Raw genomic sequence first — 60,948 nt, 5'->3', positions numbered from 1 at the left:
AAAAGCTGGGAGAGGCTGGAGCGGGCCAGCTCTGTCTTCGCAGCTGTCCCGGAGAGGGCGCTGTTCCCAAATCAAACCTCCAGAGGCCCGGACTGAAATGCCAGAGCGTTCCCACAGAACTCCGCATCCCTCCCTTCCCAGGCTGCGGTCGCCGGTCCCCAGCGGAGCGCCTGCCCACACACATGGCGGCGCCCTGCTCAGCTTCTCGGCACCGAGGCCGACGGGCCGGGCTGGCCTTGCCAGTACTCGGGGACTTCCTCCGCGAGCCCGCTTCCTGCACGGCTGGCATTTAAACCGGCGCCTGGGGCTGCGGGTTGCGGCTGCGGATGCTGAGCTGTCCCCGGGCGGGCCAGCGCTTCCTCCTCCTCCCCTGGGCCGCCCGGCCGCGCAGGAGCCGAGCCGAAGCATCCTCTCGCTGCACCAGGGCCCGGGCAGGGGAGGTCGGCAAGCGGTGTGGGGGGGAGATCGGGGACCCGGCATCGCACCCCGGCATCTTGCAGTTTAATTGCAGGTTTGACTTTCATTTCCGACATCGCAGCCCTTCTGCCCGGCGCAGATAATTTCTTCTCCACCCCCCTCCCACCCCCCCGCTCCTGGGTCGCCGCTTGAAGCGGGAGCTGGGCTGGGCCCCAGGAGCTTGGGCAGGGCGCGCTCCCGTCGCCCCGGGGACCCCCGCGCCGCGCTCCCGGCCATGGTGCGGCCGAGCCCCGCGCTCGGGTGATACGGCGGCGCGGCTCGCAGCGGCTGGTGGGTCCTGCGGGGCCCCTTCTCCCAGGAGCCGAGGGCGCCCGACGCGGGGCTGAGCGCTGGGGGCGAGCGGCGGCCGCGATGTTCAGCTGGCTGGGTTCCGACGACCGCCGGAGGAAGGACCCCGAGGTCTTCCAGACGGTGAGCGAGGGGCTCAAGAAACTCTACAAGAGCAAGCTGCTGCCCCTGGAAGAGCATTACCGCTTCCACGAGTTTCACTCGCCCGCCCTGGAGGATGCTGATTTCGACAACAAGCCCATGGTCCTGCTGGTGGGCCAGTACTCCACTGGGAAGACCACCTTCATCAGGTGAGCCGCCCCGCGCCTAGGTCCTCCCGGTGACCCCTCCTGCCTGGGGAAAAACCGGAAGCCTTCCGTTGTGAGGGCGCTGAAGAAATTCTGGTGTTTGTGTGTCCAAAGCTTTACCCCCACGATTTCATTGCTGCCCCCGCCCCTTCCCCTACCTAGTGCCTCCCTGCCCTTGGCTCAAGAGGTCGGTTTGATGTGTTAGAAGTTCAGAGTCATCCCTATTCTCCCCATTTTATGGATGATGAACCTGAGGTCCAGGAGGCACAAGTGAGAAAGCTCCTAGTCACAAGAGCACGTTTTGCTGATGGCGGAGTCTCACACCCTCACTTTTTAGGGACACGTCCTTGGTGGCGAGGACCACCTCCCTTGCCTTTTAGAGGGCTCAGCCACTCCCCTGGGGGCTTTGTAGTTGCCACTGATGAGGTGGGCTGGGGACTCTGGAGCCCTTGCTGGGTAGTGCCACTTGTCCTTTTTACCAGTTTCCTTCTCTGAGCAGACCTACATCTGTCTCTCAGAGACTGGACAGAAGCAGTGTCAGAAGCAGAATGCCTTTTTCTTTTCCCTTGTTTGATCATAATGGCTTAGTAATAACATTAAAGTCTTTTAGAGGTGGAAGGGACACCGGTGATCGTCTCAGCCAGCCCCTTGATTCGGCAGGTGAAATGACCGAGGCAGAGAGGGCTTAATGACGGTCCCATGCTGTGTTAACTGGGTAGGAGGCCCACCTGGGAGGCTGGTCCTAGATGCATGGGAGGACACGCTTGGCTAAATGCCTGTGGCTTTGATGGTGAGTCATCTATTCCCTTGAGTTACAGAATCCTAGGGCCGGAGGGATCCTCGGAGAGTCAGCTTGTCCACCCTGCATTCAGAGAGCTCTGTGCATTGCCCACCGGAGTAATGACAGTCTTCCCCACCTTTACAGGACAGGCTCCTCCCCAGTCCTCAGTCCACACAATTCTCAAGGCCAGGAGGTTTTCTTTGGCCTCATTTACAGCCATTGCCAAACTGCTGCAGGTGCTCCTTGGCCCTCTGTGTTGAGTCAGAGCCCTCTAGCAAGGCAGTGGGTGCAGTGGCCTCCCCGAATCAGCGGTGCTCATCTCCTGCAGGTTTCAAGGCAGGGGTCCTGTTTCTATTCAAATCAAATCTTACTATAGTTGGGCCACCTGCAACATGCAAAGCACTGTGCTTTGCTTGGCAAGGAGAGCAGAAAAGTTAACAGTCAGCTTCCTAATTTTCTAGCTACCAATTTTCCCTAACAACGAAGCTTATACACAAGCCTGGGAGCAGGGCTTGCCCCGTGCTAACATGTCCTGTCGGAACAGAACACCAGATCGGGCGTGCCTTTCTTTGTAGGGTGGACAGCCTTGGGCTCCGTGGCTTTGAGGGGCTGAGTGATTTCTAAAGAAGTATGGGAGGTAGGGGGTGGGCAGCTACTGGCTTTTGGGTAGCTGACATTGTTAGAGCCCGAGGGCTCTTAGCAATGAATCTAATCCATTGCTTTCTCAACTTTTTAAAAGGTCAGGAGATCCTTTGAAATTCTGACAAAAGCTTTGGCCCTGTCTGTAGAAAAATGCACATACACAAATTTACATGTAATCTCAGGGCAAGAACCCTGATCTGATCCATTTTCCTTAGTTGCTGCCAAAGGCGCTTCAGAGCTACCTAGGTTCTGTACAAAGGTTTCCTTTGTAGCCCACGTCCTCCCATTTACAGATGACTCCTGCCCTTGCACAGCCTTCCTTGGCCCTCTGGACACGCCTGGGTTATAACTCTTAGTACGTTATTATTATCTAGAGCTTCTCCTTCCGTAGCACCAGAACTTGCTATTGTGCCTTCGCTCCCTGAGGCCTTGCCTGGGGTCTCAGCTATGGGAGGCTCCCAGTAGAGGTTCACGGAGTGGGAGGGAAGAGCGAGGGGGGAAAAGGCGAGTGTCCCTGGGGGCAGGATCCTGAAGCAGCCGACAGGTTTAAGTGCCTCTTGACTGAGACACTCCCCTGGCTTTGCCTGAGTCATGCTGGCTGTTAACTGGGCCTAAGAGAGGGGCAGAGTCGAGTTGCCCAAGGATTATTCCTTATCTAAGAGAGACAGGAAGGCCGGAGGGGGGTGGGGGGAGGCAGTTCCCTCGCTTTCTTATCCCCCAAGTACAAAAGTTCTCCCTCCTGGATCCTGTAGTAAATGAATTTAGCTCCTGCAGTCAAAGCCACCCGCCTTGAGGGCGAGCCCACCAGCAGAGTAGCAAGGCTTACAGCATAGGGAATCCCTCCAAAACCAAATTATATCTTTTCCTTCCTTTTCATTAAATCCACTGAACAGCTATTTTTCCCCCATTGGAAAATGAAGACAAGAATAAATTTGAGGAAGGAGAAAAAAAAATCACCCATAATCCCATGACTCGGGAGAGACCATTTTAAATATCATATGTATATATCTATCCTTCTAGTATTTTTAGCTATTTTATAACACCGTTGAGCTCATGCCATAATGTAATTCTATATGCTAATTTATTTCACTTGGAGAAGGAGCATTTTTTACGGAAATTCAAAAGTCTTTGTAAGCAATATTTTTAAGAGCCGCATGATATTTCACTATATGTATATGCAAATTATTCATTAGCCTGTCCGCTCCTTTTGCATGTTTTAGGTTGTCTCTAATTTTTTGCTATTGTCGACTCGCTCTACACGTAATATTTTTCCACACGTTGCGCTGTTTTCTCAGGGAGTCCCAGAAGTGAAATCACTAGGCCAAGGGTTGTGCAGTTTTGCTTTGTTTTTAATTTTTTTATGTTTAATTTTGGTGTTAAGAATCCTATTTCTGAGTTGCCTTCCAAGAGGGTAAGGTGAGACCACACCCCTTCCCCCAGAGCAAAGAAGGCTCCGCTTGGAGTAGCTAAGGCGGTGCTCCCTCCCCCTGCTTCTTGCCTGAAGCACCGTGATTCACAGGCTCCGGCCAGGCCTGAACCTGTGAGGGATGTTTCCCTCGGAAACAGACCTGCCTCTTCATTCCCTGGCCCTTGGCCTTTTGCCTCCTGAGTGTCCATCCACTTTCATTTATATGTACTTGCCACAGGGTCTATTTCTCATCTCAGGAAGAACGTGCAGAAAAGGACATTCTTCTAATAACTAATTAATGTGCTATGCTCTCTGCCTGAAATAACTTCCCTGGCCTAAGGCCCGGCAACCCCGACTCACAAAATAAACAATCAATTGGCCTAGCGGCTGCTCCCTCCACACAGGCTGCCTCTTTCGATACAGTAGCCCTGTGTCCCTCTGGCTCTGGCAGCCTTCCTCCTGCTTCTGCTGATCCCCTCCCTTCGCTCTTCCTCTGACCGGCCCTGGCAGCCTCCAACCCTTGCTCCCTTGCACACTTGGCCCCCCCAGTCCCGGAGCTGCATCTGGGGCCTCCCCGGGGGCTGAGGAAGACCCCGGTGCTCTGGTGGGCTAGAAGGGAGGCCTGGCTGGGCGGCCGCGGAGCTGAAGGAGAGGACTGTGGGATCAAGTGTGGGGCCTGAGGCTGGCAGAGCTAAGCTGCCTGGGTCTGCACAGGGAGGTCTGGGCTGGTCCTGAGGATCCCGCGGCCCTTCTACAACGAGACTCAGACTCTGAAGTATGAGCGCGTGGTGGGGCTGCAGGGGTGAGGTGGGGGGCTACTCAGTGGGCGCTTTGGACTCCCCCACTTCTTCAGGGGGCTCTCTGCATCCTTCCACAAAGGTGACTCAGCATCTGGCTGTGTTGCACCATCTCTCCTCACAGCCCTGGCATCCCCCCTGCCCAGGCCTCATCCCCAGCTTTATAGCATCACCACCACGAGAAAGATGATCCTCCAGAAAGCCAAACGACTAGAGACAGGGGCCACCATTCCACGTAGACCCAGTGACCTCTGCAAGGTCTATCCTGCCAGCCACAGTGCCTGCCACACCTCACTCCTATCCTCCTGCTGAGGTCAGGGGACATCTTTTCCCATCAGGGCTCTGGTCTGCTGGTCCCTCAGTGGGGCAGAGTGGAAATCTGCCCACCTCTTATAAGGCCTGAGTGTTACTCAAGGGAGTAGACAGCCCTAGGCCACCTGCCTCAGGTCTGGCTTAAGATCTGCCTTGAAAGTCAGGTGTCTGGAGGTCATCAAGAGAAGCTTTCACCGGCAGGAGAGGACCTCTGGAGAAACCTCCATCCATTCCCATTGACAATGGAGTGAGGCCATGGAAAGAGCAGAGTCCGGCTCAGCAGAATCCAGGCTCCAACAGTCCTAGCTAAGAGGCCTTGTCAGGAAGGCCTAACCTGTCCAAACCTCAGTCTCCTCACCTCTAACATGTGAATAGCAACAAACACCTCATAGTACTACTCTCCAGTTAGGAAGGGAAAGAACCAATATAGTGCCAGTTATGTTCCAAGCATTGTGCTTAGGGCTTTCTCATTTGCTCTCCCCTTTCAAGCTGATTCTATAAGCAGAGGCCTAGAGATCGGCCCTCAGGATCGGGGGGGGGGGGGGGGGGGGAAGCCCTTTTGGAGGCAAGGGTCTTGCCTCTACCTCCAAGGGCTGGAGGAGGGGTGGCAAGGGGATCCTGTGGACAGTGCTGGGTTAGTCGTGGACTGGGTGGGTCAGCCTGTGGCAGGGTGGACAGAGGCAAGGGGAGGCTAATGGGAGGCTCAAAAGCCCAGCCACGAGTCTCCTCTGTTCTGGGGCCGCTTTGTCCCATGGCAGAGGCTGCTGTGTGGCGGGGACAGGGGTGGCTGCTCCGTGGAGCACAGAGCCGACTCAGCCCACAGCACGGCTATCGAGGGTCAACCATCCACTACCTCACTTTGTGATTATGGGGTGCCTTCCGGTGTCCCTAAAACCTCCTGAGGCCAGTATTACCCAACAGGGCAAGTATTACTGTTTTGACCCCGTTCAAAAGCTCAGACCCCGAGAGTGAGACCAAAGATACAGATGTACAACACAGATACCTAGAACACAGAGCAGAAAGTGACATGTGCCTTTTGAGTCTAAAGATCTGTAAAGTAAGAGCTGCAGCCTGAGGTCTGGCCCCCGCTGTTGCAGACATGGATACTCCAGAGGCAGACCGGGTTAAGATTCTTGGCCCCACGCCTTTACCCTGGGGGCTTAGGTCACCAGTAAAGCAGGCCACATACTTAGATTGCCAGCCAAGCGGGACACAAACAAATGAGGAAAGTGTTAGAAAATAATTTGCTTTAAAAAAAACATGAAGAAAACTCATCCTCCTGGGAAAAATCAGAATTTCCTGGGACTTCCTTACACCTCTATTGTGGTTTAGTATTTATTCATTTTGCATGGGATGGCTGGGGGGGAGGAGGGCTACCCAAATCTTTTCAGCTCTTATAGGGCCTCTCAGTAGTGTTCTTTGGCCCCAAAGTTGAGCAACCTCTATCTCAATTTGCTCAACTGTGGAACTGAAATAATGCTGCCATCGCATGGTGCGTCTGGGACCAATTAAGTGGAGTCATTTGGGTAAAGGTCCCAGAACAACACCTACCCCACAGCGGGTACCCCGCCTGCCTGGCCCTCTTGATTCTTGTGTGTCCCCATCTCAGCCATTCCCACCCAGGCTTGAATTCACTTTTCTTTTCTTACACTACTGTGGGAACGTTTTTTGCCTGGCAACAGAGGCGATCTGTATCACTCCCCATAGAGAAGCAGTGATGAGCTCTCTCAATGGGTTTTCCTTTCCGGACACAGTGGTGGCTTTGTTAAGGGGGTGCTCGCTGCTGCAAGCCATACGCAGATGTCCCTGAGAATTTACCAAGCCCTGGGTTCTCTGCCTGGCCCGACTGTGTCCCTGGACTTGCTGGTGGCTTCGTGGGATTCTGTGTTTCTTCAGACCCGTGTGTGGTCAGCAAATTGGAGGTCATGTGGGTTTAGCCGAGACGCCAGGACAGCGGGCCCAGCCTCCAGGCCCTCGTTTGGCTGCCTGAGGCTGCGGCTCTGGAACATCCTGGAAAGTGGCCTCTGTGATGCTGGGAAGCGTCACCCTTTGTTCATCTGCTGGTACACCACGTCTCTCTCGGGGCTGGAATCTGAGGTGCCTGTGTCAGGAAGATACTTCGTCACTGTATTTGGCCCTCTTCAGGCTGGGCATTCTTGAGGCTGCCTCAGAAATGTTTCTTTCCGTCCGTTTCTATTTCGGCTGTCCCTGAGGCCTTTGGTGACATCTGGCACCCTCCTCCAGCCTCAGAATTCACACTTGCCATACTCCCTGCGGGACCCAGACCCACACAGGTGCCCCCTTCCCAGCACAGGCAAGAATGGGTGGGGTTTCCCGGGCACAGCCTTGACTCTCATGAAGCAGCTTCAGGTTCCGAGAATGGCCTTGTAGAGCCAGTGGCCCTGGCCCTGCTCTGGTGCCCGATAGCAGCCACTTCTGTGTGCCACATCCCACTCATGGAGACTGGGCAGTGAACCCCAGAGGTGGGTGTTCAGGAGAAGAGTACGTCCCTGGGTTTGTGAGCACTGAAGCCTGGCCCCTGGCCAGCCTCCTGCCAGATCATTCCCCCTTGGGGTCCTCTTGTTCCACGCCTCCTTCTGGTCCCCTAGGGGGTTCAGCCCTTTTGCACTTCCTGGTCGAGGGACCTTAGGCAGGAACAGAGACAGTGAATGTAGTGGTTAGGAGCATGAATTCTTAAGCCCACGTGCCAGGTTCAAATCCCAGCTCTGCTGTTTACTGACTGCATATCCTGGGGCACATTGTGTGACTATGTCTCCTCCTTTTTACAATGAGTGGTAATCTTGGTGCCAGGTGCTTGTTTAAGTGCTTAGCGTCTGTATCTAATGCAACACTATGAGGTGGGCTTTCTTATTAGGCCCATTTGATGGTAAGGACGATGGTGCTCACATCAGAGATAGGAAGATGAAGTGGGATAAGGCACGGAAAGTCTAGAACATCTCCTAGCATATGGCAGGTGCTTCATAAACCAGAACTATAATCTCTCAGGTTATGGAGCGAGGTAATGAGGTTTGCAGAGGGCAAGTACCTTCTGAAGGGCATGTCCCTCACGGTTAGACAGACTGGGTTGCTGGCCCCGGGCTGCTGAGATGCCCTACCTCTCCTCTGAGGCCCCGAAGAAGGTGTGTTTGAGAAAGCCAGATGCACTGTCCAAGTGTGCAGCTGCTGTCATTTATTGTTAGCACAACCCAGGAGCCAGCTTTCAAAATGGTCCTCTGACGGGAGGGAATCCTGCCTTCACACCTGGATTATTGGGAGGGAGATGAGAGGCTTCCCAAGGTGGCGGAAAACCCTCCAGAGCAGGCGGGGGTGGCCTCCTGGGCAGCAGCCCGTTGCTGGCTCCTTGGGGAGGGAGCCCGTAGCAACCCGGCTCGAACCGCCCTGTGCCTCAGAGTAAACGAGTAGCTCAGAACACTTCCTGAAGGCACAAGGAGGATGTCGATGAGCCAGAGGAAATCCTCGGCTACCAGCCTGCTGGGCAGAGCAGGACCCATGCCCCAGGCCCGTTCTGGGGAGGTGTAAGGTGGGCAGAGAGCTCAGGCCCTGGAGTCGTGGCATCCGGTCCCAGCTCTGCCCCAAATTGTGGGGCCTTGATCAGCTTGCTGTCAGGGCAGAAGACGGCCGGAGAGCAAAGGATTTGGTGTTAGACTGATAGGGGTTTGGATTCCAGCTGTACTACTGGCTGTTTAATTTGGAGAAAGCCACATAACCCTACGAAGCTTCGGCTTCCTCAGTACCTGCCCATAGGGCCTCCGTGAAGCCCGTCGAAGATGACGTCCTCCAAGTGATGAGCGCAGTATCTGGCAGGTGGAAATGCTATTGAGTGCCGGTGTCAGTGGTTTTATCAGTGAATTGGGAAGGTTGCTCTAGAGCAGGATGTCCCCCCCGGGCTGCACGTTAGAATCCTCAAGGGAGTTCCTAGAACAGTCCGGTGGCCTGGGCCCCACCCCTGAGCCAGGGGGGACAGGACCTCCAGGCTGGGGCCTAGGCACCACTGGTTACAGCTACACAGTAGCTCAAACGCACCACCGGGGCTGAGGACCACTGGCCCAGGAGGCCTCCGTGTTCCTTCTCTTCATTCTCTGGCTCGCCGTGTGCCTTTGCTCTTGACTTCTAAAAGGGGCTGTGGAGAGGGGCAGTGGCCTTGGGCTCTCACTGCTTAGGCCTGAAGAAGAGCAAAGAGATGTACGTACAGGCCACAGCCTCATAGTGACGCTAGACAGTGGGACCAGCGCTCGTAGACGGCACGGAGATGGGCCTGGCACAGTGTCCCTTCACACTGGTGATGCAGGAGCTGTCTTTATGTCTCATATTAAATGGCTGGCATATGGACCTACGGAAAGCCTGCACGGTCTGTGGATGGTCTCTTTCCTACCTAGCCTCACTGCCGGTATCTTAGCTGGCTGACTCCACCTGTAAAATCCACTGCGCCCCCTGCAGGAATCCGTGTCAACCCACACCTTGTTTCTGAGCCAAATCTTGCATCTCCTTGCCCTCCAACTACTGATTCCGAGAGGATAACAGGTAAAGACCAGGGGGACAGATTAGATAATTTTAAGTGCAGCTAAAATCCCACTTCCTCTACGAGAGGTCTTTGGATTCTCCGTCCGTGAAAACGCGTCCCTACCGCGGAATGTTGTCACGGTCCCTCTGCCCCTCTGCCACGACTCACGTCCTCACCTGCCTGTGGCAGACGTGCAGCTTGAACAGAGTCCCTACCTTACGACCGTGCGTCTTTCTGCCAGGTACCTACTGGAACAGGATTTCCCAGGCATGCGGATTGGGCCCGAGCCGACCACCGACTCCTTCATTGCCGTGATGCACGGACAGGTGGAGGGGATCATCCCTGGGAACGCCCTGGTGGTGGACCCTAAGAAACCTTTCAGGAAGCTGAACGCTTTTGGCAATGCCTTCTTGAATAGGTGAGTGCTCAGGGAGCACGTGTCCTGGGTGTTCTCTATTTTTCTTCCTGGAGTATGGGAAGGAAGAGGAGGGGTTTGGGAGGCTCGGTGCCTTTTCCATACCCAGCGTCTCTTGGTTGTTCCTTTCTTGCTGGGAGTGTAACTGAGTTGGTCATTACGGATTAGGGATATAGGGCTAATTCCTGATCATGGAGCAGGGAAGGGTACCGGAGTTAGATCACCTCCCCCCTAATCTAAACCTCCCTCCAATGAAAGTGGAGAGGGCTATTCTGGGTAGTTCCCAGCTTTTGTCTATACAGCTGACCCTTGACCACACAGGTTTGAACTGCATGGGTCCATTTATATGCGAGTTTTCCACCGAGCAGGGTGGGGGAAATGACACACCTAACACCCTCATTGTTCCAGGGTCAACTGTACTAGGGAAGGGGTTTGCATCCAACTGGAAGGAGGTAGAGGAAGGTTCCTCTCTATTCCTGGACGTTGTTCTTACTGGGTGGAAGGAACCGTGGGCTGATGGTGGAAGTCCTGAGTTTGAGCACTGCCTCTTTACTAAACTCACTGCGAGACCTTGGACAGGTCACCTCCCCTCCCCTGGGACAAGGGTAAGCCTGCAGTCACCAGGGGTATTGTGTCAATGTGAGTGGCAAAAGCTGTAGGGAATGCTTGGCAGGCTGGCCCAACATTCCTGTTATTATTCTACGTAACCAGAATGCAGGCTGCCGCCCAGTCACGCTTGTCATATAGAGCCACGCCACAGTTTCACATGTGCATTGTACTTAAACAATTTGAACTACTTTCTTTAATAGGAGGTATTTAGAGTAAAGGCAGAGATGATGGGCTTTGACATCAGATAATCTGGGCCCAAATCCTATCAAAACGGCACCATGGATCTTAGACAAATTTCCTAATTTCTCTATGCCTCGACTTTCCCGTCTGTAAAATAGGCTAAGAGTAATATGCTTCTCCCAGGCAAGAGGACTGACGCGGCCTCTGAGGGAAAGTTAGCATTTGACATGGGTTGGTCAATGATGAGTGAAATGGCCCTTTCCAGGGTCTGGGTGGGGAAAAAAGGACATCTCAGGCAGGAGAAAACTCGGGGGGAAAACCCCAGTGAGCAGAGAAGAATGGAAGAATATGGCTCGCTGCAGGAGCCCTAGGAGCAGAAGACCGAGCACTGTGAGGTTTGCGCCTTCCTCCCAGAGCACTCAGGAGCTGAAAGGACGGGTGTTTAGACTGATGTTGGAGGGGGATCTGCCAGCCATGTCCACTGGAAGGACACGAGGGAAGAAGGAAGCCCCCTTCCAGGCACCTCCAGTTCCCCGCAGCCACACCCAGGGAGGCTGCACCACAGACATCTGGCTCCCATCTTAGTGCTGCCCAGGGGTCGTGTTCCAAACATGCTCCAACCCCCGTAACCTCCTTCTCCCTCAGCAGATGGCCTTGCCTCCTCTTCTAGAGAAAGTGGAAGCCAGGATCCATGGAGTGTTCCCCTGCCTCTGTCCCCGCCCCCTTCCACCGGTCTGCAGAGAGCTGCGTCCTCTCTTCCGCTCCGCGTCTACCTCCTCTCCCCCCGACAGGTGCTTCCGGGCCAGCTCCTCAGGGACCATGCCATCAGGGATTCCCTCTTTCCAACGACACCACCCTCTCCCCCCCTCTCCCATGTAGAAATATCTCCTCTTGACAGCCCTGGAGCAGACCCTACCACCTTCAAGTTTCTTGACTAGACCTCCTCATTTCCTCCTTTCCCCCACCACCTGGGGAGCATGGCTTCCCCCATCACAGCTGCCCATGTGAAGGTCACCATGACCTCTCAGTGATGGTGAACAGCGGACACTTCCCACCATTACCTCACCCCGCCTCTCTTTGGTATGGGTCTCTCTCAGCCACTGTTCCCTCTCAGCTCCCTGGCCCTCCTGCGGCCTCCCTGTCGGCTCTGTCCCCTTTCTCTCTGGCTCCTGTGACCCAGTGTCCCCCTCATTGGGTCCACCCTCAGCCCCCTGCCCTTCTCACTCCAGGAGCTCAGCTTGGGTGAAGGTTCAGTCACAGCCCTCGTCCCCAACCAGCCCCCATGCACATGGCTACCTGGTCACTAAGTGACAGAAACCCGGCTCAGGCCAGCTTCAGCAAAATGTGGGGTTTCTTGTAGGATACTTGGGTGTGCCATAGAGCCTGAGGAGCCGTGGGCTTCGGTAGGGCAGGGGCCGTGCCATTTTCTCTTCCAGCCCATCATCTAGCCCAGCACCCGGCACGTAGCAAGCACTCCATACAGATCTGACGAACTGAACCGGATTTTCTGACAACCGTCGTCTCTGACTGAGTCACTCTGTTGCATAAAATGTTGCTCAGTATAAATGGGTTTCTGTTGCCCTCAGTATAAAACCCAGACCTCTCAAGGCCCCCGTGATGTGAACCCTGCCTCCCTGTTCGGCCCCACTCTGGCCACTCTGGCCTCCTTTGTGAAGCCCTCCCTAATGCCCCCGTCCGCGTGTCCCAGCCTCCTCACCTACCCTGCCTCTCTGCCATCTCGCTGGGCAGCAGAGGCCCGCTGAACCTGAGATAGTAAGACTCCTTTTTGGCTTCCGCCAAAAACGGTGTTTAAGAGAGGGGCCTTGAAGAAGGGCCTACGTTAGGTTTACCGGTTGGTGTTCTGAGACTTCAGGATGTAGCCCTAGAAATATTTCCTTTCACAAGGCTTGACTACTGTCTCGATAGCGGTGCATTTGGAAGCCCAAATAAATGTTCCCGGGTGGTGGGACTCCTTCATCAAGGCCAGCCCCCGAGCCGCGTCCTCCAAGAAGCCGTCCCTGGAAGCCATCTCTCCACCTTGGATTTCCCGAGCCCTTTACCTGACCCCCCTCGACGTGCTGGTCCCATCCCACCTCATATTGTGGTGGCCCACGCACGTGCCTCCTCTCCCCACCAGACTGTGCGCCGTGGGGCCAGAGACTGAGGTTTGGACATCCTAGTGTCCCTGATAGCAGGGCTGCACGAATTCAGGACCACGGCTGCCTCAGGATCAGCCGGGGAGCTTCCTCAAAGTGCAGGTCCCGGGCCTGGTGCTAAGGCTGAGTCTGGATTGGAGCCTGGGGGTCGGCATCAGAAGGCAGCCAGGCTTCTGGACGTCCGCCCCCCAGGGCTGGGAAGGCTGGCGTGCGTCTGCACGTGTGAGGGTGTACGGGAGCCGGTGAGAGGACAGCGCGGGTTTGCTTTCGCCCCGCGCAGGTTTGTGTGTGCCCAGCTGCCCAACCCGGTGCTGGAGAGCATCAGCGTCATCGACACCCCAGGGATCCTCTCCGGGGAGAAACAGAGGATCAGCCGAGGTAAGCGACGCACCTGCGAGGATGGACTCTGGCTCTGTGCTGTGTCCTTTCCGGTATGTTCTTTTGCTTCCGTACTATGAGCTAGACCCCGGGGCGCCTGGGTGGCTCAGTCGGTTAAGCGTCCGACTTCGGCTTAGGACGTGATCTCACAGTTCGTGGGTTCATCAGGCTCTGTGCTGACAGTTCAGAGCCTTGAACCTGCTTCAGATTCTGGGTCTCCCTCTCTCTGCCCCTCCCCTGCGTGCGCGCTCTCTCTCTCTCTCTCTCTCTCTCTCTCTCTCTCTCAAAAATCAATAAACATTAAATATATATATATATACATATATATATGAGCTAGACCCCCAGGACCCTGCCCTACCTTGATGAGCTGGCACCACCTGGTGTGCTGTGGGGACAGTCCTAGGCAGGGGCCAGGGGACAGTTTGGGTCCACTGTGGCTCAGGCGACAGCCGGCCTCCGTCTCCTCCTCTGTAAAAGGACACAGCAATTATCTGCCTTATTTACCTCATCGGGTTGATACGTTCCCCAAGAGGCACTACCTGGTTTGCTTCTGAAGGTCTTGTGGTCCCTGGCCTGGGGAGATCTGCAGGGAAGGCATATGCCTGCAGAGAACTTCATCCAGTGACGTGGGGAGGCGAGCGTGCTCTGGGCCTAAGAGTGGGGAGCTGGTATGTAACAGCACTTTGAAAACTCCAGACAGATATGGGGTAACTGCTCACTAAGGGAGGTCCCCAGGCATGGCAGTTAGCGGATGGAACCTTGGTGCCCGACAGCCAGCGTGCCGAGCCTGCCTTGCCGCATCCTAGCTGCATGAGCTCGGGCAGGGTTCTTCAGTTACGCCTCTGTAAGAGAGGGGGAAATTGTTCTCTCTACTTATAGGCTTGTTTGAGGATTAAAAGAAATAATATAGGTACAAAAAACCCTCTGCCCAGCACGTAGCAAGTGCCCAGTAAACATGAATAAACATCATCATCATCATCATCACTGTTTTTTTTCTAGCTCTAAAATGCTAGACGATGCTGTACAAAACTAAAAGTCTGCCCCTGGCGCCCCACCCCAGCCTCTCCCACCACCTCCTGCTGTGTGTCCGGGGTAGCCCCCCTGCCCTTTCTGGGCTGTGTCTCTGGCGAGCCATGCCAAGCCACTCCCACCCCAGTACTGGAGCCAGGAGCTGGGCTGGAGCCAAGTCCGCACTCAGAAGTCAGCCTCCGGGAAGGAAAGTCTTGGGACTGGCAGAGAGGTTCTCTGGGCAGTGGCCTTAGGTGACTGTCTGCTTCCCTCCCGCATGTGCCTTGGCCCCTGTGCTCTGCAGCCCGCCAAGGTCTGTCCTGCAACATGTCTGTGCCGCCGTGGTGGGGCCCAGAAACCCCCTCCTCCAAGGGCATGGCCTGCAGGCGCCGGCACCTGCTTAGCCCCGGGAGGAGAGCCCACTGCCTCACTGGCAACCAGTGCCCCCAGGTCTGTACTAAGGGGGCCCAAGTGCCACTGGTGCTGGCCTGGGTACAGGCCCATAGTTTCGGAGCTGGGCCGCCCTGAGCATTCCTGCCAGCTGGCCTGGCTTCCTCTCTGCAGGGAGCAGGTCGCTCTCTGGGGTGGCAGGACCCAGCTCAGCCCTGGGTGTTGGGAGGGGGGGTGTCCCCCATGGCCATGTAGGTGGGTACAGCCAGCCTGACAGAGGGTAGACAGGGAAGATGGCGGGAGAGGCCCTCAGGTCAGCAGCCCGCTCCAGGGCCTCTGGACCCCGGTCTGTCCTGCAGGAAAGACAGAGCCTGCTGTCAGGACCTCAGTCTGGAGTAGGTGGGAGCAGGGGTAGGTAGAGACCCCAGCAAAAATGCCCTGCGTCTCCCTCCCATTTCACTGAGGAGGTGACACCTGGGACAAGGGGCGAAGAAGAAAGGAGGGGCCTTGTGTGAATATGCCATGTAATCAGTGGGACGTCAGTGGGGGAGCCTGGGCTCCAGGTGGTGCTGGGGCTGAGGCGGAGCTGGTTTGGAGACATAGAGCCCATGGCCCTGGGAAGACAGGCTCACCTACCCTCTCCTCTGGACCTTCGTGAGCACTGCGGTGCTCGGGTCCAACCCTTGTGGAGGGGAGGCTCTGGTGGCTCTCCGTGTGGCTTCTATTTGTTTCCCTAAATACTCCCCTCCCTCCTTACCAGCACCCCCCCTTCCCCTGCCCTGCCCCAGTTTCATCTGGGCCCATCCTGAGTTTAGGCCTAAAGGGGATTTGATTTTCACACTAGCCGCCTGGGTGTCCTTAAGGAAGGCTCAGGAGAGCCATGACTTTTCAATCTGAACTACCTGGGGGCTGGGGAGCGGGGAGGTGGCACATAGACCTGTAAGGCAGTGCAGCCTGGCAGGTAGGCCCAGGGAGGACTTCAGCCTCTGGGATTTCCAAGGGCACTGGACTGGGAGGTCAAAGCCCCGGTTTTTAGAACCAGTATGGGTCTCAACAGGCCACATTTTTTCCCCTGAGCCTGTGTCCACTTCTGTAACAAGGGATAATGATACCTATCATAGGACCTTGTGAGGCCTACAGATGGTAATGGAAACCTAGACATCAGCTCTGGGCCTGGATGACAGTGAGCTCCCTTCTCTCCCCTTTATCTGCCAGCCAGGGTTGCCCATTATACAGTAATGAGTAATCTGTATGAATGGCCTCCCTTATGAATGCAGTGCACAGCCTGTGCAGCTGTATATGGCAGCCTACTTCTAGGGACTCCTGCCTTCCTCAGCTCCTGTCCCATTCCATTCGTTCCCTGTTCTTGTATTTTCCCGCCTGCTTTCATCTTTGGACCTCAGTGGCTGCCCTCAGCAAATTGGGTGCTTGGTTTCCTTACCTGCCTTCCTGTCCCCTCCCACCCCACACTGACCTCTAGAAGTGATGGCCCACGAATGGCTACACAAGCCAGTCAGTCCTCTGCCTTCCCTGCAGCCTGTGATAAAAACCAGAGCTGGGAGCTGGGCACTGGCACTGTATCACCAGCCCGGGCAGTGCTGCCCTCAGCACTTTCATTTCAGGAATGAAAGGGCATCAGATACCCTCAGGTGTCAGGAAAGTTTCCAGTATGCAGAACCTCTCATCCTTTCTCTGCCATAGAACCTGGCAGTTCTGGTTTATACCTACACACATATACACCCCCACGTCTACATGCACCCACCACTCCCTCCATATACACTATCCCCCCCCCCCCGCCAGACAAACATACACACACACACACACACACACACACACACACACACACACCCGTGTGTGCACAGAACCAAATGTTCTGTGTGCGGCTTCTTGCCTGGGGCCCTCAGAGCTCTGGGTTTGGCCATACCACAGATCTGGTGTTTCTGTCCTCCCTCTAGCCAGCTCAGGACAGGACATGGCCCCGTGGGTCGTGCCCTGTACAAGCTCACCTGGCTGAGAGGCGCGTAGAGCCTACAATCCAGCCCACACTCCATTCACTGAGCTTCATGCCAGGCACAGTGCTGCGTCTCACCAGCCAAAAGCGGCACCATTATCAAATCTGCACAGAGCCGCCTCTTGCCCGGTGGCCCCAGGGTGCCCCATTCTCGAAAGTGAGCTGCTCCCAAGGGCTCCCCAGGCCTCAAGCTGCACGGGAGGGAGCACCCAGCCTTGGGCCAGAGCTGGAAGAAGCGTGGCCCTTGTTCAGGGTATGGCCCCTGCACCCAGGCCTCGGGTGGGTGTCTGAGGGGGAGAGAGGAAGCAGGGGACGTCCGGGAATCTGAGCTCAGGAGGTCCTGGGCCAGCACTTGTCTCTGGATGAAGATGACCTGGGATGGGCAGCAGAGGAGGCAGTTCCTGGAAGTGACAGGATGTGCCCAGCCCCAGGCTCATTACTGGGAAGAAGCAAAATGCAGCAGAAGTGGGAGGGGCTCCGGAAGCCTGAGTGTCCTCACACTTGGGACCCTCATTTCCTGGCTACTTGTCAGCTAGAATTCCCACAGGCCCCGCCCTAGAAAAGCACCCCCTTGGGCCTGGGGCTCACATTCCTCCCTGTGGGGGTGAGCTCAGCAGGGCCACAGCAGGGAAAAGCCTGGGCTATAAAGCTGCAACGCAGGCTGGTCTCCTTAGACCCAGTCTAGTGGCTTTTGAGTGGTTTATCATCACCTGCCCTGGAAGAGCTTGGGGAGTAGAATGGGGCCGGCTCTCATCTCCGGTCCCCCCGGGGGCACCTTGGAGGGTCCAGGCTGGTCCTGGCAGCCTCACGTCCCTGGCCTGTCCCTGGACCCTCACTGGAGTGGGGCCCCAGACTCCATGCTGTATCTATGCTCCTGTGTGGGCACCACAAGTCAGGGCAGAGCGGCAGAGTCCTGAGGCATGTCACAAAGGCTTGCCGGCAGCCTTATGGTCATCGGAGGCCTGTGATGAGTCTCTCAGGCCACTTCCAAGGTTACTTCTCGGAGGCATGTAGTGTGGTGTTTGTTCCCCATTGGCATCTGAACTCTTCCCACGTTTTGAAAATTGATGCCCTTTTATTTCTCTTCTGCTAAAATGTCTTTAAATCTCAAAAGGGATTTTGGGAGGCAGGATAGGACCTTTTATGCACCCACCACAAGTGCCTGGTTTGAGGGCTCAGACCTCTGAGCTCCAGCCTCACACATGGCTATGCATAGGAAGAGAGTGTGGACCCGAGTCAAGGGTCTGGGGTCTAGTCCCGAGTTCGCCACAACCTGCCTGTGTGAGCTTGGCCAGCCCCTAACCTCTCTGTCCCTTCCCCTTCCTGTAAGATGTGTGTGCCCTGTGTAGCTCCTGGCATGTGGACAGTTATGAGGATCAAATGAGACGGTGTGGTTGAAAATACAAAGAAATGTGCTGCCTGTCAGCGTCCCTGCTTTGCTCTTCAGAATATGCGGGAAGCCCGGTGGGTGATTAAGGAGTTGCCTTACTTATTGTGTTTGTCTCATTGATTTCCTCCTGCCTGGCATTACTTAGAAATGCTTTCTTTCCAGTCCTCTGGAGCCTGGAGGGTTGTGGGGAGAGCCCCAGGTCGCTGCAGGCTGCGCGGTCTCTGGGCCTGATGCCTGCAGACCAGATCTCCTGGAGCCAGACTTGCTGCACGTAATCCCAGGGTTTCCGGGAAGACCAGCTTTGCTGCTCAGTCTCTCGGGGCTTAAATCTCCCTCCACCTCCTAGTTTGTGTCTTATAAGCCCTTGAGCTGCAGCAGGTGCTCACGAGTCCCTGCTGGGGGTCTCAGAGCCATTCCCAAGACCAGCCAGGGAAGGGGACCTATGAGCCCAGACATTAGAGCAGAGCCTCCAGACTGATCCGGGCCCTCCCTGTGCTCTTGAATCCTATTGCCGTGTCTCTATCACTGACCCCTCATTGGTCAGGTGTTATCATCCCCATTTGACAGCTGAGAAAAACTGAGGTTCAGATTTGCTAAGGTCACACAGAAGATAAATGAGAGAGCTAGTCCCCTGCCTTTTGCTTAATGGGTCCATCTGTGCCTTTCAGATGCTCCCATTCCTTGATGTGCCTAAGAACTGTCCGCCCCCCACCCCCCATCCCAGAGACAATTACCTGTCCTGGAGGCTGCTAGGCTCTGAATAGCTGGGAGCAGGAGGCTGAGCTTCTGAGGAAGCCTACGCCCTCATCACCTGGTCCTCGGGTCCTCGTGGCCAAACCTCGGGAGAAAGCGCCTGGCATTACGGACTTTGCAGTTTGATAGCACTCGTCACAGCATGGAGAATTTGCAAAAGTGGGAAGATGAATAGGAAGCCTCTGTGCTTATGAAATCCCAGAAAAGGTTTCCAGAAGCCTATCCTCAAGCAAGAGCAGATTTCACACAGGCCCCCCAAGGTGTTTAAGACAGAGGCCCCCAGCCTCCTTTCTCCCTGTCTGGCAAGGACTTCCTCGTGTCTCCCCTTCATCCGTCCTGCTCTCCACCCTCACGCCTCTGGTCTTAGAAGCAGGGAGAAGGGAAGCTCAGAGGTCTTCCTGTCCAGCTCCCTGCTTTGACAGGCAGAGAGACCGGGGACCAGCGATGGAAGGCTCTTTGCCAGTGCTTCCAGTGCTACTCAGGCGACCCCTTCGGAGCACATCCTACCTCAAGAACACTGGGCTGACGGGAATGGGCAGGGGGCCGTCATCTTCTGGCCACACTGAGCTACTACTGTCCCTCCCCACCCCGAAGTGGGGGCTGGTCAGCCTTGCCCTTACTTCCCCCCAAGCCTTTGCAGCGCCCCCCCCCCCCACCACCACCTTGAATGGCTGGTGCCATCAGGGATTGGTGAGAGGTGGGAGAGGCAGGAGCCTCTTTTCTTTACAGCTTCTTCGGCCCCTTTGCTTTCCTGAGTCCATGGAGGGGTGACCAGAGGGCCTGATTTGGGGTGGGGAGACATGACCCTGCTTCCACCCCTCCCTTGGGGACCTTGCGCACTCTCTGAGCCTCTGCTTCCTTGTCGACTAAGTGCTGGGCTCTAGCTGCCCAGCTGACTGGGAGTGGCCGCTCTGGGATTTGTTTACAAGGAGCTGCAGCATGCTCTCTGGGCTGCCCTGCCCGAGGCCTGCACGCCACAGCCACAGTTGGGAATGATCCCTGCTGCCCTCCCCAGCCACCAAGGGGGGCAGGCTTGCTGGTTCCGGGCTCCAGAGAGCAGGAGAGTGGGTGCAGGCTGCAGGCTCGCCTGGAGCAGGAATGCACAGGCCTCCTGGACTCTGGGAGCTACTGGGTGGGCCTGGGCCCTGGGGAGGGAAGGAGAAAGGGTGGAGAGGCAGGGAGGTGGCCACGTGCAAGACAGCTGCCCTCCGCATGTGCGGGGAGCCCAGGGCCCAGGTGGTGCGGTCCAGCCCTGGCCCCACCGTTTAGGGGCCGTTTGACTGTCACCTCATCTCTGAACCTCAGTTTCCTCCTCTGAAAAGCCGGGGTGAGTCTCCTTATCCTGCGTATCTCAAAGGATGCTGCGGGGGTGAAATGGGGCCATGAAGTGAACGTCTTGCCCGCCGGAGCAAGCGCTGAACTTGGGGTTGGAGAGCTGGGTTCCGTGCCCCAGCGGCTGCCTACCAGCAAGGTGGTCTTGGCTGAGTCACTGGTGCCCCCGTATTTCTGTGGCACTGACCATGCCCCTGCCTGGTTGCTGGGCACAGCCCACCCCCGAAGCACTTTCTTGAGCCCTGTCGCTGAATGGAAGGAGCCTCTTTGCCTGAACGAGAAGACTAAATGGGAATAATGATGTTACTAATAACTATGTGCTGGGCTCGGAGTGTATTTAGTCCTTATAATTCCATTAGTCAGGTGCTATTAGTATGTCCATCTATGGGTGAGAGAACAGTCAGGAACACTAACATGTTCAAGGCCAAAGAGTGGACATGTGGAGGTGGGGGGGGGGGGGGGGGGTGGAACCCAGGTGTGACTTCCTAGACTCTGTGTCCGGCGCCTGGCCTCCTGTCCCCAGGCCCCTCCCTGTGCCACGGAGGCCCCCCCCTCCTGACCGCCCCTCTGCCGCAGGGTACGACTTCGCGGCCGTCCTCGAGTGGTTCGCCGAGCGGGTGGACCGCATCATCCTGCTCTTTGACGCCCACAAGCTGGACATCTCTGACGAGTTCTCAGAGGTCATCAAGGCCCTCAAGAACCACGAGGACAAGATGCGCGTGGTGCTGAACAAGGCGGACCAGATCGAGACGCAGCAGCTGATGCGGGTGTACGGGGCCCTCATGTGGTCCCTGGGGAAGATTGTGAACACCCCGGAGGTGATCCGGGTCTACATCGGCTCCTTTTGGTCCCACCCCCTTCTCATCCCCGACAACCGGAAGCTCTTCGAGGCGGAGGAACAGGACCTGTTCCGAGATATTCAGAGTCTGCCGCGAAATGCTGCCCTGCGCAAGCTCAACGACCTCATCAAGAGAGCCAGGCTGGCCAAGGTGAGGCTGTCCCCCGGAAGACAGGGAGGTTCGGGGTGGGTCGGTCAGGGGCTGCCGCCTGCAACCCTGAGCTATCGCCTGCTGGGGTGGTTGGTGTCCTCTAGCTCCTGCATCATGGGCACCAGCTGAGCCCCCCAGTAGCTGGGGGCAGGATAGTGTGGTGGTTCTGGTCACAGGCCCTGGCGTCAGGTGGCCAGATTGGAGTTTATGAAATGTGATCTCAACCTGGCAAGGTCCTTAGTCTCCCTGTGCCTCTTTCCACGTCTGTAAAATGAAGGGGTGGGAGGGTGAAGTAAGGTAAGGAATGTAACAGCCCTGTCACAGTGCCTGGCATCGTTAGAGGTGCTCAGGAAACGTTAGCTGTTGCTGGCTTCCTCGTCCTCAACATCATCACCAGTATTACCATCCCTATAACTGCCTTGACCTTAACCTCCCCCCATAGTCTCACCTTTCCCATGTGATCTAGGAAAACAGCTCAGCGCTGCAAGCGATGAGAGAGCAAGGGGGTGAGATAGAAATGATTGCAGAGGTAGCAGCAGGAGGACGGATTTATGGGAAGAGAAGGGGCCAGAGCCACCCTGGAGGGAAGAAATGGATCAAGGGTCTTGATCGGAAGATTGCTCTCTTCTCCTGGTTCTCAGGTTCATGCGTACATCATCAGCTCCCTGAAGAAGGAGATGCCGTCGGTATTCGGAAAGGATAATAAGAAGAAGGAGCTGGTGAACAACCTGGCTGAGATTTATGGCCGGATTGAGCGTGAGCACCAGATCTCACCTGGGGACTTTCCCAACCTGAAAAGGATGCAGGTAACTAGGGGTCTGGGGCTCCAGGACAAGGGACAGTCCGATTGCCCAGAATCAGAAGGCAAGGAGATGGCCCCAGGTCTGCCCTCCATGCTGGACCACCGCTGGCCCAGCAGGTGTCCTACCTTGGTCTGGGGAGAACACAGAGCCCCACTGCTCCCAGGGAGGCTGGGGTATCATGATGCTTGGGACCCGATACCTCCAGTTTAGACCTCGCCCAGTCACGGCCACCACAAGCTTGGAATCCCTGCCATGCCACGTGATATGGAATGTCACCTGACACAGGGTCTCCAGGCCCTCGAGTGCCTAAGTTTACCTCTGAGCTCCCACTTGGGAGCAGTTTGGGACACAAGCCATGAAGAAGCAGAAGTCTGCACTGAAGCCTGCTCTCTTTGGGGTACACCGTGGGTTCCTATCTTGGCCTAGCACCATCACATCTGGTTTCTCACGTTAGTCCCCAAAGGGGTCCTCTGACGGAGGCATTCTTCTTCCTCCTTTTACAGAGGAGCCAACTGAGGTCTATAAAGCTAACTGACCTGTGTAATTAATGGCTGGCAGTTTTCTGAGTGTGCTGTTCACACAGGCTGCTGGTAGAAAAGCCAGAATATCCCCACAGTCCAAGCGAGAAGCCACCACACCAATGCTAACTGGATCCTCTCTGAGACTCTGACTCTTCATCTGTAACCTCAGGCTCCGATGCACCCACCTTAGATGTACACTATGAGCATCATCAGTGAGATAATATTTGCAAGGTGCTTAGCCCAGGGCCTGGCTCTTAAAATGCAGCCTCGAGTTAGGTAAATGTCACCACTGAGGGAAGCTGAGTGGTGAACACGGGGACCTACTTCTCTGTACAATTTTTGCAGCATCTCATGGTTCTGTAATTATTTAAAAATAAAAGCTTTCTCTGGGGCACCTGGGTGGCTCAGTCGGTTGAGCATCCGACTTCGGCTCCAGGTCATCATCTCGTGGTCTGTGAGTTCGAGCCCCAAGTCGGGCTCTATGCTGACAGCTCAGAGCCTGGAGCCTGCTTCGGATTCTGTGTCCCCCTCTCTCTCTGCCCCTTCCCCATTCATGCTCTGTCTCTGTCTCAGAAATAAATAAACATTAAAAAAATAAAAAAGGTTTCTGAGAATTAGGGAATTTTTTTAAGAATAGCAGCACATGTAGTTGTAATAACTGTTTTTGCTGTCGTTGCTGATTTTGATCTTTTTTTTTTTTTAAAAAACGTTTTTTATTTATTTTGGGGACAGAGCGAGACAGAGCATGAACAGGGGAGGGGCAGAGAGAGAGGGAGACACAGAATCGGAAACAGGCTCCAGGCTCTGGGCCATCAGCCCAGAGTCCGACGCGGGGCTCGAACCCACGGACCGTGAGATCGTGACCTGGCTGAAGTCGGACGCTTAACCGACTGCGCCACCCAGGCGCCCCTGATTTTGATCTTTTGATCGTTTCTCAGTTTAAGACTGGAGGTTCAGAACATCAGTACGGTCCCAAACAGGCATTTTTAGTTTCCTATGTGCTAAAAGGAAGAGAAAAAAATAGACATTCAAATAGTGCATGCGTTCATGTATCCATTCATTCCTGGAACCACCTACCACAAGCCAGTTACTAATTTCAGAATTACTTTAACATAACTCAGGTTTGTCACTCAGCTGTGGCTTGGAATACTTCAACGTTCAGCTTCTCTTTCTGTTAAGAAGGTAACGATCTGGGGGTGCCTGGGTGGCTCAGTCGGTTGAGCGTCCGACTCTTGATTTCGGCTCAGGCCATGATCCCAGGGTCGTGGGATCGAGCCCTGCATCGGGCTCCATGCTGGGGGCATGGAGCCTGCTTGAGATTGTCTCTCCCTCTGTCCCTCTCCCCTGCTCATGTGCGCGTGCACTCTCTCTCTCTAAAATAAACACATTAAAATTAGAAAAGAATGTTGTGCCCTAGAAGCAAACATTTAGGAAGATAGCATTCGAAAGGGACCACACGACCCCATTTTTAATGTGAGGAATCCTTTTGCCGCATACAGATTTCACCTTCTCATCTGTTTGCCAGTCACACGTTAGGATCTGTTGTCCGGTGCCCTGAACCAACCATGTAAATGGCTGCCTGGCGGGCTATCGGTGTGGGGTGATGGGAGCACCCACTGTGCCCCCTGGAAGATATTAGGTTGCCCGTTTGGGAGCCCACCAAACACACCTCGACGTGGACAGGCTGAGAGAGATGCCAGGGACCTTGGGCTAGTCTGCTTCTGCCCTGCACACCCCCACCGGCCCCCACCTGCCTCCTAGGCTTGGCCCTGCCTTAGAGGGGAGGTGAGAAACGCACAAGCTGACACTCGCTCTTAAAATGTCGCCGTGGGTGTTTTCTGAATTTTTCTGCCGGGAACTCGATGTGCTTGTCCCTGAGATTTCTGTGCACTGGCCTCTGCCCAGTGTCCTGAGATTGTTGTGGTCAGAGCCAACGGCCGGAGGAGAAAGCTCTCACCTTGTCACTGAAAAGGCCAAGGAGCAGCCGGGTGTTCTCGACTCAGACGCCTCAAAATCACAGAGATGCGCCAAGTGGAACATATTTCTTCCACCATGTGGTGTGGGTGTCACGGGAAGGCAGGCTTTTACAGAATCTGCCCGCCTGTGTCTACTGTGTCAGAACCCTCAGGGGAGACGCAGGTATCTGAAAACTCTCCAGCTAATTCCGATGAGCAGCATGAGTAAGAATCACTGGTTTGGAGATGAGCCTTGACTTCTATTAGGATTTGTTTTCAGTTGCCTGTGCCTCCGTCTTTCCTTCCCTTAATGGGGATAGAATGTGATTCCCCTCCCTCAGAAAGGCCCCGGAAGAGCGAATGAGATCACGCAGTGAGGCATTTGCAGTGTTCCCAGTATTACCACCGTGGTTAGAGCACAGAGACACATACGCCTCGGTCTCAGAGGACAAAGCATTCAGGAACCATCCTTCAATAGCCAAAACTAGCTGAAAGAGAAATGTAATTGCTTTCCAGCGTATTAAAGGGAATCCAGATAAATGGATCAAACCAACATTTGTTCCATTTCCTTTTCTTCCCTAGACCCTGCGACTGTCCTCTCCTGAAAACTTCCACCAAGAGCCAATGTGCCTTTTTTTCTTCTCCTCTCTCATATCTTTCAATATTTCATTATTTTGCGATCAGCTTAGCTTCCAGGGCTGTGAACATTCCAGCATTAGCAGAAGGCAGCATCCCCAACAAGGGGAAATAGCTCCTTCCCTTGCCTCCTACGCTCACCTTCTTTTCTCTTCCTCTTCCCAGGACCAGCTGCAGGCCCAGGACTTTAGCAAATTCCAGCCACTGAAAAGCAAGCTGCTGGAGGTGGTGGATGATATGTTGGCCCACGACATCGCCCAGCTCATGGTGCTGGTGCGGCAGGAGGAGACACAGCGGCCTGTGCAGATGGTGAAGGGCGGGGCGTTCGAGGGCACCCTGCACGGCCCCTTCGGGCATGGCTACGGGGAGGGGGCTGGGGAGGGCATCGATGATGCCGAGTGGGTGGTGGCCAGGGACAAGCCCATGTACGACGAGATCTTCTACACTCTGTCACCGGTGGATGGCAAGATCACAGGGGCCAATGCCAAGAAGGAAATGGTGCGTTCCAAGCTGCCCAACAGTGTGCTGGGCAAGATCTGGAAGCTGGCTGACATCGACAAGGACGGCATGCTGGATGACGAGGAGTTTGCACTGGCCAACCACCTGATCAAGGTCAAGCTGGAGGGGCACGAGCTGCCCAACGAGCTGCCCGCCCACCTGCTGCCTCCATCCAAGAGGAAAGTTGCTGAGTGATGGACGGAGGAGGAGGTTCAGGGCAGGCAGGTGTTAGAGGGGACGGGGGAGAATGAGATGTGTGCGTGTGCACGCGCACGCACACACACACACACAGATACACACACATGTACACACACAGATCTTGAGAAGTACACTGCAGATGAGAGGGGACAGGGAGCCCCAGGCTTCCAGGCTGGTCTTTGGACACATCTCCAAGTTCTCAGCATTGGTAGAAGCACAGGAGTGCTCCCAGGGCCCCAGGTTCAAGACCAGGTCTCCATCCCTCTTTCCCTCTCATCTCCCACCACCCGCAGAGGCAGTTCACCTGTCAGCGGGTGGCCCATCCACCTCCAGATTCCCTGGGCTCAGAACAGATGGAAAATGCTTCTCACTCAATAGGCGCTCACTGTTTTCAGTGCCGTCCCCCACTCTTCGGCTTCCCAGTGGGGAAAAATGGTCCAGGTCTGAGAGATGGGAGTTAGGGGCTGCTGTGGGGAGCAGGGGTTGGTGGGAGGGATGGCGGGGAAGGAAGAAGCATCCTCTACCTGGTCCCAGATGTGAAGAGACACGACCTTGAGCTGTGTGCTTTCCTAGGCTCGGGCTGTGTCTGCCTCGGCAGACCTGCCCTTGAACCCTACCCCTACTTCATTTCAAAGAATCCCAGACCTGGAGAGAGGAGAAAAAATTGGCAGGAAAGAAGGTAAAGAAATTGCCCTAAATCCTGAACCCTAAGCCAGTCAAGGTGGCTTTATTCCCCAGATTTTGTGAGGTTGGTGTTTTCTCACCCAGCCCTGATGTCTGGAAGCTCAGATCCATCTCCCATGTATCCAGCCCCTCCTGTGTGCCAGGAGCCAGCCGTGTTGGGCACCTTACATACAGCATCCCGCTCGGCCCTTGCCAGCCCCCAAGGAAGTAAGCATCAGTCCCCCCCACTTTGCAGATGAGGAACTTGAGACTCAGAGGAGTTCAGGTGACCTTCCCGAAGTCACAGAGGTCACATGTGGTAGAGAAAGGATTCAGAGCCAAGACCTCAGACCCTTCCTTCTGCTGTGGCGATATGTGCAGGATCCCAGCATCGCTAGTGGGCTATGAACCTTGGAGAACAGGCCAAGCACGCAGGGCACCTCGGCCACCCAGAGCCGGCTGGTGAGGGAGGAGGGCCAGCCAGCATGTGGTGGGCCATCAGTCTGGCCATCTGTCACATCACAGAAGCAAACCGTGCCGTCTGGCTCTGCGGCCCGTGTTCCTAAAATCACAGAAGTCCGATAGCGTCAGCGGGAGAGTGGGCTGGCCTGCTGGATGCTGTTTGCGCCCATCCCCGCTCCGCCGCCCACCCAGGGGCCTGAATCATCCCAGCTCAGATGCAGCCACCGGCTGTCGTCAAGTGGGACCTCGTGCTAACTCAGAAGGCTGACCTGAGAGGTCTGAGGTCCTGTTCCCTGCAGGAGCCCCCGCGACTCTGCAGCGTCCTTGGCACATCGCCACCATTCTCCGTGCCCTACGCCCTCCTTTATGGTTTCTCCCTTGGCTTGCTTTGTGGCCACTGAACCAATCACTTTGTATGCTATCCTCCTACTGTGATGGAAAACAAAAACAAGTATAACTTATTTTCTATCTATGTTCAGACTAGAGAGACAATATTCTATGTATCTATGACGTGCTTACTACTGCAGTGCATTTGTCCGTCGTACTCGTGTTAATATAGCACATTTATCCTTTGGTACCTGCTTGGCCACAGAGCATCATTCCGAAGGAGGCTGGGGGAGGTCGAGGGAGGGAGCATCCCATTGGCCTGAAGCCTCCAGGCCCAGGGACCGTCCAGGCTGACCGGAGGGAACCACTGCCCTCTGGAGTGCAGATGGCCCCCAGCTCTGCGTTCCCTTCTGCATGCACATTTCGCTTTCTCACAGAATGAAGGGCAAGGGAAGACCAAAGCCAAGAGGTCTAACCTCCTCTAAGTTGAGAGCTAAGCACAGCAGAGGGACCATTTCTCAGCTCTGTGCCTTTCTTTGAGACGAAGGAGTCAGCAAAAAGAGGTAAAGTTTGTGTTTTTTTATCGCGGAAGAAAGAAGGGTGTGTGTAGCCCCTCTGCCCCTTGCCACTTGGACCCATGGGCACCTTCCTGCCCCGCATATATCCGCCTCTCCTCCCCCCCTCTTCAAGACTCCGGCCTGGCCTCAAGGGACCTGTGAGGCAGGGGAGTGTGTGGGGGCGTGGTGCCGATCTCCTGAGAAGGAGGAAATGGTGCTTGAGGCTCCTCTCCACAGTGGAGGGAACATTCAAGAGGCACTTTCTCTGGGGCCGTCCCTCTGGCTCCTGCTGTCTCAGCCTACTGACCTCCTTCAGGCTTCGGGGCCTGAGGCTCGGGCCTCAGCCTGGAAACTATCTGAGGTAGAAAACAGGGGCACGGCAGTTTCACAGGCAGGAATCCCTAGAGACCCAATGTCCTGTCACTCCTTCCCCCACACTACTCAGCCGGGGCCACGGAAAACGTCAGGGAGAGCAATGCCCTATGCCCCCGCCCCAGTCTGTAGAGTGGAGAGAGGTTGCCCTGAGTCATCCCACTTCCACCTGTCCCCTCCGTTCCAAGAGTCTATATTTATGTGTTAGCTGGTCAGAATCAGCAGAAGCATCTGGAGAGAACAGGCTTGCTTATTTTCCCTATGAGAGGTTAACTGGCCTCTATACATATTCAATCCTTTATTCTTTCATTTGTCCCACCCATCCATCCATCCTTTCTTTGAGTCACAAGACACGGAGACTGTCCAGCAGAAAAAGCCCTAAGGTAGAGATTCATTCTCTGACCTATTCAAAAATACTTAGTAAACACCATCTGTGCTGCAGGGACAATTCTACATGGATCAAATCAAGTTCTGGCTCTCGAAGAGCTAGTGGGGGAAGTGAGGCATTTATACAAACGTTGATAATGCAGCAGGAGAATGTGCCAGGGGTGGGGGGTGGGGAGAGCACAGGCCAAGTAGGGACTCATGAGAGCAGATGGCTTCCAGCTGGGGAGAAGGTGGTCCGAGCAAGCCTGGCTGGGGGTGAGGCACTTGACCTGAACCTGAGAAACTTGCCCGGCTGCGTCTTTCGTGCCAGTCACCTTCCCTCCCTAATTCAGGAAAGATAAGCAGAGTGTTTATGCAAAAGTAAACACGCAGCATTCCCAGCCCACAAAATCATGACCCACTGAGAACCACAGATGCATTTGAAGAAAAGCATGATGAGAATTTTGCCTCTGGGGATTGTGATGGTTTCTCACAGGCCATTTTCAAGAAAAAACTGTATCAGTATCTTTAAAGCTGAACTTTTCAGTGCCTGGAGGAAAAAGAAACATGGTAATAGAGGAATGTTAAGTTGCCCCAGCTGGAGCCATGAGGAAACCAGGACAGTGGACAGGGCACGGCTCTCCTGTCCACCTCCCACCAGAGGTGATCGTGTTGTTCACTACACTTTGGTTCTCCATCCTTCCAGCACAAGGAAGATTGAAGCTCTACCCCCTTGACGCTGGGCAAACTGTGCGACTTGCTTGGACTAGGGAAACACGAGTGTAAACAACATGTCCCTTCCTTGTAGAAGCGAGTGTGTAGTTGGCCACCTTCTATTTTTCCTGCCTCGCCAGGAATGCATGCAGGAGCGGGTGTGAAGAGGGAGCTGGGGTCAGCCCAAGGCCCTGGGGCACTCGGAAGTCCCTGACCAGTCTGCCCTGGATAGGTGGCATGACCATGATGGAAGCCCTGGTCCTGTTAATGCCAGAACACTGGTGGTCGTGGGCTATTTATCCCACCTCATAACCTAGACTATCATGACCAAGGTACCCGGTGAGTTCTTCCGGTAGTTTAGCTCACTGAATGGGTGTAAAGGAGAGAACTTCTGGGAGGCGGAGCTCCTGACTTCTCAATGACCAAGGTCACCTGGAGCTGAAGACATGTGAGAATTGTTCCGTCTTTCATTGCCTGAGCCACATTCTGTAGCATCTCCCAACATCACTGCTGGCCCTTCAACATCACCATTTAGGCTGGGGAACTTGGCACCAATGGAGTCAGACACTGAGGGGACCTGTCTTTTTCCTGCAATGATATAGATGCTGGGGACTGACAGGGCCTTTGTCTGCCTAGAGCTAGGCAGAGGGTGTGCAGGTTGGAAAGAGACAAACTATAATTCCCAGACCCCCTTGCAACCAGGTTCAGGATGTGACTTTGGCCCTGCCAACCAGATACACTCATGGGAGAGTTTGCCGAAGCGGACCACACCAGAGGCAGACCCGGCAGCTAACACATCTTCCTGGCTTTGCAGCTGCCTTTCCACGCTCAAGAGGCTGGGAGTCTTGTTTGTGAGGACAGATGAAGCAGTGGTAATCGGCCATGTGCCACCTAGTGTTTGCCTACCTAACCATGGTGCCTGAGCACTGCTGCGATGGGCAGAGGGGACCCGGACTGCAGCAGGGGAGGCTTCCTGGAGGGTGTGTGTGTGTTTGTGTGTTGGAAAGATGCACTGCAGTGGTTCTTGCTGCATAAGTGAGGAGGAGAGGGTACCGCAGGGCTTTCCAGAGGGAACGATGGCTGGGGAACTTTCAAAGTAATAATCCTTTTCTAAGGATCCAGACGGTAGGAATGTGTGCACTTAGAACACTTGAGACCATAGAATAAGGAAATGTTTATTTATGTTATTATTTTTAATGTTTATTTTTGAGAGAGAGACAGAGTGTGAGTGGGGGAGGGGAACAGAGAGAGGGAGACACAGAATCTCAAGGAGGCTCCAGGCTCTGAGCCATCAGCACAGAGCCTGACACGGGGCTCAAACTTAATGAACGGTGAGATCATTACTTGAGCAGAAGTCAGATGCTTAACTGATTGAGCCACCCACGTGCCCCGAAGAAATGTTTAAAAACAGCAGTTCTCTCTCCTCACTCAGAATTTCACTTTCACAGGGTGGTTTCACACCCCGACCCCAGGGGACGTACTGAAGCACTAAGGTGGAACCAGGGCCTGAGGCCAGGTTAGCAGGTGACTGACAGGGGACAACAGACGCCCGGATTCCAGCTCAGGACAAGCCGTGTGGCCTCTCTGCCTCCATCTACTTTCCCTTTACGTGGGGGTCATTTCAATGTTTCGGAGATATCGTGAGGAATGCTAAGAGAGGGACAGTTTCCCCAGAACACTAACGCATGTGTGAGTGCTGTTGATGTCGCTAGAAGAGGTTCGTTTCCAGAAGGGGTGAGAATCCCACGGACAGGAAGGAAAGCCCTGGAAAGGTGCAGAGAAGAAAGGGACTGTGGAGGATCGGGGAAGGGAAGAGTGCTTGCATATCTGAACGGTGGCCTGGGGCGGGGAGACTGATGGGGACCTGCAGGTCTGGCCCTCTGTGGCCCCTGCCTGGCCTCCTGGCCACCGTGAGCTCGTGCTGACAGCGGGCTATGGATGCTCAAGAAGCACCCATCCGGGTGGGTTTTGGCAGGGGAGGGTGGCGACATGATGGACTCCCATGCAGGCCACCCAAGAATTTCACAGGTGACGGCTGACCCCGGGGCACACTGAATATACAACCCAGATGGCAAACCTCTTCCTCCACAAAGTTTCCGGATCACGCTGTTGTGTAAGGTGAAGGCTCCTTTTCTGCCAGCTAGTGTCTTTTCCTAGCATTTCTCAATCCTTGTTTAAGTAGCAAAGGCCAGCTCAGTGTAGAGAGATGACCCTCACTGCACCCCAGTCCCATCTTGGGGCAGGACCGGGGTTCGGTTCACCTTGGAGAAAATCTCACACGTATTGGCATAATGACAAAACTGGTAAAATGGGACTTCGGTCCAGGTTTCCCTTCTAGGCCACTGCCACCTTCTTCCCTGTTGCTCCTGCTCTCCTTCCCACCCCCATCCCAGGAGGCCAGAGCACCTCCCTTCTCCTGACCGGGCTTCTGTCCTGTGCAGGCCAGCGACGCCCCCACACGCGCACACATACACATGCACCGTTCGCAAGGGTCTGCTCTGGGTCTCTCTGCCAATCTGGGGAACCAAGGGTCTGCTCGTGTGACCGTGGGATCTGCTGCTGCTGGGACTCTGGTCACAGGTCAATCCCAGCTAGGAGTGAAGCAGGAGCCCAGTGAGAGAGGTTCCTGGCAATGTGGCAGCACAGAAGGTGAGAGCGTCAGGGTCAGGCAGGTGTTGGGGCACGACCCCACGCCGGCACCTGCTCACATGCAGCCTTCCCCTCTGGATCTTATCTGCTTCCTAAATGCCTCCACAGCTCTCCCAGCAGGACACAGTAATTCCCCTCATTGCAGAAAATCCTACTCCTCAGGAACATGCCACGGAACGAAAAGACAGAATTCACTCCAGGGAGGTCAGCTGGCACTCTTGTCCCCGAGCAGAGTCGCTGCCTAGGCCCCAGAACAGATGCGGCTTGTCCTCTTGATACCCTGGCGTGTCCAGTGGCCACAGGAAGTGAGGCCTGAGATAACAGCAGCCCTGAACTCTTCAGCGACATTTCCTGGAACTTCTTGAGATAAAGAGAAAGCAAGCAAACCGCCTCTGAGCCGCAGCACTGGACCAGACGGCACTCCTCAGTCCCAGGGACGGACTTGACGTCTAGTTTGGGATTTGGGCCACATGTTACACAGTGGTCTGTGTAAACGAAGCCCCACTTCATGCACCAACCATTTCAATCAGGCTACCTGGACAGGGTAATGACAAAACTCGAGGCAGTATTTTCCAAGCCTCAATTCAAATGCTGTCCCCAGGGGATGCCTGGGGGGCTCAATCGGTTGAGCCTCTGACTTCGGCTCAGGTCATGGTCTCACGGTCCATGAGTTTGAGCCCTGTGTCGGGCCCTGTGCGGACAGCTCGGAGCCTGGAGCCTGCTTTGGATTCTGTGTCTCCTCTCTCTCTCTGCCCCTCTCCCACTTGTGCTCCGTCTCGCTCTCTCTCAAAAATAAATACCCATTAAAAAAATTAAAAGACCAAATACTCTCCCCAAGCAGATGTGACCCGTCTCCCTCCACCCTCTTCCCCTCCATCTGCCTGCCACCGCCTGCTAGCTTTGTCATTGGCATTACTGAACTCCGCCGTCCAGACAATAAGCTCCTTAAGGACACAGAGCGCCGAGCACGGTCCTGTGGCCTCCTCGCCGCACCCCCTAAGTCGTCCTGGAGTGTTTATTGCCCCCGCCACAGGCAGTCCTGCTAGCTGCCAGCCCTCAACTTCCGGCTGACCCCAGAAATTGCTCTCGGCTGCAGAAATCTGCTTCCGTGGGGGCCACACCCTCTTCCCGGGACAGCTGCATCCTTGAGTGGTCAGTGAGGAAATATCCCCCAACCTGGAATAGCTGTGCTGGGCCATCCGGGCTTCGGAACTCCCGGCGGGTTAGCTGAGCCCTCGTGACCACATGGCAGCAGAGTGACCGCCTCCGCCCACTCTGCCTCCTTCCCCTCCCCTTTCCCAGTGTTGAACCCAAGAGCATTCTCTAACAAACTTCCTGCCTGCTAAACTCCATCTCAGAGTTGGCTCCCCCGGGGCACCCAACCTACAGCAGAGGGCCCAGCAAACAGGAGCTGCTCAATAAATGCCGGTTGGCATAATTGAACAGCCAATGCCTCCATGGCAAATCCGATCGGGATGGCCTCACGGGGACTAGTAAGCTGACCATGTAAATAGGGGTAGCGGCCTTTCCAGGGAATGAGTGCCACGGGGCACCAGACCCCACTTGGCAGGCCGCTTTGAGTTATCGGGAGAAGCTGGAGCAATGGCACACACGGGAAAAGCCAGAGATGGCTTCGGAATTTCGGAATTACACCTCAGGTGGCTCCAGCCAGAAGGCTGTTTACGGGTGAGAGGCTGCAAGACTCTCACTCTGCGCAGAATGACACCATTTTGCAAGCCATCCTCAATCTGTAATTTCTGCCCTTCTTACCAAAAGCAAATCCCTCGCATTCTGGGACGCGCCACAGCTCTGAGAGAGACAGAGATCAGTAGTCGGGGGAGACAGTATTCTTTCCTGGGCCGCAACTCCAGCCCCGGCTTCTCAAGAAGAAAGCATTAGAGGGAAGGACGCGTCCTGAGGAACAAGACGGGTTGGAGAGGCTGTCCTTAAGCGGGAGCTCAGACGACTGCATATAGATGCTTTAACGTTCCTACATTTGATATAAAAGCCCTGGTGATGGGAATCAGATTTAATACTGGAGCCATATTGCATATTATAGGAAGCTTATTATATAAACAATGATATGCTATAGTTAATAGTGTAATAAGCCATGCAGATCTTATTCCATACACTCAATCGTTTTATCTTTGCAAAGTGTGGCAAGAAACAATCCTCTTAAGATACTATCAAACAGGTGGCTCAGTCAGTTAAGCGTCTGACTTCGGCTCAGGTCATGATCTCACGGTTCGTGGGTTTGAGTCCCACATTGGGCTCTGTGCTGACAGCTCAGAGCCTGGAGCCTGTTTCAGATTCTGAGTCTCCCTCTATGCCCCTACCCCACTCATGCTCTGTTTCTCTCTGTCTCAGAAATAAATACACATTAAAAAAAATTTTTTTAAAAGATACTATCAAACAAATAGAAGCCCGGACACCATGAATCCCAACTGATCATTATGATAAAGATTTGTTGGGCAGAGTGGGCAGAATGGGGAGCAGCGCCCCCATGGAATACGGCTTCATAGGTCTGTTCCTGACTGTGGATGGCCAGGTTATAGAGCCGCAGAACCTGGAGCTGCATGGGCCCTTGGAAATCATCATGTCCACACAGCCTCAGACACCCACCAATGGAGTTCTGTCACCTTATGACTGTCCCTGGCCACCCACATGTCAGGACCTATTTCTTCTGGATGCATTATCTTCCCGCAGTCACTATCTGGTTATTACAATACTGTGCCTTATCAACAGGCACATAGAACTGCATCAGAAAAGAAAGTAGGGTCAATACACACTTGTCAAAACCCATAAAATGTGGGACACCAGGAGCAAGCTAATGTCAACTGTGGGCTTTGCATGATGACGCTGCATCAGCATAGGCTCCTCCTATGTAACAACGGGCCGTGCTGTGTGGGGTGCTGAGAGAGGGGAGCAGGTGTCTGCGTGGGGACAGGCAGTATAATGGGAACTCTGTACTTTCTGCTCAGTTTTGCTGTGAACCTAAAACTTCTCTGAAAATAGTCTATTAATTTTAAGAAAGGAAGAAAGAAGTCAGGCCCTCCCTGTACATGTTGAGCTCAATACCTCTATGCAGTGTTGACACACTGTGGGCATGAACTTTGTGGTCAACCAGCTGGGTTCCCTGGCTCTTTCCTATCTCATGTAGGCAAAATAAAATGCATGATTGTTGGGTATTATGAGGGATTGAGTTTCGAGTTGGAGGAATTTGGGTCTAGAAAAGAGAGAAGATGTAAATAGATACTCATCTAATTAATTATCTGCAATGTCCTTATCTTTACAAGGGCAACTCATCTTGGGCACACAGGGTTTCCCTTGTCCCCCGACCCCCTTCTCAGCACCCCACTTTGGTTCTTTAATTGAGGTCACTTCTCTTTGGTGTGGGTCCCGTTTGGTCTGGGCATGGAAAAAAAATTACTCAAGATGACTTGTTGTTGAAAGAAAAGGAGATAAGTTGCGAGAAGGGAAAGAATTTTCCTTTACAGCTCAGGAAATGCAACTCTCTAGATAAGTCTAAAAAAAAGTCTTTAAATGTCTCCCAATGCAAAAATAAAATTTCCTTTGAAAACCAAATGTATCATTCATGTGTCTCAAACCATTGTCTTGGGTTTTTTTGCTTTTTTTTTTTTGTTTTTTTTTTTTAATGAAAAAACAGCTTGGGTTAGAGAGGGTGATCAATTTCAGACTGCTTCCTTTCTCTGTGAACATTAAACAAGCAAGAAAAGTAAGAGAATCCTTCTAATGCCCTTCCCCCTGGCTTTTCCCACTGCCCGCAAGGCTGCAAGGGTTTCTTACAAAGTTATTTCAGTTATTGTAGTTTCTGGCCCTAATCCAACATTTTTGGCAAAGTATGTATTGGGAGTACTGCGGTGTCTACAGGGATTCAGCATCTGTGTGTGTGTGTGTGTGTGAGAGAGAGAGAGAGAGAGAGAAAGAGAGAAAGAGAGAGAGAGAGAGAGAGAGTCTGTGTTCATCTGTGTGTGTGCCTTGTGTGTGTTTATTTGTGCATGTGTGTGTTAACAGTTTTGTCCTGGTTCTCTAAGTGGTACCAAAGCTCTGGAGAGTCCTCAGGAACAACTTTGCAAAATGCCGTAACAGAACCTTCCAATCCTGCTTCTATTAAGCAATTCTGGCTTTGGAAAAGCAACTTTGAAAAGTGCCTCCAGCTGAGCAATTTGAAGATTCAGGATGATGTTTACATATTATGAAACAGTCCTCTCTCAAGGCCACCAAGCGCATTACCAGTGCCTCTGCGGCATATCATCTGGGCAGGTAATTGAACCCTTCTCTGAACCCCATCTGTAAACTACAGATAATTAACCCACTGTCACAGGGTTGTCCCGAGAATAAAACTGGAGGATGTCTGCAATGCAACTGCACAGAAGACGTGCTCAATAAATAGCAATCGCCTTCCTCCCCCTGCCCTCTTTGTAGCACTGGGGCCAAGGCATGGCTCTATACCCTTCCCTCCCGGCCCTGCCTGCTGGACACGCTTCCACACAAAATGGCCAGGGAATGAGCCCACTCTGGCTGTCACCACTTTCCCCTCTTTTCAGCCCCGGTTCCAAGTCCCCAGTGGCTCTCCCTTTCCTGAACTTGATAGTACCCACAAAGTCAGCATCTAATAACAAAAAGCTGAGCTGCTTATTAAGGGTCTCAAGTGTCTTTGTTTTGTCTGCCAACCAGACTATATGGTACCAGAAGGCAGGCTGGGGTTTCCTGTGCCTGTTGTTTCCTCCTAAACTGCCTGGACTAACCTGAGGCTGGGTGTTTGGTGCTGGACAAATTGGGACAATTGAGTCCCGGGAGGTCTGCCACCAGAGACGTCTCCAGCACAGCAGGGCTGTGTGGGACACACAACAGTGCTGGGAAGCCTGAGGTTCTGGCCACTAGAGGAGAGTTCTCCAGTCCTCCCATACTCAAACCTTGTGCCTCTTCTATCCTCTGAAATTGAGGCAGGCAAAGGCGATAAGGACAGATCTTGGAAGGCAAGCTGGTGCCTGATGTCAGTGGCTTCCTTTCCCCACTGGAGACTCCAGATACCCAGAAACCTACATAACCTCAACTTCTATAACCATCACTTACTTTTGGACCAGTTGTGAAATTCACCTCCCCGAGCACAAAAGCCTTCTAGTTTACTTTCCAGAAGCTCTTGGTGTTATGGAGGCACTATTACCCTGCATGGGGAAGGTACTCATCCAGCTGTGCATAACTACTGATTCTAGGGAGTCAGAGACCCAAGCTGGAAGCCCAAATCTACCATATATTAGCCCTGAGTAACTAAATATTAGTGTTCTTCACCTATAACATAAAGACAATGATGCTTTTACCCCCAGAACTTTTGTAAGAATTAAAGTTATTAATGATTGCTAACATTTGTTAAGTACTTACTGTATACCAGGCTATCTGGACCCCGGAACAGCCTCGTAATGTAAGCACTCTTATGACCCCTATTAGACAGGCAAGAAACTTAAGTCTCAGATGAGATGTCAGAGTTACTTGCTCAAAGTTGACGTCCATTAAGTGGCAAGTCTAGGAAAAGCAACCGGAAGTCTTTTCAAGAGTTGTTATTCTTATGTATGCCTTGTCTTTCCATCTGTAATTGGAGACTTTTAAGGATAAACAGTATACCTTCTACCTGTTTTATATCCAACTATATAGTTTTTTTTAAACACAAAAAAATGCTTAATAAAAGAACGAAGGAGGTTTTCTGTTTCATTTTGTTGTTTTTGTCTTTTTTTCAGGAGAAAAGGGCGTGAACTCAGAGAAATAGGAATTAGAATATAGAAAATCAGAGATTATTTTCATACAGCTCCACTAGAGACAAAAAGAATAGACAAACTATTCTTCAAAGTCCTTTCTAGACTTTAACACTGGATACTAAAAATAGTTTAACCAATCAAGCTGTTGACCTTGTTCATGTCTGCAATTTGGTGTGATCTACCTGTTCATCAGTTTCCGACCATCATCACTCACTGGAGTGCCCCATTCTGCCCCTGAATTCCAACGGAAAAATGAATGAGCCTGCGATGAGTGAAAAGGCCTTTATCAACTAGGAGAATTGCTTTCCATGTGAACAGAGCTCCCAGGATTTGACCAGCTGGTTCTTACCTGTCCCCATCAGGGTCCTGACGGTACTGTGAGAGCCTTGTGATTAGGAACTTGATTACATGTCAGGGGTTGGGGGTGGGGAGGGTACAAAGGCAGGTGAAGAGAGAGCCTTCTCATGCCAACGTAAGGACAAAAACTCTTCTCCCAAGTCAAGGACAGGAGATTTCCAAGAACTCAGAGTTCTTGCCAAAGATATATCCAGATTTCCTTCTATGCTTTTGGGTGGAAATATTCTATTCCCAGGTTGGTTGATAAGGTCTCCTTCTCCTTACTTCATGCAATAGCCAAACTTCAAAAGTTGTGCACTGAAGGGGCGCCTTGGTGGCTCAGTGGGTTAAGCGTCCGACTTCAGCTCAGGTCATGATCTCACAGTTCGTGGGTTCAAGCCCCACGTCAGGCTCTGTGCTGACAGCTCAGAGCCTGGAGCCTGCTTCTGATTCTGTGTCTCCTCCTCTCTCTGCCCTTCCCTGCTCATGCTCTGTCTGGCTCGGTCTCTCAAAACTGAACAAACGTTAAAAAAAAAAAAAGTTGTGCACTCAAACCAAGGGTGGCCAATTCTCATGAAAACCTGCTAATGTGAAAACCTCTCTAGATGGAGCACATAGTCTCCAGTTCTTCCTATCCTTACTCAGTCTGCCTAATAGATCACCTTACCTGCCTGCCCGACCTGTATAGGCATTTGTGCAGATCAGTGAGGGCACAGGTCCAAGACCTGAGCCTGTAGGGGTGTTGCAAATAGGCAGAGAGAGAGCAGAGGGAGCACTCATGCCCTAGACCTGAGACAGAGAAGCAGCAGCTTCAGAGCCAGAAGGAGAAACTGGCATCCCAGAACCCAGTGGTTATCAAGAATGAGGGCTGGTGAAGTTTGATAGGGAAGGTTCAGGAGTTGTCTGGAAAGTAAAGGGACATAGTGAGATTATGTATTCCATGTGGAAGAAGTCTAGCAATCCATAGGTAAAAGGGAGTGGAATAGGACATCAAGGGGAGGCAGAATTGTTTAAAGAAGAGGAGTCTTGGGCCTGTTCGCAGGTGAGGAAGAAGCCAGTGGAGGGAAAAAATCTTTAGGGTGACCTACCATCCTGGTTTTCCCAGAACTGAGAAGTTTCCTGGGATGTGGGACTTTCAGTGCTAAAACTGGCAAAGACCCAGGCAAACCCAGATAAATAAGTCATCCTACAAAATGCAAATAGGACAGTATGGGGATGGATAGAGAGATTTATAGGATCCTGGAAGAGGCAGAAAGGCTAACCGAAAAAGGACAATGAATTCTCTCTATACGCCCATTTTCATGCTACCGAGAAGCATCCTGGTGCACAAAGGACATGTGGGTGTATGAATTACAGAAACACATTCTCAGTTGCTCAATGAGTTTGGCGCAGGGTGAAGTCTGGGTGTCTATGCTAGTTCTCATTTCATGCTCTTGATTCGCTCACTGAATTATCTAGAGCCTTCTGGTCACTGACCTTCCAGCTCTCTGCTCTCCAACTGTTCAACTCTCTAACTCAGGCTTTCACTGTGAGTCCTCAGTTCCTGACAAATACAGCTCCTGGGAGCCGAGGCCCCAGGCCAGGCTTCTCTGAAATGCTGCAGGGGCAGGAAGCACCCGGGCCCACAGCATGCCCAAAGACGTTCTAGAATGTCCCCTCACCCTTCTTCCCCTCCCATCTGGTGACATCCCTATGGAGCCCACATCCTGAAATCTCCCTTTGACACTGTGTCATACCCAGCCTCTCCCATCTGGGACCCACTTTTTTCTACAGTGGCTTCCCAGGAGCACGGGTTAGGCACATAATTCCTGTGTAGTGAATCTTCTCTCAGAGTTTAGGAACTTCTCCAAAGCTGACAAAGCTCTCCCCTTTATACCTGCAGGAGTTAGAAGAAAACAAGGTGTCGGGGCGCCTGGGTGGCGCAGTCGGTTAAGCGTCCGACTTCAGCCAGGTCACGATCTCGCGGTCCGGGAGTTCGAGCCCCGCGTCAGGCTCTGGGCTGATGGCTCAGAGCCTGGAGCCTGTTTCCGATTCTGTGTCTCCCTCTCTCTCTGCCCCTCCCCCGTTCATGCTCTGTCTCTCTCTGTCCCAAAAATAAATACACGTTGAAAAAAAAAAAAAAAAAAAAAAGAAAACAAGGTGTCTAGAAAATCAGGAACAGCCCTGGCTGTGCTGCTGTTAGCCATGTGCCTCTGGATAAGTAATTCAAGATGTCTAAGCCTTCATTCCTATATCTGTAAAATGGGTGTAACACCTACTGCCCAGGGCTAGCCTAATCGAATGAGAAGGATAAACAAAATTCTTAGACACACTATAAAGAATTCTAAATTCTTGGGGCACCTGGGTGGCTCAGTCGGTGGAGTGTCTGACTTCAGTCCCAGTCACGACCTTACAGTTCGTGAGTTCAAGCCCCGCATAGGCTCTGCACTGACAGTGTGGATTCTTTCTCTCTCCCTCTCTCTCTGCCCCTCCCCTGCTTATGCTTTCTGTTTCTCTCTCTCAAAAAAAAAAAATAAACAAAATGAAAACCTTAAAAAAAGGAATTGTAAATTCTTAGACATGCCATAAATAAGTTGGCAGCACAGGAGGAAATAATCAGTTAAAAAAGACATACTGGAAAGCCCAGCAATAAAGATCTGTTGAATGGATGACTAAATTAATGGACAAATGTGGAATCGCTAAGGTCAGTCAGACCTGTGCAGAGCCTATAACCCAGTCAATGCTAACCTAGGTATAAAAACAATGTGAGCAGAGACAAGTTCACGAAGACAGAAGTTTGAAGTAAGTCGGAGGTGTGAAGACAGACAAGATGGCAGCACACCAGGGGCAAAGCACTGGTCACAGAGAACGTGTCATGGTGGCAGACTGTGCTCTGGCCGTGAGAAGCCTGCTACCTATGAGGCCAAGCACATGGTATATGCTGTGTGCTAAACCATCCTAGAATCCCATAACAGAGGCTGTGGGAGCCAGACGTGGTGTAGACCTGAATGGAGACAAGTCAAGCACAGAGGTCTAAGACAATAGACCTACTGGCTCGTGGTGAGCTGGAGAATGTGTGTCCTTTAATAGGGAGATATTTAAAAATCAGTCAAAAGCGGGCAGCTGGATGGCTCACTCAAGCCTCCAACTCTTGGTTTCAGCTCAGGTCATGATCTCATGGTTTGTGGGCTCGAGCCCCACGTTGGGCTCTGTGCTGACAGTGCAGAACCTGCTTGAGATTCTCTCTCTCCCTCTCTTTCTGCCCCTCCCCCCTGCTTGAAGTCACATGCACAAGCTTGCCCTCTCTCTCTCAAAATAAATAAATAAACATTTAAAAAAAATCAGTTAAAAACAAAACCTTTGCCAAGAAAACAAATAGGGATCTAGAAAGCTGCTGAGAGAGTAGAAGAGCTTGCCAGTTTATGGCAGGCCTGCTAAGGGAATGTAGATCTTCTGACCGCAAGCAACACTTTGTTCAGATGTCAGGGGAGAGCCAAGGGCCTGTGGACAAGGCAGGCACAAACACGGATCTTCTGTGATCCTCAGCTCAAGATGAGCCTCAGACCGTTTTCAACACTGGCCTTGTCCTGATGCAAATTCTGAGATAAAAGTGCAATAAAAAGTGTTCAAGGAGCCAACAGAGGGACATAACGCCCAACAGGTAATGAGACACAGAAAGAGACTAGTGGTATGAGGCTGCTGGGGTGGCCGTAATGCAGTCCCACAGACTGGGTAGCCTGAGCAACAGAAATTCATATCCTCACAGTCCTAGAGACTGGCAGTCCAAGATCAAGGGGCAATGGTTTCTTCTGAGGCCTTTCTCTTTGGCTCATCTTCTCCATGTATCTTCATATGGTCTTTCCTCTGTGTTCTCTATGTCCCAATGGCTTCTTTTTTATAAGAACACCAGTCACATTGAATTCGGACTCACACTAATGATCTCATTTAACCTTAATTACCTCCTGAAAACCGTATCTCCACATACAGTCATATTCTGAGGTACTGGGGGTGAGTCCATATATGAATTTTGGAAGGGACACAGTTCAGCCCATAACACCAGGTGCCGTGGACACAGTGGATTCAGATAATTCAGAGTCTACCAAAAGCATCATTTCTTCTGGTTCTAAGCTTTACTACTTATGTGACTTAAGCCAGATTACTTAATGTCAGTGAGCCTCAATTTTCACATCCATGAGATTGGGGATAATAACACCCAGAATTAGAGAAGACAATGCGACACGTGTATAAGGGTCACAGTACGTGGACCTCATGTGTCCTCAATAAATGTAAACCTTCCCCGCCTAAGTCATACTACCTCAGACTCCTCATAAATATATACTAAGGAACAAGTTTGAAATGGAACATCTTTATTTTGCCTGAATTTGGCATGTCCCATTCCAGGGGCAAGACGAAAACAGGACCATAACTTATGAGTGGAGACAATGAACGTGTTATCAACAGCAACGCACATTCCGAGATAGGGCAGGCTCTGCTTCCCAGGGTCCAGCTTATCCCTCCCTTGTCTACTGCAGTAGGCTGAGAAAGGACTGGCACCATCTTGAACCATAAATCATTTCCAAACAGTTCCTGGAGGGCACCAACCTCCAGAGCAGCACCTTCCATGCAGCTAAAGAATTTCCTGCCAAAACAGATAAGAATTTCCTGTTTTGCTTTTCATTATTACTTTAAATAATTATCCTCCGAGTCTCGGATCCTCACGAGCAGCAGGGGTTGAGAGGGTGTGTCAACATCTTTTCTAGATTAACTCAGGGCCATTGCTTTAGAAATGGCAAGTTGAGATCTGGACAAAATGCACAAAATGGCCAGTCGGGAGTGAGAAGGGATATCTGATGCATGGGGTTGCCCTTCGTTTGTCAAGGCACTTTGCTCATCCCTTTGACCATGACTCTAGACCGGGAAGAAGTATCCTTCCTGTCACTCAGCCTGATTCTCACCTTAGAGTTCAGGAGGGAGCCCCCCCCAAGCCTTCGGAGTTACCCCTTTTCCCTCTCAGGAAAGCCACAGGGTGCCCTTCGGGGCATCTGCACATGCTCAGACAGCCCAGGCTGGACAGCTAGAGGATCCCCTATGGGGGTTCTGGGAAAACTGGCTTGAAATTTCACACCCAGGGGGACGGCTTCAGCCCACCTGCACATTCGACAATTGTCTAGGGCTCTCCACACACTCCCTTGCCTTCTGTCCTCCCTGGAGAAGAGAACAGACCCCCCCCCCCTTCTAGAGCTGAGGGCACCTCCCCACCTCCCTCACTCCAGACCAGCTCCCTATCCTGATTTCATTCATTCTGTAGATAATACCCCTTTCTTCTAGTCATATGAACTCAAAACCTCCTGCTTATATTTATTTCTCCCTCTTCTTCCTTATACACCGTCAACTATCAACCCCCCCCTCCCCATCACCTCCTGCCCCGAGGATAGCAGTGGCCTCCTACCTGGTCTCCCCCACCCCTTCTCTGGCGCTGCTGGTGCCATCCCCACACTGCTTTACAAGTTCACAGACCTGCTCAGAACTTTCAGGGCCTAGAAGATAAGGCACAAGCCCCTCCTACTGGCTCTCCAAGTTGCCCTCGTTTCCTGAGCCACCGAGATGGCAAAATCTAGTTTGTCCTGATGGCCGTAACTGGAGACCTAAGAGGCCACCTAGTCCCATCCTCTGCTTCACAGGTAAGGAAACTAAGGCTTGGGAGAAGTGCCCAAGGTCCCGTCATTAATAGAGACTCAGGTCTAGAACTAGGTTCCCCTAACCTCTGGTCCAATGCTTCTTTCCTGACACCATCCTGTAGATCCGTGAGACAAGGACCTAAAACAGGAGTCTGGGATCCCAACCCCTCCCCACCATGACGTAGCTATGTGATCCTAGGTAAGTCACTCCTGCTCACAGGCTTCAGTTTCTCCTCTTCTCGAATGAGAACATGGGACAAAAACCCCTCTGAGTCTGCCTTGCTATGTGCCCCTCTGTGTGCATGATCTTCCCCACAGCGTTCACTACGTGCCTTGCACAGAGGAGGCACTTACGATGTGATCCACAGTGATCTTTGGCATATCCCAGCTCTCCCGTGGGAATGACCAACACTGCTTTCTCCAGGTGGGGCAAAGGCCAGGCAGAGGCGCTGACCCACTCTCGAATCTCCCTTCCCACCTTCTAGGTCCCCACACAGTTGCCCACAGGCAGGAGCTTCTGCTGGTCTCATCTACCAGACCCCGCTGTTAGCTGTCCCTCCCGGAATGAACCTTCACAGACCTTAACTGATGCTACAAAAGTACCTGTTTCTTGGCAGTAGGCGTGCCCTACAAGGAGAGGTGTGGACTTGCTTCGTCCTGAGGGGGCTTCTTTTGTCTTTTCTTATCACACCCCCATTCTTGAGTATCCTAAGACTTTCAGCCTTTTAACTGGGTCATTGTGTTTCTGCCCAGGACTAGCTCTTAAGCCCTTTTCTTTTGTCGTTTGATCTCCTTTCTCTAGGTCGTCTCTGCACAAAAAGAACCAATTCTTTGAAAGTTAAGACACTTATCATGGTTCTAACATGTGGCAGACTATCTCATACTCCTGAATACGGTGGCAAAGTTGGGGCTGCCCCTCAGCCATTAGCCACGTGCCTCGCATTCTTAAGGGGGTGGCCAACCCCAGAGCAGGAAGGATCTCAGAGTACGGGTGACCTCTTCTTACTGGGGGCAGAGATCCCGTGAGCTAGTGCAGTGCCTGTCAGAGCAAACATTTTGCCACAGACACCGGTTCACAAGGACACTGGCGGCTGTGGACTTGCCCCTTTCCACTGTGAGCTAGCAACATGGAGGACATAGGACCAACAGCAGAGGAGGAACAGCCAGAGGCGGGGGTCCCTGCCGCCTCAAGAGCCTTCAGTGAAGCTCCCCTTCCACCTGAGCCTGCACAAGTTAACTGACCAGACCACAGATGGAAAGGAACCCAGGAGGTGTAATTCGACCTGCCCGTGAGAACCACTCTCCTGATCACATATATATATTTCAAATGATCTAATAGCCACATTAGTAAAAACAAATAGGCAGGTAAAATTAATTTGAATAATACATTTTATTTAACCCATTACACCCAAACTAATATCATTTTGACAGGTAATCAATATAATTACTGTTGAGAAAGTTTATACTCTTTCGGGGGACGCTATCTTTGAAAGTCAGCATGTGTTTTACATTTTACAGCACATCGCAGTTTAGATGAGTCACATTTAGGGTACTCACTTGTGACTCGTGGCCTCTGGATTGAGGGCACAGCTGTAACAGCCTCTTATTACTACAGATGGGGAAACTGAAGCCCCAAGATGAGAAGTGAATTCCATCAAGATCCCAGCCCCCGAGGTGCAGTTAAAGCCTAGGTGTTATGCAACATTCTTTTAGCTGTACCGCTAAAACCAAAACCAAACTGAACCAAAACAAAACCCAGAAGAGACCAAAAAGTGCCACTCGGCAAGCAAATAAGATGTTGGTTTATACAAATCCCAGACAAAAGGCTCAGGGTACATTAGCAGCGTTATAAGGAGTCACGTGACTTTCAGTCCAAGCAAGCTGCATGTTGAGAGAATTTCTTACCACCCTCTGCAGGAGGTGCTTATTTGTGCTACACTGAAAGCCAAGCAGAGGCAGCCTCCCTGCACAACAGACAGATGTCCCTTCCAAGAGAAAGGAGTCCTGCAGGGCTGCCCCTCCCCCAGCCAGCAGCGCCCCTACTAGTGGCCACTGGGTCCATTAGCTTGGCTTCTGAACTGCAGCAGGATGTTAAACAAGATATTGGTGGTGAAGAGAAAAGAGTGTGGGTTCTGGAATCGAGTTGACCCAGGTTCCAATGCCTGAGAATCCTCTCTGAGTCTCTGCTCGTTCCCCTGTAAAATGGGGAAGGTGCTGATGCGACTTGACGGCTGCTGGGAAGATCGAAAGGCCTGGCCCTGCCAGGTACATCCTCGGCACACAGTCAGGCCTCAGTAAATGTTGGTTTTCCTTCCCTGATCTTCCTGAGGCTGGTTTCTCACAGCAAACCAAGGCCGTTCTCCTAACTGTTTGGGGAAAGGGAGTGTTGGTGCTGAAGGGCCACTCTTGGCCAGGACCTCTGAGGTAGCTGTCTCAGCAGATTTGTGAGCGTCTCTGGCGTAGCTCCTCGGGCCTGACCATGGCCCGCATGGAGCACGGCCCTCCTGCGGCTACATGTGACCTTCATGGCAGCACTGCTGCCCCAGGTTAGAGGGAAAAAACAAGTCAGGATGTCACATCTCCTGCGTCACCGTGCCTGGGAGCAAACCCAGGACTGAGCGCTGGGAGTAACGATTTCATTTCGAAGGGGAGCGCCTCAGGGAGGGGATAAATTTAGTGCCCGCCTCGGATAGGAGAGTGCTTTCTCTCCCTTTGGTGTTTTTAATTCTAACATCAATAAAAATAGAATTTCCTGTTGACCTGATAAGAAATTCTTGTTTTCCCATGGAGCAGGGCACCCTGCTGGAGGGTGGGGGGCATGGACAGTGGGGGGGTTACCAACTACTTCCGGCATGGATAATTAAAGAAAGGAGGGGCCAGTGGGCCTCAGTTCACATTGATTTATTTTTAAAGTGTAAAGACAACTCCTGCTAAGAAGAATCACAGGGTGTGATTAATAGTTTCCTACATACATCGAGGACCTTGGCTGGCTTCGGAAGACCTCTTTCTGCTGGTTCCCCGGAGCCCAGGGTATTTTTAGTTGCCAGATGCCCTTTGGTCCGAACTTCTCGGGCAGAGCTGTCGGACCTCATGTGCAGAACGTGGCACAGAAGGGCAGCACCAGAGCCCCAGCTGGCTTCTGCACAAACCGTTCGAAGACTGTCTCTGGTGGACATTTGAGGTTCTGGGGCCTCCCAGCATTCACTTCCTCTTCCTTCTGGTACCAGCTCCCTTGTTTGCATTTGGAGAGCCACCTCCTCCCCCCCAGGGGGCAGGCCTGATGGAGCTTTCAGTCAGGAAGTCTTGCCCTCCCCTGGTCCAGTGAGTAGCCCATCATCCAGACCCTCTCCTGGGAGCGGGAACCTTGAGTGGAGCCACGCAAGGCAGAAAAATGACCCAGTTCTTGTGCAGTCCCTGCCCTTGTGAGCCCGATTATTCATTTCTCCAATTCTGCGGGCTACCCAGTCGCCTTCTGAACATTTTCATTTTCTAATACTTGTAAATAACGCCTTGTGACTAACACACGAGTGTACAGAGGGTGACTAAGAAGTGTCAGCTTGCACATCATCTAACAGGGAAATAATAGAGCACAAATGCGTGATCCTTGACTGCTTGAGAAGCCCCTCTAGAAGACAGGTCTTTCAGCCTTTCAACACACTATGAGGAAGGCCAGCAGGGGTCACGGCACACCCTGAGAGACGCACAAGCTACTGCCCAGCCTGGGAGTGGCAGGGCCACCACTTAAACACTGGCCTGCTTTCTGACCCCAACCTAAGGTGCTTGCGACCAGACGGTGCTCTCTCTCTCTCCCAGGCTTCTTGAGCTGACTTGGAGCTGTTTCAACAGGATGGGGGATATTCAATATATAGCTTCTTCTGCCTACTGATGCCGGTGTCCTGGCTCACCAGTGACTAAAATTGGGCCCCTAACCTCTGAAATACATGTCAGAGGTTCACAGCATCCAGGCAAAGTACACACAAAGACACAGTATTAAAGTCATCTTCCAAATGTCATCGGGAGGGGCAGGGGTGCCTGGATGCATAGTCAGTTAAGCGTCCAACTCTTGGTTTCAGCTCGGGTCATGATCTCATGGTTTGTGGTTTCAAGCCCTGCATTGGACTCTGAACTGACAGCGTGGAGCCTGCTTGGTATTCTCTCTCTTCCCCTCCCCTGCTCTCTCTGTCTCAAAATAAATAAATAGATAAATTTTTTTTAAATGTCATCAGGATTGTACACATATGTTCTTACTGACTGTCCACAATAGCCAAATTGTGGAACACCCCAAATGTCCACTAAAGATGAACGAGTAAACAAATCTGGTCTATCCACATAATGGAATACTATTCAGCCCTTAAAAGGAATGAAGTACTGATGTGTGCTACAATGTGGATGAAACTCGAAAACATGTTGAGTGAAAGATGCCAGAAACCAGAGGTCACATACTGTGTGATTCCATTGATGTGACATCCCACAGGGATAAATCCATAAAGAAGGAAGACTGCTGGTGGCTACCAGGGCTGGAGGGAGAAGGCAATGGAGAGAAACTGTCTCATGGGTACCGGGTCTTACTTTGGAGTAACGGAGAAGTTTACAACTTGAGAAAGGTGGTGGTTGCACAACGTTATGACTATTCTAAGTGCAACTGAATTGTTCCCTCTACAATGGTTAATTGAATGTGAATTTCACCTCAGTAAATCATATAAAAACTTAAGTGGATAAAATAACATAAAACAAATTGGAATAAACAAACAAACAAAAAATCACCAGGGACTATCCTTTCCTTTTTATTCCTACTAGTTTCCCTGACTTCTTTCCCTTCCTCATATAAACATTCACACTCACCTGTCATCACAGGGCTCCTTTCACACCATTTTTAGTCACCATGTTAGCTCTCTCAACAATGCCCAACGGCACCCCAGTGAATGCAGATGAAGTCTCAGTTCGGTGTTCAAAATCCCCCAATCTCTGCATCTAAACCACCAAGCATCCTGTCTACGTGAGCCAGACTGCTGTCCCCACTGTCACCGGTCACAGAGACCCATGTACTCTTCCTGACCAGCCCCCGCAAGAGAAAGGATCCTCATGAACCTTCATCCTTCATGAAGCTAGATGATGATGATAATGCTCCCAGACTCCTGCTGCTATACTATGAAAGCTTCCCTTCGGCCAAAGCCATCTCCATTCCAGCTCTCCAAAGTGTTGATATTGGGGTGCGGATGCTTCCCCTCAGAACTGAGACAGCCTTCCTGAGCTCCCTGCTTGGGTGGCTGGCTCTGGTGTTAACTCCTCCCTGGCGGCTATTTCTTCCCCTTTTCCTACTATATTAGATAAGGTTCAGCCTTCTCTCACCCTGCATTTCTACCAGGATAACCTCTGCTCTCCTTTGTTTTACATTTCCCCTTGACCTCTCCCCTAGTTGATATGTAGGATTTATATAGTTTGGGTATTTTTATGACCTATTGAAGCTGGACAGGGACATTGGAATCAAGATAGCAGGACAATTGGCATCTATGGGGAATATTCTCATGGGGTGGTGCTGTGTGTCAACAGGCCAAGAGGTCCTAAGAAGAAAATAAAATGAGATCTCCTGAAAGCAAATATCTCTGACTTGAGGGCAAAGTTCCACTGGCCAACCACCTCTCCCAGTCCACTGCGTGATGGAAGATGTGACTTCACTACAGCGATGGGAGGGGCTGAGTGCCAGAGAGCTGTCAAATGTTGCCCGGGGAGGGGGGGGTGGGGGGGGGGTGGGGGTAGAGGCAGATCTGTTCGAGGTTTTCACCAATTGAATGGTTGTTTGGTTATTTGTTTCCTCCTGGCTGATATGTCTTTGCCATGGAACCAATGAGAGCTAAGATTCTGAAAGACAAAGGGCAAGGACAATGGCCACCAAAAGAAGAAGGGGTGTTCTGATAACCCTTTACATATAGTATTTTACCTAACATGTATAATAACTGTAGCTGGAGTGAGATCAACTATCTCTATCTCTACTGTAGAGGTGAGGAAGCTGAGGCTCAGAAAAGTTAGCCAGGTTGCCCAAACCACACAGCTGGGACTCAAGGGGTATAGACTGAGTTCCAAAGTCTCCGCTTTTCCTTCTGTTCCAATGTCAGTGCTGCTTCTTCTCTCCTTTATTCCCCCTTCCATGGGCTTTTCTAAGACTTAACTGGCCTTAGATTAGCCCCTCCACCCTGGGGGTCCCCTTCTGGACTCCTACATACAGTACTTACTAGTTCTGTTACTCACTTGAACATTGATTTCTTAATCTTCTAATATATTCTGATCTAACCTAATCTTCTAACGTATTTCCCACCTGTTTCAAGAGTGCACACCTTTTATCCTCAGTAAGACCAGAGATTACTGGAGACAAGACAATTGTTCTGCTTTCCTTTCCCCAGCTCTGCCTAGCAAAACACCGAACAAGCAGAAAGTGACCACGGCACCCTGGGATCTGGGAACGGAAATGGGCTGAAAAGATAGTTCTCTTCCAGGACCAGATCCCTGTAGAAACTCTCCAATGATCACAAGAGCAAAGAAGCAAGAAATATATTGTTTCAACTGACGGCCTCACCCCTGGTCCTTTCTGCCCTTCATTACCAGTCTGTGACTTCTAGGAGAAAAGAGTTAATTCCATTCCTTCTAGGATTTTGGCTCTCAGAGTTCCAGAGCTGACAGTCACTGCTACTGAAAGTCAGTCAGAGGACATACTGACTCTGCACTTCTAAGTAGTCCAGGTTCACAATCCCTTATCTGAAACCCTGGGAACCAGGTGTGTTTCAGAATTCAGAATGCTTCAGAGTTTAGACGGGGAGGCATGTACATCATGTAACAGCCCCCGCGGGCTCCAGAGCACTCGCTCATTAGCGTTTCTAAATATAGCTGTGTGCCACTTCAGGATAGGCTTTGCTTCCAAATGAGTTTTGACACCAACCATACAATTTTCAGAGCTTTTTCTACTTTATAGTTGTAGATAACAGGCTGTGGACCTATAATAGGTAGTAATTGTTGAGTGCTTATTATGTGTCAACTCTGCTAAATGCCTACAGCAAGATACGGCACATAATTCAGCAACAGCAGCATGAGGTAGATTCTCATTTTACTTCCATTTCCCAGATGATGAGACTGAGGCTTTATGAACTTGCCTAAAGATCATGCAGAGAATGGACATTGGAGCAGGACTTCATGGGTAGTTTTGCCATCAACCCCCCCCTCCCCCCAGGGAGGGTCCCTTTTGGGGGCATCTATGATGGTGGACCTAGAAAACGCAAGTGATGCTTATGGGACCTGTGGGCTATAGGCCTGGGCAGGTTTCACCCAAGGGCAATGGAGAGGTGGAGCCTCAGGTCTTATAAGCAAGAAACAAAAAAATGTCAGCCACCTTCTTGAACTAATTGAATGACAGGTTCAAGGACAAAGTTTAGCCTTGACCGTGAATGAGACACGCATGACACGGGCATCACCTGTCCTGGAGGGTCTGCATACTGCAGTGACTGGGGCAGGAGATCTGAGGTCAGACCATGGAGATACTGGGCCAAACAATTCATACAAATGCAGCACCCGGCACGGAGTTGGCCCTCATTATTAGTTTCAAATGAAAGCACGTGAGACAAGAAATTGGGAGAGTAAATGGAGAATAACACAGAGAGAGTGATCCGGCCATCTGATCCTTTGGTGTTCAGGTGTCCTGTCTGAATCCTCTCCATGCTAACACCACCGCGTTGCATGGTTCTTCACTCTCAGCCATACCAGACTGAAGGCTTCAAGGGCAAGAGCAATGCCACGGGGGCCGAAGGAAGGGATGTGTACCCAGAGCGGTCCGTGGGGAGATGGCATGGCTGCTTCTCGCTGGCTTGGGTGGAAGGAGGGGTGGAGCGGGGCAGCCCCCAGAGCCCTGACAGAGGCCTTGCGTGGTGTCTCTGAACAGCCCCGATGCAAGCGGATGGGTCATAACATCCTACAGTTCAGTCTGCATACATGCCCCGGGAAATGCGTCGGCTGCCTAGGAGTTTCCTCCCTGAGAAGATCTGAAATAACAGCCAGTCCTTACAGAGAAAAGTTTGCCCTTCCCCCACAAAACACATGCTGTGTGTGTTTGGCCATCTGGGCCAGAAAGAAGAAAGTGTAACTATGTGTGGTTGTGGACGTTAAACAGACATATTGTGATCATTTCTCACTTTCTCTCTCTCTCTCTCTCTCTCTCTGTCTTTCTCTCTCTATATATAGAATCATTATGTTGCGCACCTGAAACTTATATAATGTTACATGTCAACTATCTCTAAATTAAAAATTTTTTAAATAAAGTTACACTAGCATCATAAAAAGAAAGAAAAAGCAAGGCCTTCAACTTGATCAAGAAAAAGAAAATAATCCCGATTTAGGAGAAAAAAAAAAAAAAAAACTAAGTGGGATAAATGAGGCACTGACCTCTAGCTTGAACACAAATGAAATTACCCAACCACACACACGCACATGCACAAAGTGGCCACCTGGAGGAGCATGAGCGGTGGCCACTGGACTGACTGGCCCCTCGGGCCCTGTAGGGCAGCCATGATTTGCCTGGGGAGTGGGATGCAAACAGGACCACACTCCTTCACTGGGGGTTTTGAGGGTCAACACTGAAGTCACCTCAGACCTGGGGCCAAATTCCACGTGATGCGCAAGAACACTGGCTGGAGAGCCCTCCTTTGTTCCGTGAACTCACAGCCATGCACAAGCACCAGCTGAAGTGCACTGGAGAACAAAAAGTCTCACAAAAACAGGGTGTTTGACCATTCACCACCAGATTCACCATTCACGATCACATCCCCAGGAAAGGACCCCATTCACGATCACGTCCCCAGGGAAGGACAGCATTTGGCAAATGCTAGGTGCTTGATAAACGTTTGAGTGGATAAATGAAAAGAACATGCACATTTTGGACGTCACAATAGAGTCTCGGCTTTCGCTGAGGGGCTGGCCCATCTCACTCTACCCATCCTGGCCACAGGCTCCTCCAGGCCAGTGTGGAGCTCAGCTGAGCACCACGCCTGATGCCTGAGGCCAAAAAGAAAGTGAGCGGAAGCCAGAGGAGTCTGCCCTGACTGGCTGGTCTGACATTGCTGTGAGCAGTGGCCTGTCAACCCCTTATTTAAAGCTCACAATGTCTGCTCTTGTTGCACAGACAGACCTGCCATTAGGAGCTTTCCAGACCAAACCTCGGCTGCTCTGCAGAGCAGTAATTAAATCAGCAGACCGGGATGCCTGCTTTCTGTTCTTTTCACACCCTTGGGGGCTGCCACGTGGCCTGGTGTAGCTATAGCTGGGGCTGGAATGAAAGCTCACATACAGAGTCAGCAACGGGCTATTGATATCAGCCAGGAATAAGTACCCACTTCCTGAGTATTTACTGGGTAGTCCTATGCACCAGGGGCCAGGCTGGCATCACCATCTCTCAGGTCCCTCCTTAAGTGACCCAGAGTTCAGCAATTTCCCCCGGGGCTGAGGAAAGCACAGCACACTCACAAGAGACATTCTGGAAATACCTGCAGACTTGGCAGGGGCAGAGGTGGGTGACAGCTCAGGTCCAAAGCCAGGCCCATGAGAGACTCTGCTGCTGGGTTCCCCTCTCTCCCTGGCACAGCTAGGGGAGCCCCTGGACAGAGTCCTGGGTTTGGAGCATCAGGAATAGAAAGGAGAAGCCTCTGAACTCCCAGGTACCCATCAGAATGGAGGCCAGTGTGTTACCTTCCTCTCTCAGGGTTCCTGTGGCCTTTTCTAAATACACACAACGCAGGGGCTCCTGGGTGGCTCAGTCAGTTAAGCGTCTGACTTCGGCTCAGGTCATGATCTCATGGTCCGTGAGTTTGACCCCTGCATCAGGCTCTGTGCTGACAGCTCAGAGCCTGGAACCTGCTTCAGATTCTGTGTCTTCCTCTCTCTACCTTACCCTGCCACTTTCTCTCAAAAATAAATTAACCTTTAAAAAAATACACACAGCCTGGAATTTCTGCTCCACTGAGGGTCTAGGAATAAGAGAAAACCCACAGAGCTCCCCCTAAGCCCTTTCCCATTCCAGGTCACATGAACGTTCCATGACTGAAAATATCCAGAGCTCTTAAAGGGTCACCTTCCTCACCAGGGCCCTGACACAGAGCAGCCCCTAGAAGAGGAAGCGAGGCTGCAGCCACTGCCACAGGGCCTTCATGCCTTGCTCTGAGGGCCTTTGGTGAGGAGACTGCAAACAGAAGTGTTTCTGGGGCTTGGAAGGTCCTAGAAGACATGATACAGGAGGACTGTTGATTCTTTTTTTTTTTTTAACGTTTATTTATTTTTGAGACAGAGAGAGACAGAGCATGAACGGGGGAGGGTCAGAGAGAGAGAGGGAGGCACAGAATCTGAAACAGGCTCCAGGCTTTGAGCTGTCAGCACAGAGCCCGACGCGGGGCTTGAACTCACGAACTGCGAGATCATGACCTGAGCCAAAGTTGGACGCTCAACCGATTGAGCCACCCAGGCGCCCCTGTTGATTCTTACTTAGAAAGAAACCCAACTAAGTTCTGTGTATTTCCCCGATAGCTGTAAAGTCCAATGAAGTAAAAACCGAAAAGCCTATGTGACCACCAAGTCGGGAAGTTGGTACATTTGCTTCCCCGATGCCTCCTCCACGACTCCAGCTTCCAGGACCTTCCTTGCCTTTTCAGGATGAGGACAGCCCGGGTCTGTGTGTAGGGGAGAGCCAGCCCTGGAGAGGGGCTGAGGCAAAGGAAAGTTTCCACCCAGGAGGGAGCAGGCTGTGGTCCAAGCCTACACCCCACAGCTGGTGTGTGTGTGTGTGTGTGTGTGTGTGTGTGTGCATGTATGGAGGGGGCCAAAGTCTACACCCCACCTCTAGGATGTGTGTTTGTGGCCAGGTCGGGGGGCGGGAGGTCCAAGTCTATAGCCTAATGATGTGTGAGTGTGAATGTGTGAGAGAGAGTGTGTGCGTGCGTGTGTGTGTGTGTGTGTGTGTGTGTGTGTGTGAAGGGAAGAGAGGGAGAGAGAGAATAGGTGGGGATACACAAATACACAGAAAGGCAGCCATGGACTTGGTAAAGGGTGTCCTGGGGAGGGTGCTGGCTCAGCACTATAACGTCATTTGGGTGGCACTTCTGGCCCTTCAGATGGGCGCGCTCCGGCCAGCCTGCTCCTCACAGCCCCCACCCCCTGATCTGCAAAACAGTCACTTCCTTCCTGAGCTGTAGAGATCAAACGAGATCTTCAATATTATATTTGGAAGTGCATTTGGAACTGCAAAGTTCTCTGCAAAAACTAAAGAATATCGTTCAGCAAATGGCTGGTGAACTGTGTTCCCTAACTGTACTCGTGGCTAATGCTGGATACGCATGCCCTAGTGTTGGATAAAACAGACATCTGTCTGATCACCCTAAATGCATCCACCATCCTCCTCACCTGCTTCTCCTTGAAACTCACATAAGATAATGAACATGTGAGTGCTCTGAACATCATGCTGGTACACACAGGTATGAAGCACTTTGTGTGCACGTGGGGGTGGGGGTGAGCTGCGCTGGAACCAAGAGAGAAGACCAGCTTCCATCCTTTCTCTGCCATTTACAACTCAGTGCCCTTGAGCAAATCACTTAACTTTACCTCTGTTAAACAAGAATGGTGACCCATGCTTTGCTTTCCTTACAGAGCCTTTGTTCTTTGGTGTGTGTGTGTGTGTGTACATACGTATTTGGAAGCATTTTGGGGTGATGCATTGAGGCCAAGAGACTTACAAAGGTCTTACCTCTGGTACGTGGAGAAGTTAGATTGAACCCAGGACATGACTCCCAAGCCCAGCCCCTTTCCATGCTATGCCAAATAGTATTTAGGAATAAAGATAACAGTAATGCTGATTATGAACAGTGATCACCATTGCTCTTTAAACCACCTCAGGCCACCTGGCACTTCTGTGTTTATTAGAACACCTCTCTGGACTGAGGTGGCATGGCTCGGTCAAGACACGAAGGTCTCTATCTCAGACCCCACTCATCACTCCTTCCCCCACCATCCACCTTTGGACAGTGCACAACCTGCCTAACTCCACATTGGCAGCCTCAATGGTTATCACCTTAAGTTTTGAGTTCCTTTTCCACAGCAGGGTGGCTGTGCACTCAATATTTTACTGTCTCGCAGGTTGTCCCCCCACCGCCCCATAGAACAGTGAAATCATTGAGCTAGAGTGTACATTTTGGCCAAGAAAGAGAGGTGCCAGCCTGACAGACATGGAATCCTACAGTCACGGCCAGCAGCCTCCATCTTTCCTGAGTGAACAGGGAAGGGGGCATGACCTAGAAGCAAAGGGAAGAAAGACAAGGAGGAGGGGAAGACCAATGTAGTCAGGATTTATTTCAGGCACATTTCAGCCCACAGAGGAGGAGAAGGCATTGTCAAACTTCCCTCTAAAGAGGGGACACAGAAAGAAGGGAGTCCTGAACGTTCCCAGTGTTTCCAAAGAGCCTCTCCATCCCTGTTGCAAGTCCCCCCACAAAACCAGGAGGTCTGGCCAGCCCAGAATCACATTATCTTCACAGGAAAAACTGAGCCTTCTCTGGTGAGAAGTGAAGGGAGCCCAGTTACATCCCTGATCCCTTCTCTGCATTTATCACACACCCCTTTATTCAGGGTGTGGACCAGTGACAAAGCTGTTTTTTGTGCATCTTGCCTTGGTGGAGACATGACCCAAGTCCTGGACTCACAGGGCTCCATCCACTTTCAGCAGCTGATGGAATAACTCAACATGGGGCAATGTAGTACCTGGGAGGTGGAGGCAATCAGTCAAGACACTTCTTTGTGTTTCGAGGCCAACTGAGTTTCTAGATCAGAGGGTCAAAGTGTTATCTGATAAGAACAGAGTTTTGAATCCGCTGACATAGATTCAAGTTCCCACTCAGCTACTCCCCCATCAAGTTGGTGACTCAAGTGAGTTGGCTAGGCGCTCTGAGCCTACTTCCTTATCTGGAAAATGGAATTAATCGCCACATCATGGAATCACAGTGAAAAATAAAACTACTTGTGAGGTACAAAAGACTACAGTGAGGTGGGATAGCTTGAAGGTGAAGGATATGGTACAGAACAACCTTGGTTTGTGAGCATAATTCATTCCAGAAGCATGCCTGTAATCCAAAGCATTTGTTTATCAAACCGAATTTCAAGAACCATCGATGCAGTTGTGATCATGTGACATTTGGCATCATGTACTACTCATATTACAAGACATCCTTTATTTATCAAGTTAAAATTTACTAGAAATGTTTGCTCATCTTACAGAACACTTGCAGAAGTTACTCACAATCCAAGGTTGTACTGTATTTGGAATTAAAGAGTCCAGCATTTGGGTCCCAGTCCCCTTGTTCACTAGTGCTATGATCTTGGACGAGTACTGAAACATTTTTTAATATGGACTTTATTTTTTAGAGCACTCTTAGGTTCACAGAAAACTTGAATGGAAATCACAGCATTCCATATACCTCAATCCCTGCAACAGCCTCTCCCTTCAGAACAGCATATCTGTTACAATCAATGAACCCTACACTGACAAATCGTCACCCAGAGCCAACAGCCTACATCAGGGTTCATTTTGGTATTGTACATTCTGTGGATTTGGACAAATAAAAAATGATACGTATCCACCATTATAGTGTCATAGGGAATGATTTCACTCTCCTGGAAATTCTGTGTCCCACCTATTCATCCATCCCTCCCCTGAACCTCTGGCAACCACTTGTCTTTTTATTGTCTCCATCGTTTTGCCTTTTCCACAATGGGATATAGTTGGAATCCTACAATATGTAGCCTTATCAGGTTGGCTTTTTTCACTTAGTAATATCTATTTAAGGTTTCCCCATGTCTTTTCATGAGTTGATAACTCATTTCTTGTTAGCACTGAATAATATTCCACTGTTTAGCTATACCACAGTTTATTTATCTCTCCACCTACTGAAGGACATCTTGGTTGCTTCCAAGTTTTGGCAATTATGAATAAAGCTGCTATAAACATCCATGTGCAGGTTTTTGTGTGGACATAAGTTTTCAGCTCATTTGAGTAAATACTGAAGAACGCTATTGCTGGATCATATGGTTGCTCTAACTTTTCTGAGCCTCACTTTCCTCACTGGTAAAGTGGAGATAACATAGTCCTACAGAGTATTGAGATGTTTATTTGAGCTAATGCATGAGAAGCATTCACCACAGTGCCCAGCACGGAGCGCTCAGCTGATGGTTGTCCTGTTCAAACACTGATGACAACACTAATAGGAGAGATGTGAATCCAAGTGTTGACTGAAGGAGAGGACATATTACTGTGTCATAGTAATGGGTCGTCTGCCCATAGTCCAAGAAGGCAGAGAGTGGCAGGAAATGCTGAAAGGCCATCAGAACACACCTGCCTTCATCAAGGGGGAATACGGCGGTCTACTGTGAGCCGCGAACCTGAGTCCTGCAGTCCTGAGCAGCCTGAGCTGGGAGGGGAGATGGAGAGAAACCCATGCCACTGTCCACAGGGAAGCTGTCTCAGGTTCAGCAAGTCAAGGTCCTGGAGCATCACAGGCCCTTAGACATCTGCTGGCTTCCACTGTGTGTTCCTCAACTTCCCAAGCCCGCTCTCAGGCAGCCTCCCCCTCCCCTTCTACCACCTGACTTATCTGAAACTAAGCCCTGACCATAACCAAAAGCTCAGAGGTGACAAAAACAAGTTTTTTTTTCTTTCTCTTTTTACCTACTTCCTGTGTACTCACTTCATTGTTCCCAGAATTACCAAGTCACCAGGAAGCTTTGCTAGCTCAGGTTTTTTTTTTCCTTATTGTTTTTCTTTTTGCTTTTCTGGAAACAAGACCTACTTGGGGTCTAGACTCATATGTAAAGTGTAAGCCGGTGGTAGTTCTTTGGAACCCACGTCTTTGGGATGTCTTTGGAGACACCAAGCGAGGGTATGGGGCTGAATGACAAAATGGGCCCCGCCGTGTGCAGTGTGGTCTCAGAAGGCCATGAGTTCTTTTCTGCAGAAGGGATGGAAACCCTGGTCCCTGGGCCTCCAGCACCGGGCCATGCTAGCTAGAAACAATAATGGCGGTTGCGTCTTGCTGTTTGTATCTCACTCTTCCTTCTCCAGGCTACTATGCAATGATTAAATGGTCTGAGTCAGAATCAGGCCTGAGACTTCCAGAGGGCTTTGCTTACTCAGCCACTGCCAGTAGCTCTTTACTTAACCTTCTGTCAATGGGGTCATCAGGCCATCCGCGTGCCCTTCTCCCCTGCTCCCATCCCCCTCCTCCGGACAAAACTTGGGGAAAAGCAAGAAGTGCTCTGTTCTTGTTCTTGAAGCAAGGCTTTTCCCTTGGGAAGCAAAACCCTTTGGGAAGCTGGTGTTTCTGCCAGTGATGCTTACAAAGCTTGTGAGTGGAGGAGGCTGCTGGCTGAGAACGTGGTGTATGTACCACTCTAGGGACATCAGCTGAGCGTCCTCTGGCCCATCACCTCTAACATGAAGGTGTTTGACTTGATGACCTCTTTGATCTCTTCTAGATCCTATTGTAAATACTTTCCCAAGTGACCTCAGCACTATCCAGTAGAGGTTTCTGCGATGGTGGGAAAGGTCACTAAAGTTTCGCTGTCCCATAATGGCAGCCAGTGGGCCCATGTGGTCACTGAGCCCATGAAATGTGCCCAGTGCAGGCAAGCAACACCATTTATTTCGTTTATTTTAATGAATTTAAATGTGAGTCGCCACAGGGGCTGGTGGCTACCATATTAGACAACACAGATCTAGGAAGCCAGATTCTGTGCCTTTCAAACCATGGGTTCCATCAGTTCTACCTGAAAACTAGACCACAAATCCACCCACTCGTCATCATTTCCAGTGAACCACCAGCATCTCTTCATCCTTGGTTTCTCTTCTCCCACTTTCACCTGCTATAATGCTTTTGCCACAGTGCAGAGTGAGAGACAGAGCATGAGAAGGGGAGGGGCAGAAGGAGAGGGAGACACAGAACTCAAAGCAGGCTCCAGGCTCCATGCTGTCATCAGGACAGAGCCTGATGCAGGGCCTAAACCCACGAGCTGTGAGATCACGACCTGAGCCAAAGTCAGATGCTCAATCCAACTGAGCCACCCAGGTGCCTGAGCAATTTTCTTAAAATATAAAACTGACCACAGTATTCCTCTTCTCAAAACCCTTCAACGTCCCCATAGCTATAAAACTGAAAACGCCATGAAGCCCACAGGTGCCTGCACTCTGAACACCATTCCCTCCAGGCCTTGCCTGCTCCTGCCTCCTGCCTCCCCCTTTTACCCAACATTCTAGAAGCCTTTTTGAACTCAAGTGCTTTGCACAAACTTTCACTTGGTTCTAGAGATGTGCTGCCCAATATAATGGCCACTAGACACATGTGACGCATTCTCATTCTCTCTCTCTCTCTCTCTATATATATATTCAAATCAACTGAAATTAAATAAAATTAGAAATTCAGTTCCTTGGGGTGCCTGGGTGGCTCAGTTAGTTGAGCATCTGACTTCAGCTCAGGTCATGATCTCATGGCTCATGAGTTCAAGCCACGCATCAGGCTTGCTGCTGTCAGCACAGAGCCCACTTTGGATCCTCTGTCTCCCTCTCTCTCTGCCCCTCTCCCACTAGTTCACGCTCTTTCTCTCTCTCTCAGAAATCAAAATAAAGCATTAAAAAAAAAAAAGACTTCAGTTCCTCGGTCACACTAGACAGATTTCAAGTGTTCAATCATCACATGTGTCTTGTGGCTACCATGTTGGATTGCACAGATATGGAATATTTCTGTCATCACAGAAAGTTCCTTTGGGAAGTATAGTTCTGGAACATTCTTCTTCACACTTGAGCTTGGCTAATTCCTACCCATCTTTCAAGTCTCAACTCAAATATCACATTCTTGCAGAGACTTTTCTGATTCCCCCAGTCTAAATTAAGAGCCCCTGCTGTCTTGCTTATGAAGCCTGCGATTTTCCTTTTTAGTTCTTGCAACTATTTGCAAAGTTAGAGTTACACGTAACTCAGTCTCAGAAAGTGTCTTTTTAATTTACCAATCAAACTCCTGCCCCTATCTCAGCACCTCACACTTAGTAGAAGCTCAATCATGCTGGGTGCATGAATAAAATACTGATAAAACATTGGCTGGAGTGGCTACAAATCATTTACTTGCTTTACGAAGCATTAGGTAAAGAGAAGAGCTCAGGAACTGTATGAGCCTGGAATGAAAACCTGACATCCATATTCATTTTAGCCAATTGGTTAACCTTGCCCAGCACCATCTCCCCACATGTAGGAGGGTATGCTAGTGCCCAGCTCAGA

General features: G+C 51.7%; 1 protein-coding gene across 1 annotated transcript; it reads left to right on the top strand.

The window, feature by feature from the left end:
• The first annotated feature begins 307 nt into the window (after nucleotides 1–307).
• EHD3 (EH domain containing 3) lies at nucleotides 308–27,438 on the top strand. Its single transcript, XM_030311362.1, has 6 exons — nucleotides 308–1,055; nucleotides 9,756–9,932; nucleotides 13,155–13,252; nucleotides 20,713–21,125; nucleotides 21,767–21,931; nucleotides 25,206–27,438. Exons 1-6 carry the CDS (start codon nucleotides 829–831, stop codon nucleotides 25,731–25,733), a joined length of 1,608 nt encoding a protein of 535 aa, XP_030167222.1. The 5' UTR covers nucleotides 308–828; the 3' UTR covers nucleotides 25,734–27,438.
• The last annotated feature ends 33,510 nt before the right edge of the window (nucleotides 27,439–60,948 follow it).

Source organism: Lynx canadensis, chromosome A3 (assembly GCF_007474595.2).
Source record: "Lynx canadensis isolate LIC74 chromosome A3, mLynCan4.pri.v2, whole genome shotgun sequence".
Lineage (NCBI taxonomy): Eukaryota > Metazoa > Chordata > Mammalia > Carnivora > Felidae > Lynx > Lynx canadensis.
This window is presented reverse-complemented; position numbering and strand designations above follow the sequence as displayed.

Coding starts and splice junctions, on each gene's coding strand:
- EHD3 (XM_030311362.1), top strand. CDS start 829: ATGTTCAGCTGGCTGGGTTCCGACGACCGCCGGAGGAAGGACCCCGAG. Junction 21,126..21,766: donor AGAGAGCCAGGCTGGCCAAG/GTGAGGCTGTCC, acceptor CCTGGTTCTCAG/GTTCATGCGTACATCATCAG. Junction 21,932..25,205: donor CCAACCTGAAAAGGATGCAG/GTAACTAGGGGT, acceptor TCCTCTTCCCAG/GACCAGCTGCAGGCCCAGGA.